This window comes from Pempheris klunzingeri, chromosome 1 (assembly GCF_042242105.1).
Source record: "Pempheris klunzingeri isolate RE-2024b chromosome 1, fPemKlu1.hap1, whole genome shotgun sequence".
In the NCBI taxonomy this organism is placed as follows: Eukaryota; Metazoa; Chordata; class Actinopteri; order Acropomatiformes; family Pempheridae; genus Pempheris; species Pempheris klunzingeri.
The window spans coordinates 7,437,083-7,509,171 of NC_092012.1; the positions used below are offsets into that span (position 1 = coordinate 7,437,083).

At 39.4% G+C, this 72,089-nt stretch overlaps 2 protein-coding genes across 2 annotated transcripts in view; both read left to right on the forward strand.

Annotated features, from left to right (window-relative positions):
- The first annotated feature begins 9,337 nt into the window (after window positions 1–9,337).
- glceb (glucuronic acid epimerase b) lies at window positions 9,338–55,016 on the forward strand. Its single transcript, XM_070831341.1, has 6 exons — window positions 9,338–9,484; window positions 32,697–32,788; window positions 40,300–40,829; window positions 46,646–46,891; window positions 52,857–53,149; window positions 53,724–55,016. Exons 3-6 carry the CDS (start codon window positions 40,313–40,315, stop codon window positions 54,453–54,455), a joined length of 1,788 nt encoding a protein of 595 aa, XP_070687442.1. The 5' UTR covers window positions 9,338–9,484; window positions 32,697–32,788; window positions 40,300–40,312; the 3' UTR covers window positions 54,456–55,016.
- A 10,927-nt stretch (window positions 55,017–65,943) lies between these two features.
- Window positions 65,944–72,089, forward strand: part of paqr5b (progestin and adipoQ receptor family member Vb) — an 8,344-nt gene continuing 2,198 nt past the window's right edge. The window contains exons 1-5 of the mRNA XM_070833779.1: window positions 65,944–66,020; window positions 66,842–66,969; window positions 69,857–70,062; window positions 70,564–70,690; window positions 71,789–71,833. Coding sequence (XP_070689880.1) covers window positions 65,967–66,020; window positions 66,842–66,969; window positions 69,857–70,062; window positions 70,564–70,690; window positions 71,789–71,833 — 560 coding nt within the window. The 5' untranslated portion in view covers window positions 65,944–65,966. The remainder of the gene's footprint in view (window positions 66,021–66,841; window positions 66,970–69,856; window positions 70,063–70,563; window positions 70,691–71,788; window positions 71,834–72,089) is intronic.

Below are 72,089 nucleotides of genomic sequence, written 5' to 3' on the forward strand. Positions count from 1 at the left end.
GTCCAGAACCTCATTTGCATAATTCCCATTATCCCATAAGAAGTGGTACCAGCTTCAAAAAGCTCCTCTTTTTTTTTTCACTTGCACTCATCACTTCCTACTCTCGTCTCGTGGGAAACATGGTCTCACTTCTAGTTTTACAAGGAAAGACATACATGCAACAAGTTGTTTTCTTTCCTGTATTGTTTTTGCAATTTTACACCCCCATGAAACCTTCGCATGCGGAGAGACCACAATGGATGTGATGTGTTGCTTTCTTTTCAGCAGGCAGTGCTTTGTTATCAACAAGCTGTGTCATGGTTCCAAGATAATTCTCAGTGGCAATCTTTGAAAAACACCTTCCATTTTCAACAATGATATAGTAGCTATAATGGATTGCATTTTAGTCTTGAGAAAGCAGATATGTGGATGATATAGAAAACACAGATATTTATTTGTAACTTATTCTTTCCTGAAACCATTTCCATTAAAATCTTTATTATTTCGTTGTGTCTATGTAGCCATAACAATGGCTGCACGGATTTGCCAACATAGTTCAGCTGTTCTTTATTTTGACTCCTCCTTACCTCTTGCTGTTTTTTGACTTCTCATCTGCAGGACGGGCAGAAATGCGTGAGCACTGACTGTTTTCTCACTGCTGGAAAATGGGTAGCCCTGCCAGAAAAATATGCAACTAAACATTAATCGCCTGTCTTTTTTGTTTGGCTCAGAAACAAACTCATTTGGAAATAATCTTGTTGCTTTCTTGTTAGTAGTCTGAGAAAATCATTACGGCTCTTGTTATGTTCAACAAATACAATGCTAGAGCCAGCAGCTGATTAGCTTAGCTTAGCATAAAGACTGGAACCAGGAGGAAACAGCTAGCCAGACTCTAATTCTACAGATTAAATAAATGCATCACGTCAGTTTGTGAGCTTTAGAGGCACCGGTAGGTGGATTCTGTTTCCTTTAGACAGTCAGATCAGCTGTTTCCCTTTCCTTCCAGTCTCTATGCTAAGCTAACTAGCTGCTAGAGTGGTATTGAGCAAGAAAGCAAATAAGTGTATTTCCAATAATCTTGAACTATTCCTTTTAATACTTGAATTACTACACTGATTTTGCATCGCAGTCCTATATTATTGTCAAGTCAGTTTGATAAAATAAAAGATCAAAATCTTTTTTATTCTACACAATGGATTTTATAACATTAGTTAGCTGCAGTGCTCCCCAGGACCTGTAAACAGACTTTGATGTCTCTAATCGGTGGAATCCAGCTTCAGACTTGGAGTGAATCAAAAGCTCTTCCATGTTCATCTAAGCTTCCCCCCTACTGCGAATTGAGAGCAATTAAGGAAAAAGGTATATGCATAGGATTACATCAAATAGCTGTGTGTGTTTGGCTCCGTATACACCATGAAAAACAAAAAAAGGAGCAAAGGCAGTTCGTCGTCACCAGTGTATCGCCTGGTCTGTGAGGGAGGGTGCGGCAATGAGCCATGGCCTGAAGTTACCCCCCTACCAAGAAACTGTTACACCACCTCCCTGAGATTATCAGAGAAACTGTATCTGTTTTTTTTTTTGCTTCTCTGTTTGTCGCATTATTCCATCCATCCATTAGAGTTGGAGCCAATCCAAAGCTTGGGTGGTCGGCTGGTCGACCAACACATAGACAGACGACCACTCAAGCTCACACACTACGGGCACCAAGTAATTAGAGTCACCAGTTAACCTAACCCACGCAAGCACAGGGAGAACATGCAACTCCGCGCAGAAAGACCCCAGACAGACTTGGATCCAAACCTGGAACCTTCTTGCTGTGAGGCAACAGTGCTAACCACCGTGCTATATATGTTAATTTCGTGCTGAAATATGACAAATGGCGAGCATGTTATGGCTACATATAACATGCAACTTCAAAATATGTACCGTCTTTGCTGACTCTAGTTTAGCTTCCAAAGTAAATCTTCACAGGTTTCTTTGCAGTGAAACTGGATGATACAACATATGCGTCCACGGAAAAGTGCACAGACTCAAATTTGTCAAAGAGCGCTTTAGCTTGGTGATGGATTGCAACTGAAAAAGCTGAGCTTTCATAAGGCTGTCAGGGGGGGGATGCCTGCTTCAGCAGTTCTATAACCTCTTTAAAAATGAGCAGCTTTGTGGTAATTGCCTCAGAAGTAGATCATAAATAACAAAAGTTTTAACAAAAGCAAGAAATCATGTTTATATTTTTGGGGTTGACAGCGTTGTCACATTGCTGTTGTTGTATTTTGCTTTGATATAAATGGCTGTAATGTCAAATGAGATGTGATTGTGACAATGCTTTGACACATGCTTATGGTAAAGATTTACCTTTGAGCTGCTTTCTATTGACATTTCTGTCATCATACCAGTTAACCAGCACTTATTTTTATAAAACATGTCATCACGGTTTAGTTGCGATTTCGATCTATGATTAAAAGTCTTATTTATAATCTGAGTTTGTAGTATTGGAGAGCTGCACTGAGGAAGACACTCAACTTCACTGGTGAATTTGTTAGTATTAATTTCAAGTAATTAATTTAAAGAGCAGCAGTGGGGGGGGGGGGGGTTGTAGATTTGCACGTAAAGATAAAAAACTGAGATTGCCCCTTAGGTGCTTTTGTATAAAGGAGGTTGTTTTCCTCTCTCATTAGGCATCTTTCTTTCACTTTGTTTACAGGCTAAACAAAAGTTTCTTCGCTGAGGGAGGACAGCTTAGAAAATATTTATAAAATCAACACACTCTCTCCTGGTGTCTCTCTGCAATGCACTCTATTTAAGGTAAATTAAAAAACACTGGGAGCCATAGCACATGAATCTTTTATGACCTTGAGAGAGTCGACAAAGACAAAAGAAGCTCTGCTCTTAGTGCACTCCGATGCTCAGATCAATCAAATTTCGGTCACACAAACTCATCTCTGTGTGGAATCTTAATCTGTGACTCAGATGGAGCCTCTGGGGAGAGCATCTCCTCAAAATGCTGTGGTTACACGGGGCCAGAAATGATGCACTGATATGATAAGTTGCTTTTGTCGACCTACACAAATGTAGAGATGTTATTCAACTTGAAGCTTTCATTTTCCTGCATGGAGTGCTGCTACAGTTGTTGTGTACATTATTCACATATTCATGAAGAATCACTGACATATTGTCAACATGAATTACATTTAGGCATAACGTTTACATATATATATATATATATATATATATATATATACATATAGTGAGATAAAAATGACATTTGACTTTGAAACAGACTTGTGAATGTCAAAAAAGGCTCACCATGAAGATCCTCAACTGGTATATTTTGCATGGACATCCCCGGAATAGTGAGTTGAAATCTTTCATTTTTTAAAATAGGTTATAGTATTTTCCTGAGGATATTCCTGAGGCTCGGTATGAATTTCTCCTGATGTACATGGAAAGACAGTCTCTCGATGTTTGGAATTAATCATATCACAGAGCCTTATGTGAAGCAGAATTAGACCAAAAGAAATGCAAACAATATCTGTGTGCATAGTTGAGTTCAGGTGCGTTAACATTTGCTTTAGAAGCAGGGAGGTTTACTGGTCTCCCACTTTTAATTAACGTGTCCTTCATGATGAGTTGTCCTGAATACACTGAATAGAGCTATGTTTTAGGAAGGGAACTATTTTTGTGACAGATTTTATTCGTTGAACTTGGGGGAGAAGGCAGAGATCTCACAATAAATACTATTACCAACTAACACATAGATATTGTAGATATCTGGATAACTGGATTTGACTTGTCACACATAGTTTTCCACCAGTAACTACCTCCCTCAGTCCCACCTTTTTTACTTGCTGTTGATAAATGTGTTTCAGCGCCCTATTTGTATTATATAAAAATTATAAAGTTGGACAGCTTGCAGGAAATTAATTTCTGAAGCCAACTGCATCCAGGCCTGTATCAGTTATGTCCCATGGTGCCTTGTGTGAAAATTAGTATTTGATTATTTGCCGTTGCTCTCCATCTTCTTCCATTAGCAACACAACTTTATCATTGTCAAGGACTGAGAATGCAAATTAGCAATCTAACAAAGTATTATCATTCTGAATGGTCTCTGTGGGTTTTGTGTGTTTTATGGGACAGTGAATGCACTCTTCATTAGTACAACACATGACACATGTTTAGAGTGGTGCAAAATATGATGTTGTAAACGCATCCTCAATATTAAGCGACACAAATCACCGAGTGGCATTCGAAGGCTTTGAAAAATTAATGCTTAGATGTAGTCACATTGATATAGTTGTATATGAGAAAAATGCATTTTTGATGCCTCCATCCACAGTTATCTCTGTCCACATAGCACTGTCAGTCAGTTAATTTCTCTTTCTTGTGCCGCAGGTTGACGTCAGATACAGAGAGCAGCACATTAAAGTGGCGCACCTGCTCTCCTTTTGCAAAACTTAAAATGAGAAAAAGACTTTGAATACCAATAGGGATAGATCAAATGAATGGTGGGGATTTTGAGCGCCTTATCTCACTCGGTCAGTCAGTTTGGAGTTGGCGCCTGCAACAAAGATCCCGAGAAATGGACTATAGCCTCAGAGATCCTCCCAGCTCTCCCCTCCGACTGCAGGGGAAACGGGTACATCACACATACATATTATATTCTTTACTTTACTACATTTTGATAGCTTTTTTAAAGGCTTTTAATATTTTCTAGTCACGTTGTATTTTGCCAATCCTCTGCTGTTAGACATTTTGGAGAAAAGTTCATGCGACTACAGTTTGAGCAGCATTTTTAAGGAGGGAATTTGATTTTTAAGACAGAGCATTAAGCCCACTAATCCTAATTTTCTGCTGCTGTCCCCCTGGAATGATTTCTGACAGGTATTAAAAGTGGGACCAGTATTTGAAGTTCTTTTTAAATAGCTTCAGTGAGTCCACATTTTAAACTTGGAGGTAAGTATAGACTTTGAGAGTTTGAGCCACAAAAAACACCCAGAAATCTCTTCAGCTGTGATGTGTTTAATCAGCCTGTGAAAGGAAATTTGAAAAAACTGTCTGTTAATTTCCATGAAATTCCTCAGTTATTCCTCAGCGAGTGGGGTTTGACATAGAAGGCTGCAACTGCTTGTCAACCACAAATGTGATTAAGCTCTGAAATATTCTTTCGATTGAAGAACCCTTGTTGAGTCTTCACCGACAGCAATTCACATATTCCCTTTCTTGTTCCGCATTCTACTGTGGAAGAAAGGGAAAGGGAAATTATCTGCTTTGAATTGCCTCTATTTAATCCTAAATTTAAATTCTCTGTACTTTTGCTAGCAGTACATCTTCCTCTCAAGAGTGATAGTGCAGAATATTACTCTGCACAAAGGGAATGACTGGATTTGCATGCTGTATGCATGTTGAGTGGTGAAATGAGCTGTGAACTACATTTCCTTTACATTTCAATCTGTTATCTGTCCCATTACCCTCACACCTGTTATCACTTGAAATTACATTATGGGGTAAGTAATAGTCCTGTGTTTGTCTTCGTCCCTTTTCTTGTTGTGGATCAATGAATATAGACGTACATTTCACCTAATTAATGGTAATGTCACAAATACGCAGTTGAAAATCCTTCTGCAGCTAATTATGTCTGTTCTGTCCTCTATCTAATATCCTGCTGAAAGCTTTGTAAAAGATCTCTTCATGTGGGAACATTATGTCTTTGTTTCTTGTCATTGTCAGGCAATTCCACTAAGACCTGTAAAAAAATCTCGAATAAGGAAAACTGTACATAATCAATGCACAAATAATGAAACTGAAGGTTAACATAACATTGCCCCCCGCAGTCACACGATGCTTTAGGACAAAAAGAAATTACCCTGACATTTCCTTGGTTTTGTAAAAGGGGAATATTAGAAGACTTATATAAAGGAATGACATACTGAAAATTATGCAGAAACACCTCATTGAACTTAATATTATTCCAGTGTCCTTGATTAATTCTGATGATATATTTTTTCTTGATTGTATTTGACTTTGAAGAACAGCCACACTAGCTGCTCTGTGAGGATTTATTTAGGCACAGAGGTGCTTTGAGCTAAATGCTCATGTGAGCATACCAACATGTTCACAGTGACGGTGCTGACATTGCTTCTGTTTAGCAGGTATAATGTTTGCCATCTGCACCATCTTTGTTTGGCCTGTTAATTGCTAATTATCATCAAACACGTAGTACCATCACCAGTGATGCTGATGGGAATGTCATTAGTTTTGCAGGTATTTGATCACAAACCAAAGTTATAGACAAATGTGACATGATGATGGGGTTAGATGAAAAGTAAGGATTATTAAATTCATGGCAGTTATTCTTGAGTTGGACCAGCGATACGATTGTCTGTCATTAGCATTCGTTGTTTTGGGAACATGGATGTCAACCCATCAAGTAGAGATTGAAATATTTCACTTAATAAGAGGAAACTTTGACCTGGAGGAAAAGTCTGGACCAAAGTGGTGGACAGACCAGCACTGCCATCTCTAGAACCATGTTACAGTGCCAACATGTTACTGTGAGTCTCAGTAACACTTTCATGTAACATTGGTTTATCAAAGCTTTGCTACTGTTTTATTTATAGTGAATGATGGGGATGTCGGTCATTTCTTTTGCAGCACATATAAACACAAAGAGAAAAGATGTTTGAATTCTCTCAAGGTCCATTGGTAACTTTGACCTCATACGGTTCACTAAAGAGCACCAGTACACTGTGGTGAATCTCTACTTACTCGTTATAATAAGCATCCTCGATTAGGAGCTCTTAAGTTTACATGACAGCATCACTGGCAGCAAATTCATGGGAGATAAGTTACTGTAAGACACTAACAGTGAGAATGTGCGAGCACTTTTTTCACACCCTTTTTTTTCGAGGCGCAATGTTGCTGTCTTGCATCATGCACGTGCTGTTCTCTGAGTTCCTTTTGCCTGCGATGATATCATCTTCCTTGATTCTTTCTCATGATGTATTTCACAAGATTTGGAATCAGCAGAGAGGGGAATGTCTCATTTATTTAAGCCTTTGCTGAAATATCCTCATGAAGCCTCATGCAAAAGGTATTAGCACTCAGAGAAAAGCTTGAAATTGCACTTTATGTAACACATTTGAGTTTTTCAACAGTGTTTCTTCATTCCTGCCGAAAATACTTCACTACACTCTGACTTAATCATTAACAATAACATGGGACAGGTGCATTTATGTCTTGTATTCTTTTTCAGGGTTGCAGGGAGGCGTGGAGTACACTGAATAGAAAGCAAAGGAGATTCTGCACAGGTCACCAGTCGGTCACAAGGCTGATTCCAAATTTAAAATCATAGTCAAGGATGCATTATACTCCAGGCTCCTCTTTCACATCACAATAAGAATCAGAATCAGCCTTATTAGCCAAGTATACAGGGAGATAAATGTAGACAAACAACTAATTCAAGGACAACCAAGCTTATCATCAAGCTACAGTATAATGCCACTACTCTGACACCAGCAGCATTTTTGAAAAGGAAAAGTCACTGTGAAGGTGGCTGCATTGATCAAATGTCCAAGAATTGTTTCAGACAGAGGAAAAAGAAAAGAAGCAATGTTGCAATTTGTTTTTATGAGGATCTTAAACTATTTCTGCCACAGGAAGCCTTTCTTCTCTCCTTGCAGGATTTACAATTATGCAGTGTGGTGTATGTTGGTTCATCACTAAAGGTAGAGGCTTGTTTGTCACATTTAAATCAAGCTTTACATTGTGAGTCTCTTCAACTGGAGAGATACAATGAGCAAGGATTGATCTGAGCAAAATGGAAAATGCATTATGGTGAGAGACAGAAGTGAGGTGCAAAGCAATACAATGAATAATGCTGTGCAAGAGATGTGGTGCCTCAAAGTGCTGTAAGAAAGTGACGGACACATTTAGAAAATGGATACCCTGCAAAAAATAAATGTTATTCATATCTTTATAACTTAATTCAAAACAAAAAAGACTTTGTAAATGGACCTTTGGCATGAAATTCAGATGATTTAAGTAAATGAAAGGACATTTGTATGCATATAAACTCATACAATTCTCATATAATCCTCATATCTCACCTGAGGATCTGTAATTTATCAAAGACAAACTGCAAACCAGCTTTAGTTACAACTCTTAACTGTAAATAATGAGATGCTGCTTCATCTTAATGATGTACATTGCAACAGATGCTCAACACTGTTGTTATATAAGTACATGAAAATACTAAAATAAGAGTAAAAGTAAAATAGAAACTATACCAGAGCAATTCAACAAGTCTAACATATATAAACAGACTAATAGGCAAGCACTGTGTAGTTTTACTTAATCATACCTGTGTTATCATAGGAATATAACAGAAATGTGCAGAATGTAATATATACTATATTATATCATTTTTGCACAATGCTTGTCGCACGATACTGCATACTATATGTTACTTAATATATTATAATGATACAGTATGTTGCAGATTGATACTGTATATAGTATATTGTACATAGATTTTTTAGTTTTGGATGCTTGATCTCTTTTTAATCTTATTAACTTATTTTCACTTCATAATGTGCAATACTTTTTAAATTCCCCTTTGTTTATATTGTTTCTATTTTTATACTTCGTCTTGTTTAAATTGTACATATGTTTATATCTCCCCCTGTTAATATTGCTGTCCACTAGTATATTATTTATTGTTTTATTGAATGCTCTACTTTGCTACCCTCTTTTGCTGCTCTAACACTCTAAATTTACAAGCTTTGAGACTAATAAAGGAATATCTCATCTTATCTTGATTTATTCTCTTGTCATTTAAACAGAATTCAGAGTGTAAGGCAAAGGAAGAATTGCATTGTACAAGGAAACTTGTTTTTAACTGTGCATATGATAGTAAACAATTGTGAGTGACTTGATATGACTTGATTGTAATTTAACAGTATACCAGAACCTATGGGCTTTCTATAGTATAGTATAGTATAGTATAGTATAATAGTAAGCATATATGTCATATGAATAATAATAATAAATACAATATATAGAACAATATAGTTTTATTGTATAATATTTTATTTCATTTCATTTTATCTTATCGTATTTTATTTTATATCAGATTTATTTTATTTTATGTTATGTTATTTTATTTTATTTTTAATTATTTTTTATTTTATTTTATTTTATTTTATTTTATATGGCACTAACACGAAACAAAATAAATGTTGGGCTCATTTGATTGGTTGGTGGATATCTTCCCGTTCTCGCCACATCTCGCGATACTGGGGATCCTTCCCAGTGAGGAGCAGACTCTGAACTGTGCTCAGTCGCTGTTGTGGCTGTGAAGCAGCGCAGTCAGACAAGTCTCTGTGGGTTGAACCGTAATTCAGCCTGAGACACATCGGGAGTCTTTTAAAACTAACCCACCAAGCGAAAACAACTTCTCCGGGTGTCCCTGAACAAACTCCGGCTCTGCTCGACACCTTTAATCCTGCAGGTAAGCTTGCTAACGTTACGTGTTGTTGGCTTCCCTCAATGGTCCAGACACTCATATGCAGTGCTAGCTGATATTCTCACAGTTCAGTTTTTAAATCCCACCAGTCTTCGTTTCCTCCTCTGTCACGTTTTACCCTCGTCAAACACTTCGCCGCTGAGTCTTTAAAACCACCTTTAGCTTGTCGCCTTGTGTTAACAGAGCCGGAGAGGGATTCAGTAACTTCAAAGCTCACTGTTGACTCTGTCTCAGGAATGCATACCCCTGTTAGCTTGTATGCTAACGATATACATCTGCTTAGTATAAAGTGGCTGTTGGACGGCTCACTAGCTAGCTGGCCAGCTCAGTATAAACATATCAGCCTTTTACATTAATGTTCTGCTGGGGAGGTTGTTATGAAGTGGCTACGTGAGGAAGCCATGTCAGGCTTTTTTTTTTGTGAATGGACCAGAAACTGACAAACTTAACTTGTGCCACCGGTAAGCTAACGCCCGGTCATCTTTAATCAATAACAGTTTTTGCTCTGGGTTTGCAACAAAATCGCATATTTTCCATTTCTAGATTCGTGTGGTGCTCCTCGGTGTCTATCAGATAGTGTCTCTTTGTGGTGTGCAGTAACTTCGCCATATTCAAAGATTTTTCCACCTACAAGCAGCACACGTTTGTGCATCTGTCCTGTTATTATAGACTGGAGGTAAAAGACCACTTATGTGCAATGGTGCTTCTCGGAAGCAATCAGGGATGCATTGGCACTAGCTTTACTTTGTAGTGGTTGATAATAACCTTGAAGGTCTGTTCATACCAGTCCTTTACAGTCTAATCCCCGTATGTTTTGGTTAACTACACAGCTGCATTGTTAAGGATCTGCTGAATTTGCCATTAGGCTATTTTCATTAGGCTTTGGGCTATTTTCAGCATACTGGCAAGTTTTTGTGCTTGTGATGCTTGTTATGCCTGGTGAAATAGGTGTATGCTTGGATCAAATATACATACATCAAACTAAAATAAAAGAAATGTCAAAAAAAATGTAATGTACAAATGAGGGGGTATCAATCAGTGTGGGGTATTGGTTACAATGGTTGAAATTACAAGCTATGAATTAACAGCACAGATAAATGCCATGGTATATAGTGTCAGTGGAAAATGAATGGAGAAAAAAAAAAAAATCACTGAACTGTATGAATGTCGAAATCGGAATTGGAAATAGTTGTACCAGGAATGGAAAGAGTGAATCGAGTGTGAGGCATATCATAATAACCCCTTGTAGGGGTACAACAGAGAGAGAGACATCTCACTCAAAGGTCAGTGGGAGGAGGCATCTCTTGTGACATTAAATGGTGCACCTCGGTTGTGTCAGTCTGTTGCTGAACATACTGAACATGAAGGAGGTGAGAGGACAAAGCCACAGTTGGATAATAAAAGTTTAGCTAGGATGTTTCTCAAAAGCTACATCATTATACTTTTGAACAGAGGAAATGATTTGAACATTCGCCACCACTTATTCTGTAGATAGGTACAGGAGGTCTGGATTTTTATATTGGCTGAGAGTAATTTTGCTCGCTAATGCAACATGCAAGGTCACACTATACGGTTGTAGCCTTAATTTTCCGCACGCCGACAGTTCTTAAAGATCTCTTAGAAAAGCTACCAGATCAGAGGCAAATCGACGTTCACTCAGCGCTCGCAAAGCACTCAATCGCTATGTATGAACTGTTCAAAGATGCAGAGAGCTCGCAGATGCTCGGAAGGTATCAATCAGGCTTAATATCTGGTTGTGTTGGGAACGCTTTGGGTAGCCATGCAATGAACTGCAGACATGGGCTGTGGGAGAGGAAGGAGTCGAGAAGGAGAGACAGAGCATCAACCACAACGTCTTGAAGATGTGCGATTACAAGGCAGAGTTTTGTTGTGTGAAGAGTGCAGCAATCAGATGACCTTTAAAGTCATGTAGTGTGACCAAGCTAGAAATGTATGATCTCTGAATCGCTGGATTCCTGACAAGAGGCAGCGAGCAAAGAGTGTCCTTGGCTGCTCATGTGTCCGCAGCAGCAACAAATAACATGTCTATGCTAACAATCTCCCAGCTGGATGAAAAGAGTGAGTCGAACAGCCTCACATTAATGGCAGGTTAAGGGAGGTCAAGTTTCAAATTGTAATGATGAATGTTGCTCACTAGGTCTCTCTGCAGCCCGCTATGATTTGGATTTCATATGTCAAACTACACCACAGGCTATACCAAGTATGGTGTCGTTATTCATTTATGGTGGCTGACTACCACAATACCTTAAATGCTTGACATTATATAACCAGCTGAAACATGTTTAAGTTTTTCTTAAATTCCATTTCAGGTACTATCGTGTATGCTATCACACACCAATGTCCCTTACACGTGCCTCAGTTTGTGTATATGCACAATAATGATCTGATTATAAGCAGTCAAGTTGAGGTTAATAATTGTCATGTATATTCCATAGTCTGATTCCATTTCACTCACTCACCCACTTGGATTTTTGCTCAGTCACTCAGTTTATTTCCACATGTACGTGTCCAGCAGAGGTCAAGACTAACATTTGCCAAATTTGGACCACATTAGACATTTTGTTTTGTCTGGTTTTGTGTTTGTTAAAACCCAATGAATGTCCCAGTTCTGGTGTGAAATTTTCTACCCATACAAATAAAGGTTTGTAGTTGTAAAATTTCTTTGGTAGATATAGAGAATCTCAAAGTAATCAGAGTAATATTAACACAGAGGCAACTCCACTTAAATGAAAGAAAAGCCATATTTCAAGAAGCGAAGCAGAGCTACTAAAGGAGATGGTAACAGAGAAGAATCAAAGGCAGATATCGTGGACACCACACTGAACATGGAAAGCCAGGCCATCCTGACAAAACATTTGAAAAACATTTACTAAATTCTAAAAAAAGAAAACCCATTTGGGCTTTCTGTGTGTGCCACACCTTCACATAAAAAATGTCCTTGTGGGAGGAAATTATTGCTCATACTTGAATTTTAAGTTGAGGATTCTAATTTGAGTGCAAAAGTTCATCCCTGACTGTAACATGCAGTTAAAACTGCAGAAAATAACAGTAAGTTTTAGAAAGCTTTAGTTAAAAGTTGAACTGAAATGTGGGGTGGGACTATCCAGAAATATTAATGCTCCAGTTATAATCTATGCTGTCTATTATGGCAGCCTTTCAGTCAACTCTGGCAACCAGCATTGATCACTGGCAGCCAGCCTGGCTACCATTTCTAAAACTCGCTGTCGGGCACTGTCTGGTTTCATTTGGTGCTCTGAATTTACGCATGAACCAGAAAGGCAGTGGAGTGAAGCAGATGCAAAGCAGTTTTTTCCCTGGTGGAAAGTAAGGTGGAAGACACTTGCATTTTAGAGGCAGAAGTGAAGAGTGGTACTTTCCATGGTATGACTAAGAAATGTATTTATATTTGATAAATATCATTAAACATACATATTTTGTGGTACCAATAATGTTTTCTGCTCGCTCCCATTAATCCACCTTGACATAATCAAATAAATTCAAGTCATTGATGAATTGTGCCACTGAATAGATTAGCTTATTTTAATCAGATTTTACATGTTAGTCGAATTAGAGAGTGTGTTCTTGTACTTGCTACATAGTGAGGAGCACAACACACATTTTAGTAGCCGAGTGAGGACATTCTTGGGAGGTGAGGACATTTTGGCCGGTCCTCACTACTTCAAGGGGCTGTTTGAGGGTGAACACTTGGTTTTAAGGTTAAGATAAGGGGCTGGGGAATGCATTATGTCAATGAGGGACCTCCCAAAGATAGAAGTACAAGTCCGTGTTTGTGTTTGTGTTTGTGTTTGTGTTTGTGTGTGTCTTTTTTGCACAAAGAAGAGGAAGAAGAATTCCTTTATTTACCTTTTTATTACACCTTTACCTTGATAGGTATCTCTCTCGTGCTCTCTTGGTTACCTACACGCAGAATTTTCACACTTATTCTTCACACATACTGTATATAAGATGCACACCTGTACATACATTCTTCAAATATTCACACTCTTAAATCACACTTAGTCATTAATGTAATATACCAATTTTCTCACCTACTTGTATATACATAATAGTTCTATGTTTTTAGCTGTATGTCTATTTCTATTAGTCAAAGTTATTATAGGTAGCTAAAACTAAACAAAGAATTAAAACTAGGTGTGAAACTAACCAATCAAACTAACTCAAACAAGATTGTGCATTTACAAAACTATACAAGAAATGTTCATTGTGGTCTTTATCAAATTGGTCATAACAAGCATGATGAGGCGTTGGTGCATATGTTTGAAACTGAGATGGCTGCATCCATAAATATCAAAGAAAAGAAACACTAATATTGAAACTAAGAAAAGGTTAACTAAAACAAAACTTTCAAACAATAAAAACTAAACTGAAATGAGCAAACCCACTCTAGAGACTAACTTAAAATAAACTGAATTAAAAGCAAAAATTAAAAACCAAATAAAATTGAACTTAAAAACGAAACTGTAATAATTCTGGTTTAAGTACATTGAGAACAACCTAAAATCACTGTGTATACAAAGTTAGTAGAGATGATTCTGATTCTAAAGTACCCCCATAAACGTGTGTGTATTCATGTGGCTGCATTTATGATAAAGAAGCAGTTTCTGATATTTTCAGTGTGTTGTCTTATAATGGCTTCTCATACCAGTTTACATGCAGATCAGTTTCCAAGTTTGTTTTGTACTGTTTACTTTTTTTGCACACTGATCAGTGCTTAACATCATGAGGTTCATCTAATATGAACATTGATTTGTTACTTGTTTCCAGACTTTTGTTTGGATATTTTTTAAAGAAAGACTGCTTCAAACTACTTCCTGACTAAAGCTGCTTAAAACTACTGCACCGGCTGGCTGTTTGAAATATGTCAAAAAACATTTGTAGATATATGTAGTAATTCACAATTGGTGACATTAAATAGACAAAGGAAAATTTATATATAGTTTATGATTTGGTGTATGGCTTCATATCCAGGGATGGCATCCAGAAATGTGCTAACAAAGGGGTATAAACAAAGCCTTATTCCATAGGGTGTGCATTTGTACTATTTCTGAGTGGTGGCAGATTGCAAAAACACTGGCAGAAGTTGGCAGCTATTTAGGCAATCGGCACAGAGCTGATAGAAATGCCTAGAGTAGACGGAATATAACCAATCAATATATCACTCTAAAATATTGTAGAAATTGATAATACGTTATAATACTTGAACCCACAACTAATTTAGACCTAAACAAAAAGACATTAGAAAGCCATTAATCTCTACAACTGGCAAAGTCATCCTTTACTCACTGGTATTGATCAACAGCTCCACTTGGATGTATTAAGGCTATTTTCTTGCTGTGGTTTTAAAAGTTACTCCTCCAGCAGAAAACACCACGCAGCAAGATGTTGTTTTTATCCATATCCACACTACAGTTCTGTTCCATTATACTTTATTATATTATTTTGATATATTTGATGTTTGCGCATCAAGACACACAGTACGTAAACTGTGTCTCACAGGGTCTCCTGTATTCATGGTTCACGACTGTGCCGTATCACTTGTTTCACACACATCTAGTCATATTCATACACTCATTTGGTATATGGCATAGATGCAGCTCTGACATCTGAGCATGTTGCTGTTTTGTTATAGTGCATATGTTGTATTTTTTAATGGCTTTTTTGATGTGGTGTAATTTATGGTGTCTTTCAATGGCAGCATTAAGCTTATTTACAGTTTCACCAAGCCCTCACGATTCTGTGTTATTTTAACATGTCACAGATTTCAGTTCATCTTCAGTAAATATTAATCATAGGACACTTTCTTGTGCTATCTTCTGAATTTGGCAGAGTGCAGCTTTATGTCGCTATGCTCTGATTTATTGTTGATGTATGACCTTCCAAAGCCATTTCAGTCTTTTCTCTGATGAGTGCCCTTAATCAGCACATTTCACCACAATGCATGAAAACAGTCAAGTGTTCTTGCGGCTGAAGTTCTCTCCTCTTGTTTCAAATGCACAGTCTGTTTAAAACATTGAGGAGCACAGGACAAGAACCTTTAGAACCGTAACATAGTTTGATATTGAACTCATTTCCACCTTTTCTTCGGCACTAAAGAGTAGAGCAAAGTAGAAAACCAGATAGCTACTTGTAGCATGTCCATTCCTTTGCTTTGTACGTTATAGTAATTATCAGCCTTAAACCTGAGACCATTGCTAGTTGTCTTTGATCCACTGCTCTATGAATTATGCAGTTGCCTATAAAAGAATATCACTCCCTATTATGATACTGTTATGCCCAAGGTTTTTGCCATGTCTCGACGCGTTTGTCTCAACAGGAATCAACAGTAGAAAGATCCAAGTCTTGGCATGGTCACAAATTTTAATGTGTGTGTGTGTGTGTGTGTGTGTTGCCTACCTGTAGCTTGAATTTCTGTGTGGCACTCATGTTAAAACCTGTGTCTTCATAGCAACAATAATTTCAGGGTGTCAGTCTGGCTTCTGTATGAATCCTCCCCTTCGTCAGTCAGTTGATGCGGCAGTAATTCTTTTTCACATTTTGTGCTTGGCTCCGGTAACTACAGGTGGGATGAGATGCCAGCTGATGTAGGTAATTTCTTGCTCATTATGTTAGAGTCTGTATAATTCAAATTGCGACAGCCCTTTAAAAGGTTTAATCTTCTGTTTTATTACTGCATTATCTACTGATTATACATTTTTAAACGGTAAAACCTTTTTTGTCTCCTCTTAACATAGAAAGCAAATGTAACATTTATTTTCATCTGTGTTTACAAGTCCTCTTTTTACTGTGCATTTATCATCTTAATTAAGCTTTAAAGGAAAGGTCTGCATGGGGCCCGAGTCTTTTCTCACACTCTTGAGGCTTTCCCATCTGTTTTCTACCAGCAGCCTAAAAAGAGATCATACTGGCTTAGTTATTAGCGGAACATATTTAAATATGTTACATAACCCCTGTTTTTATTGTTCTATGGTGTCCTCAGCATTCAGTTTTATATCAATAGTTGTAAAAAAAAAACCAATGCATTGTTCATCTATGAACATGTATGCTTTAGGGCTGATTCTGGTTCGCTTGGACAATATGCTTGTGTCTGACCAAATTTTTATTGGTCGGGAAATCATTGGTGTTACTTTCATGATGAGAAGTCTTCTTATTCCATTATTTTCATTTATTTATGATGCCACTACTGTAATTCACTACTAGTGGAAGATTGGCACTGATTGGATATGAGAGACCGTAACATGGAGCAAATTGTGTGTTCCCAACTCCCCATCGACCCAAGATTTTCTTTGGTTGACTACAGCCTTATCATGGTTATATATGCTGGCCCTTAAAGATTTGAGACGAGGAGGGTTTTTTTCACCAGTACAGATTTTACAACATTTCTAACAAAGTATATCTTTAATATGTTTTTATTGAGCCTTTAGTGGCAGAAGAGAGATAATCAGAAGTGGGTTGTTTCAGACTAAAATGGCAGATGGCAGTTGTATTGTTTGATGATGACCAGAAAATACTCATCAAATTAGCTATTTTTTCCTGCTCCTCACATCCCACTATCTAATATGGCAGCAGTCAAACCTACTGTGTTCTGTATGATGGTCCTTTGAGACCATTTATTGCCTTGATTAGGATGAATAGCCTGCTGAGTGGATGTTGAATACTGATAATAATGGGCTAGTTTTACATACACTTTACACCACGGACCTGTGGTTAAATATTTGTGTTTTTTTTCCCAGATTGGGAATGACCCACCTAGGACTCTTTAGCCATTCCAATGTATGGAGTTTCCCAAATGTTTTGAGTGCCCAGTGAGAAAGGGAACGATTCCTCAAATTATGTCTTTTTTTTCACCAAATGAATTAAAAAAAAGTCAAATGTTTGAGAATGGGATGCATAAAAGCATTAATAAATATTTTTTTCTTTTATTGAATATATAAAATGTTTCAGAGTAGCTCTACTTTCAAAGAACTAATACATTTCAGAATTTGCATAAATGTTTGGCTTGAGTGCATATGTAAATAAGTATGGATTTTAAAAAGTGTCATATGCAAGTTGGTCTACGCTCATTGTCTTCACTATCCACACCCTTCTATTAAGAAGCCTTAGGGCTTCTCTCTCATTGGGCACTAGTCCACTCCCAGCTTGGACCTGTTGGATGTCAACTTCCCCTTTGTCTCAACATTGGTGCTCCACTTAAAAATAAAGTGCTGTATTACATATACACTACTCACAAAAAGTTAGGGATATTCGACTTTCAGGTGAAATATATGGAAAATGTAAAAAGTTAATGCTACAGTGATATTATATCATGAAAGTAGGGCATTTAAGTAGAAGCATGCAATGGTAATTTTATTCATCTTAAACAATTTATTGAAAGAAAATCTAACAACAGTGGAGGGTATGCCACAACACAAAATGTTCAGTATCTCAATAAATTGGGATGTGGCCAAAGGACGTCCACTCCTCTCCTTTCTGTGACTCTTCCAGTCTCTGTATCACTGTTACAACCTCCTGATGACACTCTGTGACCCTCTAAGCTCAGTGAACACCTCCGTCTGAGGACTTCCTGTTTGAAGCCTCCAGTGTCGAGGTGCTGCTGATCAATTGTTAGGTGTCGTCTTGGTCTCATGATGTCAGAATGTGAACAGCAGGATGAGGAGGACTGTTTAAATACCAATTCTAACTGGAGCAGGAAATGTATTGGTGGATTCATGGATCAAACCTGTTGTGAATGTTGCTGTTAAGCTTCTTGTTAGAGAACAGCAACTGGTGCAAAAAGTACTGAAACACTGAACAGTTGGACATGTGCATTCAAAAGTTTAGAGAAGGTCACATTAAGTTCACCTGGAAAGTTTAGAATGCATTTTAGGTTCATCCTGAAATTTCACCTGAAAGCCGAATTTCCCTAACTTTTTGTGAATAGTGTAATTACAGCCTCACCAAACCTTTATTGAAGAACAAAGGTTCAGAGCACAAAAGCAAATACAGTAAGAAGGAAAAGAAGAATGTGGCCTTGTATATGTTGGTTAAGTTGCATTTCTTCAGAATAGCAACTATTTCCAAGAATAATTTAGAGCTATTGTGGCCTGTATCGTCAAGCTGTTGTACCATCTCCCTCATCTACAGGATATCAGTAGTCGCTTTCTGTCTGCCTCACTGCTATAGCTGCTTGAGCTCGCTTATGCTGAGAGTTTTGTTTCTAAATCAGTTAACAGAAAGTTTGTCATGTGTATTAGTAGGTTAGTGGACAATGGGCTGCTCTGTTTTGGCTGCATGCATGACACTGCCTAAATCCTAAACTCCTGAAGCACAAAATCTACTGATTTACTGAATTGTTACATTGCCTCTGATAAGTAGCTGGTATTAACATCTTCTCGTTGAAGTTTGTGGTGTGTCCCACAAGAAAGGAGGGTTTTGTCTGGCAATGTTTCGATTGTATAATGACTACACAATTTTTTCGCCTTTTGGGATCATCTCTTTGTCAGATGAGGCATCATACATTCTTGCTGTGACTTGGCCAAGAGACACGGCAGACGACACACCGACCAATTATAGTTTGCCGTCTTTTGCAACATGCTGTAGAAGGAGGTGCTATTCCACCTGACAGCGCTGACATCCATGTGCCATATTGCCTTATTTACACTTGTACACGGAGGCTCCTCTGTGCTCCTTTGGGTCACTGTCATGAAACGTGTCACAGAATTTGTCAAACCAGGCAAGTGAAGACAAAAAATGTGGTCAATTTGTCAAGACATTGTGAGGTGTCCCAGTGCTGCTCCATTTATTTTATGTTATGACACCCTACATGTGATCAAAATGAGCTATTCAAAAGGGGCACCCAATGCTCACTGTTATTCTCCACATTTGTCAGGTCAGGTGATTATCGGGCTGATATTGTGTAGTCTGGTCCTGGTACTAGATTGCAGGTGATATACTGTCCACCCTTGTGGAAGTGTGTTACAATGTTTAAGGGTTTTTCCCTATCAAGTAGCAACAGCTAGATGATGGTTTAGGCACACTGTCAACCCCTCCAGAAATGTCCTTATTTCTTAAGATACGCATCCTCTACCATTATGAAAACTGCACTTGGCATGTTGACTTTACAAATTTTCTAAATTTAATTGTATAACTGTTAAAGTAATCAACTGCTTGGAAATCAGTACACCTTTATTTTTTGAGAGTTATTTCTACCACCAGACACAAATGTTCACAGCTCAACAAGCACGTTTTAATTGCTGCCTTTGTTAACATTTAGTCTACATGTCTCATGTCTTTCCGTGCAAGCTTTTGGCAGTGGGTTGAGGGGGGTTGGATGAGTCCAGGCTCTCTGTGGGACACTGCTGTTGTAAACCCTTGCCCTGTGACCCTCACAGTACAGCCAACCATAGCCTGCTTCAAAGGCAACACACAGACAGCTTATGTCTGCATACTTTGGAGCCATAACCCCACCCCAGGCACCTTCCTCTATCCCCCTCCTCTATGCTAAATACCAACCACCCAATACAACAAAAGAATGTGGCCCCAGTTGCCCTCAGGCACGCAGACAACAGATATGGACCTATGCTCCCGTCTCATTATTCACTGTGCTTTTTTTGGCTTTCACTGAACAAGTCTTTTAGAAAAATGTGTCTAACGCTGATGTTGTATTGTGGCTGTAGCCAGGATTAAGCGCTGGTAGGTCCAAAAAGGCTTTCCAAGGAATTGTAACACTCTGCAGGGAGCAAGGTGCTCTGGTTGGCTGGCTCATGATCATGTGTGGAGCGCTTGTGCCTTTGCCTTCTGTCCGTCCGTACCCAAACCCAGGAACCCCACTGCCTAACCCTCGTCATACACATAGGTTAACCACACACATAAGCCAGTTAAGTAGTACTGTTCTTCTCTTGTGACAATCTGACTTGCAACTGACTATTCAACGGTAGTGAATAGAGTTGCTACTATTGTGTTGTCACTTTGCTTGTGTTCTGTGCAACCAAAGTTAATTACGTCCCTTGTGTTGTAGTGACAGGCTGAATACTTCTCACTTTATTTTGTTACTCACTACAGACTATGGTTATTATATAAAAATTATAACGAGATGTGCAAAACCACTTTGGTTAACTGAAATAAGAATAAAAACTAGATTTTGAGAATAGATTCACAATCATTTTTTCCCTTACACAATTGATTGCTCATTAAAATGTCAGAAAATAGTGAAAAATGCCACAATGACATCCTCTAATGTCTTGTTATATTCACTTTACTGTCAGAGAGGAGTAGGTAAACCAAAAAATATTCACGTTTAAGATGCACAAATGAGGAGTTATTTTCCATCTTGATAGATAATTATAGGGCTCAGTGCATGACCATTTCAGACCACCCTCATAAGAGCCATTGACTCTTACTACCCAATGTGGATAAAGGATTAATTGTTTTAATAGCCATCTTTACAACTCAACACCCTCCAGTATTAAAAAAACAAGGAGACTCTCAAGCTCTCTCATCTTCCTTGAACAAAATTAACCTTCCACAACCCTGCTTTGCTGTGCCTCTGTGACATTCACACTTGATTAGGCTTGCAAATGAAGTTTTCCTTCTTTTGAGGTAGGAGGTGTGACCTTGGCCCCTGAGACCTCTTAAGTCTTTATTGGATTGGGTGGACATATTAAGCTAGAAGGATGTCCCAACAGTGTTTTTCTGCAGCCAAAGCCCCTGCCTCATCAGCACTTGTTCCTGCTTTTCTTCATGGCTCTTTTGTAGCCTCATGTTCAAACACTTGGTAGCGTCCAGTACTTAAGATAAAGATAAACTTCTTGTGGTCAAGAGAGCCCCCATTTGTCAGTTGATTTAGAGTAAACTTTTGGATTTATATGCACAAGAAGGCCCCTGGCCTATTCATAAGAAGATGAGTGTACAGGAAAACTAGAGGAGCGGTGTGGCCTGTAACACTCTGCATCATTAATTATGGTGTTGAGCTAAAGTCACCGCCTGGGTTACTATGTGCCTTAAAAAGAAGTATTTGACTTCCTTTTGATTCATATATTTTGTATGGGAAAAGCTCTCATTCATCATTGTTGGTTAACTTTCATATACAAATTTGTTCTCATTGATATTTTGAAGAATAACTTCAGTATTTTAAAACATGTGTCCTATTTTTTGCATATTTTGGGTCCGAAATGAGTTGCAGATACAATAAGTATTGGAATTGGTTGATTAGATCTTCTCAGCCAATTTTACTCCTTAATATCAGCATCGGCATCAGCCCCAAAAATCCTGTACCCATTGTGCTCTAGAAAGTACGTCCACTTAAAACACTTTAGCCACTGTTATTCTGACAGCATTATGGAAAGGATCCCTACAGAGGCAGATCTGTAAGATCATTTTAGTGTTTACCAAAACAACAATTACACCCTTTAATTTTTGTTGAACTGAATATATGTTATCTGTTAGAATTGTTAATTAGTTTATACAGATAATTAGCTTTTGGCATTGTCTTTAATCACAAAAGTAGGCAGTGTTTTTAAATCTAATTTTATCTAATTATCTGGTGTCTGTCAAATTTAGAGTTTATTTACCTTTTTGCAATAGTGCAGCAGACATTTTTTCATAGTTTTTGCAGGCAGTCTGCTTATAAGCCTCTACTCAAACTGGCAGGTCAAAGAGGATTTAAGTCGGAGCTAACTGGTCAATTTAAGACAACTTTGTGCGAATATTACCACTAAATTAGAATATCATTTACAACACGACAGGGCAGCACAATGGCTCAGTGGTTAGCTGTGTTGCCTCACAGCAAGAAGGCTAAAATCTGCTGGCCTTTGTGAGCTTGTTCTATCATGAAACCTTTAGTTTCCTTCCACAGTTCAAAGACATGCAGGTTAGGTCAAGTGGAGGCTCTCAATTGCCTATAGATGCCCTTCACAAGAATCCTGCATTCAGTTATTTAAAATTTGATTCTACTTGTCTCAGCAAGGTCCCAGATGAATGCTGTAAATCAGTGCTGGCTGGTGCGTGGCAGCGGAGATCAGGGCTGGATGAGAGTTGAGGTGTAAAAATGCCTTTGTTCTCAAAGTTTTTAGGAGGCTGTAGTTGATTGGGCAAACACAAAGATATGGGCCTCAAAAGAGATTAATGAAGGTTATAAATTTCTCTCCTTTCAGCAGAATTTGGATGGCTGAGACTTTAAAATTGGAGAGTAACATGCTTTGCAATGCAGTCAGTTAAGTGTTATAATATATATATATATAATATATTATAACACTTATTATATTATATATAATATAATATCAACTAATAATGATAAATAATAAAGAAGAATACACTCAAAATTCAGTCCCTCTGATGGTTTGGCCAATCCACAAATGCAAGCTATAGGTGTCGCACCTTTATATATACATATACTAGTGTTAGATCATTTCAGTGTCAAGCGAGGAGACTATATGCGCAGCTCATGATCATTTATTTTTTCATTACAGTTTAATGTTTCCTGTCTTTTCTTATCCATTTCATCTATCTTCTCATTATTATGAATCCTCCTGAAGTCTATAAGCCGTGCAAATGCTGACTGCAGAAAAGGGAGTGAATTTGCTGTCTCTGTAGAGCTCCAAATATGAAGAAGTGCAGCTCAATAAATAGGCTTTGCTGTACCATTAAAGTACAGACATGTCTCCTCTCCTCTGCCTCTCCACGCTGTACTGTATACCCATACCCACGTAGCACATTTTCCATTCAGCTCAGCTCTGGCAGCCCTGTTAGCAATGACGAATTTGATGGACCATGGCTATCTCAATGTCATATCTCCAGCCAGCTTTATCTGTCTAATGTAAAAAGGGACTATGTGATTGTATAACGAAAGGAAGAGCTTTGTCCATGTGGGTTGATAAAATGAAAGTTTAAAGTACATATAAATGGGTTATCATAAAAATCTCTAGATGCATTCAGATAGTGAATGAGGTCATTAATGTTACTTTGGGTAGCACTAAAGGGTCCAATCTGAAGTCGAGTTGTAAACATCCCATCCAGTGTGTCAGTGTCCACCGACCACAAGGATGGAGAAAAGAGCTACGCCTGAGCCATGAGCGACACACACTTGGGGGCAGATGTATAAATGACAGACGTGCAAAATAAAAAAAATGCACGTGATTATTGTCATATTTACCTCCATTCACGGCTAGAGGTGAGAGTGGAAATCTGGCGCATTCACAGCTCTATAAATCAGACGAATTTTTGTCTTGAACAGTGACAGAGTTTTATGCATCTGAACCTTCATCTGTTTTTATTCTGTTTGGCACACAATTTTCAATTAATCATGATCATCGCAAAACAAAAGTTTCATCATTCATTTCATGTGCATGATTATATTAAAGTTTAAAATTAATCATGGTGTTAACATGCACAGAGAGAAAGAGACTTCTGCAGACACTTCACACAGTTCTGAAATACTTCCAGTGGACATGTGGACCATGGCACAAGTGTTACAGCCAGACCACATGGACGTTCTGGGTTACAAACTGAGTGACGAGCTGATAGATATTTGAACAGTGTCAAAGAACTGGCATGGCCTTGTTGTACAATCTGTAAAAGTAGATGATTACATTGCTGAATCACCAAAATTACAAGCAGTGGTATAATAGCTTTAATGCCCCTAGCATAGTCCTGTGTGGCCAAATAAACACACAAGATGTAAGGATAGAGTGAAAGGAAAGGGAAATGGCCTTAGAGCTACAAAGAGAGGTTGAAGGGATTGATCCAAGAGCAATTACAGGGAAGAGAGAAAACAGAAGATTGACAGGATGCTGCAGCCCTGACTGGAGTGATAATTTGCTTTGGAAGGCCACTTGTAGGTAACCCTGCAGGATTCAGCAAAGACAAGGTCTGCTAAAAAAAGAGCTTCTGCTTTTACCTTTTCACAGACATGTGCAGCAATGTAGCTAGCTTGTCTAGAGATTCCGGACATTTCAGGTAAATTCTTAAGCTGAGTGAGCCAAGGTGCTTTACATATTCATTTTCACAACAAACTCTTGATTTTGTCTGCGACTCTTTGATTATCTCTAATGTGGCTCTTTGGGTTTTGACTTTTATTTCTCAAATAGAATATGTAAAAGTTGTTTAAACCATAAATAGTATTAAAGCGTCCCTCAAGGTCCACAACCTGTTTTTCGTGAGTGAAAGATAGACATATTGCAAGCGACATGTTATCAGAACTAATCTAATCTCTTTGCCAAGTGACGGTTAATTTTCTCACCGCACCAGGGGTGCCATTATTAAATCAACATGCTTGAATAAGAGTCACAGCAAGAAAAAACACGGTATGCCTTCATGTCTTTAAGTCCTTCAGCGAGAACTTGCTGTTTCTGTAATTATCCCTGCAAAGACCACTGGTGATCTAATCATTTCATTAGAAACCTGACCTTAGATTCCTCCAGAGAGAATTGAATGAAACACTTCCTCTCCCACACAGAAACCATAGCAAGGACTTCTGCTCTGCTTCCTGCTTCCATCCCCTCGTCTTCCTCATGAGGAAACAGTATCTCTCCATCCCTATCACCATCCCCTCCTGCTGCTGCTTCCTTTTCCATCCAGAGTAAAGTAGCTTTGAGGATATATTGTGTATGTATAATTAATACACATCAATCTTAGTGTAAGTGATTATATTACTGTTATTGCATACTGTCCAAATATATGAACAAATTACATTTTGATGCTTTGGAAACATTGTTCTTGAAAGATTTGTGCCTCTAAAGCTCTTTGAATTGCACTGAATTGAAAAGAAGCAGTGTTGCCAGGCGTTACAGCTCTGTAACTTATTAATGTGGTCTGCATGTGGATATTACTGGAAGTGAGACAGCTAAGTTTTCCTTGAGTGTGCCTGTTATGATAAATGACCTGAAACATTTTGGTGCCCCACTTTCCTATTTTTTTTTTCTATTTTTGCCTCTCTCGTGCTATCTGTTGTTTTTTTTTCAGTCAGAAGTCTAACATGACATTTTAAGAGCAAGCCTCTCTGATTGAGGAATAATGATAAATGCATATGCAGAATCCTGAGAGGAGAAGAATAACCTCTGCCACCCTCATCTCTCAGAAGCCCTTTGTTCCCCTGTCTTTATTTCTTCATTCTGTCATATCTGCTGGAGATTGAGCGATATATACCATCAAAGCCTTTTTGAAGCTTCCCACTCTCTTCCAAAATCCTTTTGATTTCCGACAGCATGAGCTGCTTAATATTCCAAGCTAGTCGGTGGCCTTTTCAGAGAACTAACAAGGTTCTGAAGATGCAAGTCTTGTCTTCATGTGAAAGGCAGCTGGGGTACAGCCCTCTGCTTTTCCAGAGCTCACACCGAGGTATCTGTGCTACTAACAAGTTCAAAGCTGGTCTTCAGATACACAGAGGCTGGTAGGACACGTTCTCCTGTCACTTGTCGTTCTGTACTTCGTCAGCAACAGTGCCCATCCTCTGTCCTCTCAAAGTCAAAATATGTTTTCCTGCACTCTCGGGATGGCTGCTTCTTTTTGTTCTGTTTTTTAGGTTGGGGGAAGTCGGGTAATAATTGTTTTTTGATTAGTTTAAAAATGTAGGATTTGGTATAAACAGATCTGCTCCTTCTGAAACATTTTGTTGATTGATTAATGATTTATGTTTGATTCATCATTTTAGTAATTTTTCAAGCAAAATGTCTAATTCCACCTTCTCAAATTTAAGGATTTCCTGTTTTTACTGTTTTTATATCATTGTACTCTGAATGCTTTTGGTTTTTGGTGAATTGGCCGGACAAACCAAATGGGAAAGTGTGAAATTTTTTCACTCTTATTTGACATTTTGTGTACTATACTAACTAAATAAATTGATCATGCGAGAAAGATTAATCTGAAATCATGATAATCACTCATTGCAGCCCTACTCTCATAGAAAAATCAAGGCAAAACCAAACATGTCATGGCGAACTTCAGCCCAAGGCAAAATAAAATATCAGTAGTAAATGAAGTGTCATGTAGACATTAGTTTGGTGGCTGTTAATTTCACAATGTCAGCTTTTGCATACGTTATGAGATAATGAATATTTCTTGTGTCTCATCTGGTTTATTGCTGCTGTTGTATGTATATTTCTTTGCTGCGAATTATTGCAGAAATCTGGTGGTGTAGTCTGTCCTTCGCCAGCTTTTGCCTACAAGCATGAAAGCAGAGTTCACTGCAGAGAGCACCAGAGTCTTGACAGGCACCATGGGTATTTGCTCAGCTTCCAAAAACTTCCAAACTCTTATTTACTTTCATCTTGGCTTCCTCTTGCAAGCTTGCCTTTGCTGCCTCCCACTCCAAGTCTTATCCTCTCATCCTGTTTCTCCAGTTTAGAGTTGGAGTGCAAAGCAGGAGTGGCTCTCAGTTTTCAAGTTTTTCTGTTTTGAACTGTTTGCGCACTGACTCCACCTGCTCCCCCGACGAGCCTGTTTGTGCTTGTTGCTTCAGCTTTCAGCGGTGTCACTCTTAGCACTGATCACCGCGTTCTAATGACTAAATGCAAAAAATAGCTCAGAGTGTATGTTTATGTGAAGGGTAACTTACGATGCTACAGGTTAAGTGTGGAAGTATGTTTTTTTTTGGAATTCGCAAATGGAAATTGCTCTCTTCATGGGAAAGAAGAAAGCAAACAGTGGGTGAACAGCTGCTTCCAATCTGGGTGTAGGTCACTACAACAGGCCTGCATTTTTTCACAGGCACAAAAAGGGAGTGACAGAGCCCCTAAATATATGCAAAGCACCACTAAATAACATCAGAATTTACTGTGTATATTCCTGAACACTTGTGACAGCCACAACGCATCTCCCAGCATGTGATGCAGGCCCACTGAAACCCTCTTTGTTCGCTAAATCCAGTGTGAAAATTGCCCTAATGTTTTGAGAGTTGGGAGAGGTTGGCATGGGGCCCGTGCTCTGGGAGAATATGCCTAGCATCGGTGACTAGTTTGGGCCCCCAGGTTTGTGGCTTTTAAAGTGCACTCACTTATTGAACTCTGTTTAAGGAATCACATTGGCTGCGGTAAGAGGTTTGTTGAGCAGTTTTTGGAGGCTTGGCTTTTATTTAATTAGACCAGTATTAATGTAGAAGCATTGTATTCCTTCGTTGCCTTCTATAAGATGGCCCCAGATCGCCTAATTTTTATCCCTTTTGACAGGCCATTATGAATAGGTAATGAGCAAGAGTTTCAATTACCTTTTCAAGACTGCATGTTTTATTCAACCTTTTGTACAAAACATGCATAATGTAAATTAGCCTCATTGTCCCCTATCCAATGACAGATTGAATCTTCTAAATGTAGCTTTTCATTAATATATCTCTTTGTACACACACATAACAGGGTAGACCACAGAATTATTGTGTTGGTTTTGACTTGTCATATACGCAGATGTGTGCCTTCCAAAGACTTGATAATACTGTTTGCAGGAAGACAAGACTTGGAAAAAGGGCAGGCTATTTTTATTCAGCAACAACCTTGGTATTGAACTGCAACAGAAAAAAAAGATCATTGGTTTTAAGGTCATTGATTTAATTAGAGTTTAGGGGCTAAAACTGATAGTTGTATTTAATGTGAGAAGGTGTGTATAACAATACCAGTGGTCTGCATGTGTTTGTGTGTGAACAAGGAGTGGGAGAGCTTATGAAATGTCTAATAAGAAGTGATTACATTTAATTAGTTCACTACAGCTCGGCAAGCGGAAATCTCAATTAAGCAAGCTCTTCACTTTCAGGAGTCAAAATTCTTGGATATTGCTCTGGGCATCAGATGGTCAATGACGGCTGGCACCATGGTGGCATCAGTGGTGCGATCATTCAATGTTTGGCCAGCTACTGACTCCCCAGAGAAAATGGATGTATTATGAATGCCCAACAGATGGGTCTCCATCTCTCTTTTTACCCCGACTACAAGTCCTGATAGATGGGTGCTTGTGTCGGGATGGCAGCAAATGAGGAGCGACTAAAATAATTAATGACCTAATATCATTCTCAGTCAAGCCAGCGTAAAAGAAATATCCTCAGCCTAATGTTCAAAATGTATTCACAGGAGAGAGCCATAAAGTTGATGTTCATGATTCATATGCAAGGTGTCAACCCCTTGCTTAAGGTCGATTAAATGGGACAATATGTAAAGGCTATGAAAATGGTGTCAGCGCAGTGCTAAGCTTTGAGAGCCACATACTAAGCCACCTTGAAGGGTAGCTGGAGTTCTCCTTGGCTTTCACCGTCCTTGATTACACAGTCTTAAGAGATTATTTCCACTCATACTTTGCCCTTGTTCAACTTCAACTGTAGAAATTAAACTTTGAAATTCCCATTTCAAAATCTCTTGAAATATCACGACCACAGAAGGTACTCATTTCTGATCAAATATGTATGCCTTTTATCAGAACACCTCAAACATAGTACATCAACTCCTCTCTTGCTTTTTTCTTTTTTTTTTTGACAACAGTTTTTGAATAAAAGGTTTTTGCAAAGGACTGTTTTGATTAAAACAAGACCAGATCAAAACATCCTGTATGTATATACCCAATCAAATGTAAATAAAGTAACCTGACAGCAATAATTATTCAGTCATATGACTTAGTTTCACAAGAACTGTCGAAGGTTTCCTCAAGGATCAGATCCTGATGCGTTACATTTTATTATCAGTGTAGTGACCAGATGATGGCCAAAACAATCACTTCACTCATTAAATACATCTACATGCCTCTACTGTGTGATGATGCTTAAGAAGATTATGCTCAATTCTCTGTTTATTCGACATACTTTGCTAAAACTATAGTGCAAGAGTCCTGAAATAAGTCCTACCTTTTAGAAGGTTATACTCTTTTCTTTTCTTTGTCAAAACTGTGCTAGAGAGGGTTTGATTCAACTGTGGAATCATTTTGGAGGATATAGTCTGTGGTACGGTTGAACTGTATTGCAGAGGCAAAAGGTGTTTCAGATATTTAGACTGCGTTAGTTTTTGCACAATGTACCCAACAACCCAGAAACTGAGTGTCTGTTTTGTAAAAATGTAACAATGTGATATGTGAGCCCAGGCAGTCTCCATTTCAGACGAGGTGGGGTGCCGACTCTGTAAAACACTGTGGGGAAAACTGATGTTTTATTGACACTCTTTTGTATGATCTGTAAACAAGTGTGAAGAAAACCACAAATTGACACCACACTTTTTTTTAAAAAACATTTTATGGCTTGAAACATATGTGCCGCTTATCAGTTAAATTGATTTTCCACATTAGTGAAGGAAGATTTGTAATTGAGAACCCTAATGGCATAGCCACACTCAGCCCCTGGGACCTCTCAAAGTGTTAAGTGGGAAGCAGATAGCACTGCCGGTGTGATGGTTAGGGCTGGATACCAAACTGCAAAACTTTCATGGCAGCTACCCAGTTGCTTTGATACAGGAGCATCTAAAAATGCTTTGTAATTTGTTACCAAATTTCAATAAATCTCATCAACTTCCATGAGCCAATAAGCACAAAGCATGCTTTTACCAAGATCCATTAAAGCCGGTGATTGTCTATCCAACATTACATGTCATTAGAGTTGAAACAGACAACGTATGTTAAACCACATAGTAGGTTTATATTTTATTATATTATAAAACTGTGTGTAAAAATGCCGAATGCTGAAAACGACTTGTATTGTAATGTGGAATGTAGTTTTCTTCTTGTTCAAATGGATTTATAAAATTGGTTTTGAAAAAAAGTGTTTTGTATCAGGAACCCTAATCCTTTTGAACAACGCCCAGCCCTAGTGATGGTCCTGATGATTTAACACAGATGTGTGTTATTTTGTATGGCAACATTGAATAGTATGCATGGTGTTGTATGTTAGGCTTGACTGTTTGACTTCTATATAAGTGGGTGCCTGTTCAACTGAGGTTCTTTAACCCTTTCATGCATGAATTATGATAACCTCAGTCACCTTAACCTTTTACTAAGTGTTTTTATTCATCTTTAGGCATGAAAAACAAGATTTGAACTTTTTTTTTCAACCCAAATTTTATAAAGATATATTTACATATCCAGTAGTTGAAATATAGCTAGTGATGCATGATGTACAATTCAGTGGACATGTGATTAATCATAATTTCCTCCCAATATAAAATCAATACTTGGGAAATGTAGCAATTGCATGGCTCCTCATGTTACTTGACGTCACCATATTTTTCTTACCTGTAAGGGTTTCTTTTTATAGAAGGTTTGAACAGAAAGAAATGAGCAACTTGGTGTTTCATCTTGGTTTCACTCTTTTTTTTTTTCACTTGCAATGGCTTCCCACTGGGTAGCAGTGTATGAGATGATGCAATAGCATCCACTGTAGTGGCTGATGTGCAACTATGCCATCAAAACTCATGCATATACAAGAAAACAGCATTTGAAGAGCTGTACACTGTAGTGACCTCTATGCATGAAAGGGTTAAGCAAAACGCCACTGAATAACCAGATGTTGAGAGAGAGAAGAGATAGCTAGAATGAATTGTTGCGTAGAAAATGCCTAGATGGCAGGAGTGGTGCAGGATAAGCTCCAGGAAGAATGAGCTGCTCTAGGCTGATGTTTACTCTCATTTTCTACTTCTCACCACCTGCCTGCAGCACACCTGCCTCTAAAAAGCATCAGTGTGCCCATACAGTAGCCAGGGAATATTGATTAAGACTGCTGACATTTCTACTTCCTTCTCACTCAGGGGGATCTTTTCAGATGAAGGCAGTGTCACACACTTGCAAACACACACACCTCTCCTTTGTACCATCAGTGCATAAATATGTCAAATATTGAATTACGTTTTATTCATTTTGTTTCTCAGACCTTGTGCAGTATAGATTGAATATACAAGATGTAGCAACAGGTTTTGGAACATGAATTACCTTTTAATAAATGTAGGAATTTTGCTTCATTAGCCAAGGTGGTGGACAGTAAATCTGATAACAGGGAAAAAGGCTGGAAAGCTGGTCTCTCTGCCTCCTCTGTAGTTACCTATTTGTAGCAGACAAGCTGTAGTGTATTAATGATCGAGAGGCATTCAACTGGTCATCGACACCCGGTAGTCTTTTACATTTCATTCTTAAGATCTTCACCTTTAAGTTGAAAGAGAGAGGCTGAGAGACTGAAGAAGAACATTAAGTTTCAGATATTAATTTATGATTTGGGATTAATTACAGTGGCAATGAATGATGCTTTGACTCATTTAGCTTATTCCTGCTTGGACTGCATTATATTGTAAGAGGGTCTTGTTTGTCCAGTTCACCGTGTCTTGTTCTTCCTCTTATGTCTGTCCATTTCCCCTTCATGTTCTGTGAAACTTCAGTGGGCCATGCAGTAACAGAAGGAGCCCAGCTGGTTCTATTTCTATAATATCTAATTTAAGTGCTTTGTCAATAAGCACGTTTCATAAAAAGATCAATATGCTCTCTTTAATGTGGCAATTTAGCACCTTCTGTAGTTTAATAGCCTGTTTCAACAGGGGCTAGAAATACTTTGGTGCGATTAATTACAGAGTAAAGTATCCATGTCACTCTGCATATTTGCCCTGATAGATTGGTCGTACATTAATGGTCCTGCTGTCAGAAACCCTATAAATTCATCACAGCTCCAATTGCAAATATGTATTCGTTTCCTCTGCGTAATTTATCGGGCATCAGTGTCGAAGTCTGTAGAGCATTAATTTAAGGTTATAATTAGCCACAATGAAAAAGAATTGCAACAGTTAATTTTGTTTCCCTCAGAAAAGTTTGTATTGAAAAACTGCTTAGCATGCTGGTGTAATCAATCATAATTTACCTCAGGAAATATTAAGCCTGTTAAAGGACTGTGTGTGACTGCGTGTATGTGGAGTCTGCATAGAGCAAGATGCTCAGAGTACTGAAGTTAATTCTTCTGCATGATCATCAACTGATAGGCAGCTGTACTTGGCCCAAACCTGCGATTCTCATCCCCGATGTGACCCTGAATAGCAATAAGCAGATGTTTGAAACTGATGGAAAAATATACAGATGTGCATGTCTGTATATGTTCATATTCAGGCAAATATACAGTATCTCTATATCACACACATACACTTACACACTGTTGCTTGTCGTGCATACAAACGTACAGATTTGTACGCATGTTTGTTATACCTAGCTTTAAGCCACAATAATGGAAATCCACTTTCTCTACTGTCATGTATAGGTGCTGAAGAAGAGCCAGCTGTGGAAAAACACGGCGGTGAATGTTGACAGGATGTCCAGCCAGTCGGCCGTTTCTTTGTGAATGGATTAGAGGTCAGTATCAATATCATTACAGTCCTCAATTCAGGGCAACATACATTCACGTTCATGGTACCCACATCCAAATAAACATACACATAAGAAAAATTCACATTTAGACGTCATGAAGCATAGATAGTTCGCTCACGCACAACCCCTGATTACATCCTAGCAGAAACATTGGGTATTTTTGTTTTACGAAATAAACTTACTGTATGGGAAATTAGATACTGTATATGTAGTACAACCTCTTCTGCATGCCAATTTTTGCTAGACTTCATTACAAGGACAAATTAATTCTTCCATTTTCTGCATGCTCTTATATCCACTGTGAAAAATGGCCCAGGCCTGCGCGCATGATGAAATGATTAAGCACAGCTTTTATAAGTTCCCCAAAGCCCTGCATTCCTCTTCTTGTCATCACTGAATCATCTTTGATAGCACAAGGAAAGATGGAGCCCTTTGAACTTGCTGTGGGTTCATTAGCTTGTATAACACGGGTAATTGTGTGTCTGCATGAAGAGAAACAGCTGGACTTGAGACATTGATACACACCCCCATACAGCACCGTTATAATCTCTGGATAATGGTGCTCTACTTCACCACAACGGCCAATATTTGAGACAGTTATGTCACACAGTGAATGTGCTGTCAGTATGTGTGTACACCGAATGGGCTGGTCATCTATTGTGCAGTAATATTTGTTGCCTTAACATCTTCTATTTGCAATAAGTACCAGCGTATGTAACCAAGAAAAAAAGAAACAACAGCCCACTCTCTCTGTTCTCTGTACAGAGTTATACAGTTTGTCAGGTAATGTACACACATGTTTCAGCATAGCTAATAATTTGGCTAGAAGACGTTTTGCATATAGAAAAGTAATTGAAGTAATTGGAATGAAGTTTAATTTTTTAATCCAATTAGTATGCAAAGACTTTAAAGGTTACTTTACAGTATCATCTATTTCCCGTCACTGCCACAGTTTACAAATGCTACAACGACAATCTGGACTGTGTAGACTATCTGGTAAATGACCCATCATAGTATGATTTGTTTATTAGCATTTACACTCTTTACATGCTTGTAGTATCCTCTGCCACTCCCTGTTTTTGTGAGGTTGTAGGACAAACAGCTGGCATGGCCTGCCTCTAACATGATGCCTAAAGGTCTTGTTTATGTATTTTCCACTTGTCTCTCCTCCATTTGATTAGGAGTTTGCTTAATCCCTCAGTAGGCCTCAGCTATAAGCTTTTTGGTAATGACCTGCTTAATCCTCCTTGTAGAGATAAAACACACAGGCGCATTAACTTCAAAGCAGTTTACTCACTTCTAGGCTCCCTCTAAATGAAACTTTATTATTGAGCAGTGATGCAGGTTTACGTGTTGGTCTGTAGTGTTGGTGTGGGTTTGTTTACGGATCTGCCATTCTTTTAATGTTGCAGGAAGACAGTTGGCCATACTTTATTTGCATACTTTTCAGTTTTTTTTCTCCAAGTAAACATTTTCTGTATTTGCTAATTTTCTTTTTCCTATGTTATAACAAACTGAATATATTTGGGTTTGGGGCTGTTGGGCAACAAAACAAAGCATGTAGATGCCACGAGGAGCTTAGGAAATTGTCATTTCTTCTGTTTCTTTTAAAGAAGTGATCAATCGACTCAGGTAATATAGAATATACTAAAGATTCTTCTATGATAGAAACGTATAATATTTGCAACCAAGGTGTCACTAGATTTGGTGACTTTTTAGACCCTTTTTGGTCCTTTATATTGAAAACGACCCTAACAACAAATCCTAGTGGCTGTCGAGCAGACCTCTGCGACAGAGCGACCAGCAGTTTCCCTTGAAATGAATCCCCAGTGCTGCCCTATGAATATGCAGACCTTTCTGCTCAATGCGATTTCAGCTGCAGTCGGTGAGAGAGGACCTGCAGACACAGTGGCCAGGCTGAAACTGCAGATTCTGCGCTTTGTGTACTTTTACTAATATTCACGTCCAGTTCACCTTGCCTTCTTTTTATTCTTACAGCATAGACTTATTATCACATTCCACAGACTCAAGTGATTTACAGTGCCACTTCTTTAAAGGTTCAGCTGCATTTTGAATGTAAAAATTGGCTATTCAATAGCTGATTTCTGGTCAGTGTCATCTTTGATATTTGTGAATCAACCTTGTAGAGCACGAGCCTTTATGAAAAACAAGTTTCAATGGTTTTTGTGTTCCTGCGATTGATCTGTTGTCTTGTCTGTAGTTTTGACATATTTTATGTTGTTCACCCACACATTTCTTTTGTTGAAGTGATGTGTAATTGTGCTAGCATGTCGTGTCCAAAAAGAGATTTACAGTCACTCTATTCCCATACTAAATGTTTGTAGGATAAAGATGCAAGTTATTTTTTCCCTGTCAATTGTTGCCTTGAATTCAGTCACCCGGATGCCTACACAGTATAATAATCAGGCTCAGAACCACAACAGACACCCACAATACATATGCACATACACAGACAAACACACACATCACCCCAGCTCCACAGGAGCTAACATGCCTCACAGCTTCAGCATAAGCTGATAATTTACAGTCTCAAACCCCCACCTTACTTCACCCGTGGAGCATAGCAGTGAAAATGTCAGGAGTTTAGTTAGGGCTACAACACCTGCAACTCACGCATACACCAGGCTTCTGCTCCAATAGCTCCCCAAGGGTGGCTCACGAGCACTCAGCTTTTATTGCTGTGATGACTGCTTGTGATTTTTACACCAGAAGACGGCAGGAGAAGAAAAACAACTCCATTCACCCATCCTTATGCTCACTGCTGCAGCACTTTCGACACGTTGTAAATGTTGTACATTCTACACTGGGGAACAGGACAGAGATTAGCAGCTAGTTTGATCTCAAGTGTATTTAACAAGGTCACAGAATTTTTTTTTTTTTTTACCTGTTAGAGAGATTCAAGTTCATGAGACGCTTTTGAAAACACTTGTCCCTCTCTCACCACTAACAAACAATCATTGTAATAGGTGCCTGCCAGAATTTTCCCTGCCAAAATGTTTAAGTATATAAAGATGTCCAAGTTTGCATATGTTAAAAAATTTATAAAAAAAAAAGGTCAGGTGGAATAAATACCCATAGATATAAGAAGGATGTCTGGGTGCCCTGAAGGTTGCTTCATCAAATGCAGCAAGTGATCCCCTAGTTTATGTTACAGTCCATCACAGCTCAAAGGCAAATACTCACCAACTCTAAAGCCTTTGATGATCTGCAGAAGAGGAGAGAAAGCTGTGTATTACTGGGCACGTGGATCTAGGACGTCAGGAAATCTAGACTGTGAGGTTGCTCGTCCTGTCACTCTGTGAAGCTGACGTTTGCTCAAGCAGCTACGGTGTAGAGCTGTCAGCAGCATCATGTAGGGTTGTCAGTCAGGTGTCATTACGCATTCACAAAGTCAGATGTGACTCATCAGCAGTCATTGTTAGCAAAGTCTAAACAGATAATTTTGTCTATAGTCATCAGTAAGTACAATGACTGTGTTCAATGCCAAGATGATTATTTTAACAATGACTGAATAATATTAAGTATACCACCAGAGTTGCAACTCATGACTATTGACATTACTGACTAATTTAATGATTGTTTTCTGAAATTATTGATTTGTTCCAGAAAATATTAGAAAGCCCCAGGCGACGTCTTCAGATGTCCTGCTTTGTCCAACCAACAGTCCAAAATCCAGTGATGTTCAGTTCACTGAAGAAAGAAAAGAAGCAAATACTTATTTTGTAGATGCTGAGTCCATCACCAGTTTTATTCAAGAAAATACTCTGCAGAGCATTGATCCCACAACTACAGTGCTTTACAATGATTACAGTATTTAGATTTTTTGTTGATGATGATATTTTATTACAGAAAATACAAACCTTGTGGTTTGGGAAACAGTAGATGGAATATGGGTGGGTGCACAAGGGGAACTGGATTTGGGAAAAAAAACAATATACCACAGCCTTCCTTGATTCCTTTCTCCGTCCTGAATACATACAGTCAGGTTTGATCATTTAGATATTCACAAAGGATGCCATCATATAAAAAAATTTAAAATAATAATCTCAACGAGGCACTACCTGCTTTTTCAGACACTTTTCAATTTCTTGAAGCAGGACGTTGGGAACATGAAAAGCTGCTTTTGTTTTCCAGTGTCATTTTCTTTAATCTGTCAAGCATGGAAGACTTTTATCCTCCAACAGGATTGTCTTTCACCTGCTGTCCACTTGCATCTGTCTTTTTTTATGTATTTTATGTCGGCATAGTTTTCCCTCCAGATCAAAACCGTGTTATTACCAGAGGGATTATATCTATGCAACAGTTCCTGAGGTGAGCTGATAACCAGTGGATTACACAAAGGCTCTTTCATATCTCATCCTCATACCTAAACAGCAAAATAAAAATGATGCATATGACTGTTCCAAAAAACAGTCCTCATTTCAACTGAAAGTGTTAATTGTCAGGGAAACATGAGTTATTGAATAAACGACAATGCTGTTGATTTCCTGTTGTGATCAGACTCCTAATAGATGTAAGTGAATTAGAATTAAAATACACAAGAGATAATGCAGCTACTGTCTGAGCAACTAGCTAAATGTTTGTTTGCCTTGTAATTAACTTGTGCATAACAGCAGATATGATTTACAAGCATTTTCATTTGTGGAAACACAGTCAAGAGGACGCAGACATCATTGTTACAATGAATACCTCCGTTTAGAGGGCAATGAAACGTGATTAGTCTTTTTTGAATTTTGTTTATTTTAATTTAGGAAGCAGGGAGAAGTGTATTATTGCCTGAGGCTTACCCAGATTACTTGTAGCACCCTGCCTTCAGTGCTGCCCTTGAATCCACGTTACACGTTTTCCGCTATAAACAGCACTGAATATTATACATGAACTTATGTGAATAAGTAACAACAGAAAATAAGTCTTGATCCAAGCTTGGGCTACATTTAACTTGGTGATTAAAAGCCAGCATTGATTCACACTAAAAACTGCTTTAGGTCACGTTAGAGCTTAGCTAGTTTTCACAGGACGTGGCGGTATTTTGCAGTGAAAAGATTACGCCTTGTTTTCTGAGCTCTTTAACTGCGTCTTCAGTGAGCTCTGGCATAATGAAACATGCTTGGTATTTCCAAGACGCTTTGCCAAAAATATTTCACTCTCTGACAAGTGAAATTTCAAGTGTGTCACCTCATCATTCTTTCTTAATGCTGCTGACTTTTATCCGCAACTATTTTTAATTTATTGTAATGAAATAAAGAACAAATAAAGTTTCAGCTTAGTTTAGTCTTCTTCTTTCTGTCTCTCTCTCTCTTCCAGATTCTCTTTGGTCCCTTTCTCATGTTTAAATTATGAAAAATTTCCAAATCTCCAGCTAGTTTCTGGTTCATTGCAACCTTTAGAGGTAGTAGCAAATGGGCATGTGTGTTTTGTTGGAGTGCAATTCTACCTGAATCAGAACATATGACTTCTGATCCATAAATAAACTGTATCTTGTAATTTGCTCACTTGTGACATTAACTCTTCTCCTAGTGTGCTTACTGTTTCTGCATCAAGGTTTAAATTGCATTCAGGAAATGGGACATGGCTTCAGATGAGTGGTCTCATAGTCAGCGTGAGGCATTAGGATGCTCTCCATGCTGCAGTGCTTAAGCCCATGTCTATCCACCTTGAGCCTGAGCTCAACACCAGCGACGAATCACTATAAAAAGAGCCAATTATTTATAGTCTGTTCCCTGACAGGGCTGGTCCTACTTATCTTTCAGGGTGCAGTCCCCAGGCCTCCCGCCTCGCATTTTCAGCATTGTCAGAGCTCTCGTCGGCCCAGTCTTTCATCACTGCAGCAGGCTGACATTTCTCCAAATATCAGTGATAGTTTTTATGTGTGGCGATAATTTATCAGACACAGAGATACAAAAAATCTTTTTTTTCACTCCCAACTCGAAGGCAACAACAAAAAGTTTTAAACTAAAACAGAAAATGTTTGAAATGTTTTTTTCCCTCTCCTTTTTGTTGGACAAAAATGATTTAGTTGTGTATCGGAGAAAAAGATGTGATGAGTCTATTTGAGTAGACACATCTCAACCCCTTTATTACACAAGCAGATACTAAGTTCAGTGTTTGGCTTTCACGGTCTTAATTTAGAGGGAGGCTATGCTTCTACATCTTCTACAAACTGTACTCCCTCAACGTTTGCTTATGTAAGCACTCTAGAGTCCAGTTTCCTATTTGTTAAGAGTCATCTAAGCCATTAACTTTGTTCAGGAAGCCACTAGCACTATAATTTGACTGCAGTGCTGTAGCACATTGCTACTCCGCAATTACTGCACATTAATTGAGCTGACCTTTAGTAGTTGCTAGCTTAAGCTGAGATATTGAAAGGAACTTGGGGAGTAATGATTTTCCTCCTCTCCTTCCTCTGTCATCAGAGAACCTAACTGTGCCGTCACTGTAATGGTAAATTCCATGAGCAGAAAAGTGTAATTAGTGCTGAGGAGGAGACATCAGGATTTGGATTGATTTCTCGCCAGTATGGTGAAAATGCCTGATTTGCCCGTTGCATTGCATTCATATAGAATTAGGTCATCAGCAAAGCTATAAATAAAATGGGAGCTTGTGCAATCTTAAATGTTGTGGAACTGTTATTGAATACATTGATGTGAGCAAGTCAAGTAGCTTGAATAACACATGCTGACCAAAGGGCTGCACCGAGGACACATCCAGATAATTCCAGTAAAAATTGACAAACGTTTAAAATGGATTACATTGTCTGATATTGACAGAATCTCGACAATCGTGCAGTGACAGCAACCTTTATGTGGAGTCAAGTAAAAAAAAAAAAATTTTTCTTAAGACTGGATTTAGAAAATGTCAACATACAATGTAATTGTGAGTGATCGTGTAAACCTTTTCGAAAGGGTAATTGGACAGAGGATCTAAGGGTCTTGCAAGCTACCCAAAACAAGAAGTAAGTACGATAGACAAGTGGACCTAAAGACTGCCTGTGTGTGCATGTGTGTCTCATTTACTACCCAACAAACGGGTCACGAAATACAATCCAGAGCTGCTTATTGGTCACAAACCTGCCATTTTGCATGTGTGACCACACCGAATTTCGTTTCATGTGTGTGGCGTACAGTCTAATTTACCAACAGACTCTACTTTTACCAACTCTGTCCTTTTGTGTGTCTGACTCATCCACAGCTAGACAGACAAAAGTGAGCAAAAATGTGTGTTTGACACAAATTACAACTTGTCATCTATTTAGGGAAAGTTGTTCCAACCAGCATTCTCTTGGGTTTAAGTATTTTATGAGATATGAGTGTTTCATGAAAAAATGAGAAACACTTGCATTTTAGACTCCACTGTTGCTTTTATGTAGCTATTTAGCATGTGGCTGTGTGCCTTAGATTTTTTTGTAGTTTCTTCAGGTTGTGTTATTAATCATACATGCTTCTAATTTATCCCGTGTCTGTGTTTGTTTCATGCAGGCAAGTTGTGACCATGCGCTGCCTGGCTGCTCGGGTGAACTACAAGACCCTCATCGTTATCTGCGCCCTCTTCACACTCATCACTGTGTTGTTATGGAACCGCTGCTCTAGTGACACCTCCCTACGCTTCCTGCCCCGTGCTGCCTTGGTGGCTCCAAGTCCCAAGGTGGGGGATGCTAGCATCAGCAGCCAGCAACACCCTCCACAACCTCCTGAGCCCCCGCCTGTTGTTGGTGTTGTCGGCGGGATCAAGTATGAAGAAATCGACTGCCTGGTCAATGATGAATCTACTATCAAAGGCCGGCGAGAGGGGGTAGAGACCTTCCTGCCCTTCAGCTGGATTGAAAAATACTTTGAGGTGTATGGCAAAATAGTGCAGTACGACGGCTACGATCGGTTTGAGTTCCAGCACAGCTATTCAAAGGTTTACACGCAGCGTGAGCCGTACCACCCCGATGGAGTCTTCATGTCATTTGAAGGATACAACGTGGAGGTCCGCGACCGTGTCAAGTGTATAAGTGGAGTGGAAGGTAAGACTTTTTTATTAATGTCCATCAAATGGATGCTCTCGTCACATCTCAAATTTCACATAGTGATGCTTACAGTTTGAAATCACTATGCATCTGAATATTGACATTTTTAAAGAACTGTGAGCCCAACTGTTTGTTTACTACGACAACAAATGTTAAAAGCATTGTGCTTATTATTTACAAGATCAGATCAGATTTCAAAAGTAGGCACTCACTCTCTGCCTCCCATTCCCAAACGCTGTCTTCACAGTAACGCTTCCAAACATTTGTGTCAAGTCAATTAAAAGTGTTTCTTGTCTTCACTCAGATACTGTCAGTGTTTCTTTGTATAGATATCTGCCTGGATGTCCGTTAAGGGAGTGTATCCCTCCCCGTTCCTTCATTCTTCGAGTCCATCCTCAAAATTGTTTTCTTTTCAAGGTTCCTTTTCAAATAATTACCAAGAAGGATCAATATCTCATTCTAAAAGGCTATTAGTTCAAACCACATTGTCATCAATATAGTTCTGTGGTCCACTTGCTTGAAGAGGTGGCCCTGTATATTTGCCTGAAATTACAAAATAGATATTCATTATCTCCTTTTATTGTCAAATAGCTTGAGCCTCCAAAGACACTAGACACCAAAATATAGCATTTGTTTTTAGTCCCCCAAAAAGTTCCCTTACAAATTCAATCATACATCAGTGAGAAGTAGAAGGGCTGTGATTCGTAGTTATTAGGAACACAGTCTTTTCCCACTCAAGAAGCAAGCTTTTGGTTTGGTAGGGAGACAAAATAAAATATGATATATTCACTGGCAAATTGTCAGTTGTAGAGGTTAGCTTGATAAATAATGATAGCCAGTGTCTTTTAGAGCAATTTGCCAGCAGTAAATAGGCATTTTTGCTGAGATGGATAGTTCAATTTCCCACATTGGCATTTTTTCCTTTTTTTTTTTAACGTGATGACACAAATCTGCTTTTCTGTTCATCACACAAACAAAACAGCACCAACAGCAGCAGTTTTCTTTATAGTAAAATCTGCAAGTGCCATTCCATCATGCTGTCTGTCTTTCTGAGGCTGTAATATTTGCACGAATTCAGAGAATACCGAATTATGCGGTAAGTCAGAAAGCCTGGTAACACATTTGTTTGATTAGTTCCAAAGAGTGTGATTGACTTTCAGTAAATTGCATTGTTTTATTTTTGTAGCTCTCATTACTTTTTTATCTGAACTGCAGTCCCACTTAAGGACCTTTTTGGGTGCAAATTATGCTACCTTTAGCGTAATTGTGCCCCACTACGACACATGTATGGGAGGGAACTATAGTGGAAAATGGGTCAGACAGGAATCTAGCCAAATCTGTTAGTACCTCTGGGCTGAGCAACGGGGAGCCAAGTTATGCTCAAGTTCCCATTTCCTGCAGACTGTTCCTTTTAGTACAAAATAGAGGAAACACATCTAAACTCCTGTACCCACACACTTGCACAGTCACACACAATTTACCAAGGTCCATTAATTAGGCCCAAGGCTCCTTGCTATTTAGTACTCCACATGTGCAAGCATACACGCCTCTCTTCAACTTAGCATATTTTTATAGGTGAAAATAGCAGTTCATTAATTAGCCTGTCACAGTCTGAGATACCGCAGGGCTTAAACAAGGTCATGGGAGCATTTATCTCCCAACGCACCCAGCTATCCATAGAAAAGTTATTTAACCCTCAGCAATATTCATTAAATGACATGATGGCCCCTTTTTTACATCACTCGAGCTTCTGCCATTTTCTGTTGGGATGGAACTTCTGTCAGTCGCTTGTTTGTTTTAACTGTGATACTATTGGGATGAAAAAAAAACATTTTTGCATTGTGAGCATTTTAGATGATGAGGATGAAATTCAGTGGCCGTCTTTGAATGCAAATATATGCTCTCAGTGTTTTTAGTATTAGACATTACACTTTTATGTGCCATTACTTGTCACAATTCCTGTAGGGCTTGTGGTTTTATGGTGAAGGGTTGGAAATTGAGGTCTTTTCCTTGTTGCGCCAGAGCCTCCATGAGACAAAGAACAAAGTTGAGAATAATGAAGCTCCAGCAGCCAGGCCACTGTCATTAGTGGAAGTAGTTAATTCTCTCTAACAACACCCTCTTAAATCACAATCCGTCTCGTTCTTTGTGTCTCCCTCGCTTTCTCTTGAACCATCTCTATCCTCATTCCCTGTTCTTTTGCAGAACACCATTACTTAAACATTTGCACAAACACATACACACACAGTCCTAAAACATGTCTTATATCCTTTTTAATTGCTGGATAAAACACACACTCTTTCTCTACTCACACTTACACTCTCAGTGCAAACACATGCATGAGCCGTGCATACACTCAACCTGCAGAAGAAGATGGCAACAGCACTTTCTTGTGAAGACAGAGGTGGACTTTGAATAGAATCCAGGACATAATGTGTTTACAGTCAGATTACAAAGATGTTAATAACACATAACATTTTGATCTCAGTTCAATCTGTGTCATGTCAAAAATGTAATAAAATTATGGTTTGGAGTCAGCATGCATGCTGGTTATGTGATACTGGTGCTTATTTCATGACACTCTCAGCTGTAATACCAAGCTGAAATGAAAATGCTAAAGTTGCATTAAACTATTTTGGTCACCAGGAGGCAGAAAGACTACAAAAACTCACACAGAGCTCTAGTTGACCGTTTTCAGTTGTTACTTATGACTGTTGTCAAAAATACTTGTAAATCCATCAGACACAGAGCAATATGAAATTTTTTCTGACCGCTAGACATGCACCAGTCCAATATTCACTGGCCTTTTAGCTCAGCTTTGGTCCCCACCAGCTCCTGAGGAAAATACAGCCATGCTGAACCTTCTCAGTTTACTTTTGTTCTTCACAGTGAGATTTTGGGTCTTCATTTCTTTACAGTCAGCCCTATCATATGACACATTATTGTCATTTGTTTAAATGCTAAACATATTTTTAATGGAACCTAAATATGTACTTGCCTTCATCCAGATGTCACAGTTTTGCTGACCAGCGAGAGGTCAGAAACAAAGTCAATGGTAAAAAGGTAGGCGAAAGACCATAAACACAACAACTAGATGATAGTCATAAGCACTTTTGCTGCTATATTAACTTCAGTAGGCTTAGAGCCTACTGTAATTGGCAGAAGACCCAGTTTTTCAGAAAAGTCTGCTCTCTAGAGCCATGAAAATATGTGGAGGCTTAACAGTCAATTCCACATGGATTACTTAGTGTTATTCAGTGAGTAGCACAGCGTTACAGTGTTCGGATTTTGACAGTCATTTGACTAAAGTTGTCAGGGGAGATGCCAGTAACAAGACAGGCATGAAGAAAAGCCTGGCAAGGGATTGGAAAGTGTGTGTTTGTTTGGGGGAGTGTGTGCATTTCATTTTCTTGTGTGTGTTTGCTCTTTTATGAACACATTAACCAAATGTATCAGTTCTCAATCAGGAGTTGTTTGTGACGACTTCACTACTTAAATGTAGTATGAGGTGCATGATATGTACACGTTCCTTTTAAAAATATACATGAAAATGGGTTATGAATTCATGCTTCATTAGTTAAGGTGATCAATTTGAATGAAATGCATATTTCAGATGAATTACTTGAGAATGTTTGCCATGAAGCAGGCTATTAAAACTATTACAATGGATAAACCTGGATTGATGAAATCTGGTAATTGAGTGAAATTTCAGCTCTGCCCAGCCTGATACAAGAGTGCTTGGAGGGGGGGGGGCTGCTGACAGAAGTCATCTGTCACTTTGACTTCTGAAAGAGAAAAAAACCATTACTGACACATGAGAGATCTTTGGATCGGAGTGAATCATCTTGGATGGGCTGTCCGGATAGACTCTCTGCATGTGAGACACTCATGGCTGTACCCACCACTGAGGTCACAGAGGCCCAGACTGTGGTATTTTTTTCCAGGGTGTGTATGTAATAAAAGTTGTGAAATAATTTCCTAAATATAACTTTAAAGATATTGTATCACCCCAAGATGAGTGACCTGATCAGCATCATTAAGGGTGTGGGTGGTGAGGTCATTACTGCAAAAATTTTACTCAACACGGCAGATCATTGATTTTGTCAAGAGCTTGCAGAAACCAGACAGGCAGCTGAATCCTGCGAAGTGTACATGGATACTAGGCCGCCACTCTGTCTTGCTTCCAATTTTTGTGTGATTGATTCAGGTAACTAGAGACTTTAACTAGTGGACTTCGGACATCATGAATTCCTCCTGTGCAGTTACGCTACATTAAACAGTCACCATCCAATAGTGAGTGCCTGTAACATTTACATATAAATAACAGTTTACCCTGTGTTTACTTTCTTCAATGAGACAGACAAAAATAAAAAGACTCCGATGACCATAATTTCACTTTGTGAAGGGAAGAGATAAGATTAGAAATCAGCATTATTTTTCTGGGGAGCATGCCCCTGAACCCCCCATGCAAGCTCAGTTTTTGGACCTTTGGTATTTACAGAAGCCTGCACATGTCTCTCAAAACACTGCTGAACACTTCAGATTTCCAAAAACCCGTCCCTCGTTTACAAATTCAGCATTCACAGGCACAATCTGTTAATAGATATTAACAATTAAGGAGCAATAATTGCTTTTGTACAAAGAATTTGGTATGTTTGATGTAATCCTTCATAGTGATGTACATACAGTCCGTACATTTTCTGTATGAAAGCAGTTATATAAATAGTTTACTAGCGGTATGGTCTTTAAACAGTTAACGAGAGACCAGAGGAAATGTTCCAGTGTACCAATAACTTCATCATAATCTCCGTCAGTTCATTCTTCATTTCCATTTTTCAGTTACACAAGCAGAAAACCCATTTACTCTGTCTTTTCTGTCAAAAATGTTTTTCTCTCCGTTATGTCATTCACTGTTTGAGTACAGGGTCAGGCAACTGGACCAGTTCATTAGAGTACAGCGAATAATAGAATGGAGTCTTTTGTCCAAGATCCGTCCTATTGGGAAAACAGCAGAAATGGCAACAGGGAAAGTAGAGCATAAGTGATCAACTATGTATGCAGTGGTGATTAGTTTGAAAGGAGGGGGCACATTATCACCCAGCCCTAATCTGAGTATATTATGTTCTTCTTCTCAGAGCGATGGGGCTTGGCTTGCGCATGTGCTCTCTCTGTCACAAAGTCTTTAGGTGAACTATCTGTTAATCAGAGTGATTGTTCTACTTGAGCTATTTTTGGCTGGGGAGCTAGCCTCTGGTGAAATGTAGTAGCAAGGCTTGAATTTCACCACAACGAAAACTGGTGTTTTCTCTAACCTTTTGCTGTTTTTCTTTTGTCGTCCGTGTCTGTGTTTACAACATAAATCCAGATTTGAATCTTTGTTGTTGCCATAGTGGCTCTCATCCAGTTACTAGAAAGTAAAAATGTGCATGTTTGGTGTCGATGTTTTTTTTGATAGTTTTGGACCAGTTTTATTTTTCATGACCATGTTCCTGATTTCAGTGTGGTACCACACAACAGATTCAATCTTTCCTCAAGCCAAAAAAATCTGTGATGACAACCTACCATCCAAAAAGGAACATTTGCTTGAAATAGACTGCAAAGAGCTTAGAAGGAAAACCTTTACATAAACAAGATGATCATGTAGGCACAAGATTTAGAAGCATTACAATACACTATAAAAGTAACAACCAGAAAAAGACAACCAGCTACAGAGGCGTAGGAATGCGTTGTCTATGGTCTCTTGCATATAAGTACTTTTCTTCATTTATTTAACGTCACTGTCTGTATTGTCTGCCTCTGTATTCTCCACCCAGGCGTTCCTCTGTCCACTCAGTGGGGCCCTCAGGGCTACTTCTACGCCATCCAGATCGCTCAGTATGGCTTGAGCCATTACAGCAAGAACCTGACTGAGCGTCCTCCTCATGTGGAGGTCTATGATACAGCCGAGGAGAGAGACAGTCGGGCCAGCACAGCGCCCTGGAGTGTGCCGAAAGGTTGCGGCCTCAGCCGTGTCCACGACAAGACCCGAGCCACGTCCGTGCGTCAGTTCAGTGCTCCAGGTATGTAAGCCTTCCATGGGGCCAGATGGCCACAGGGTAAGGAGCTTATCTCCTGTAAACTGTTGCTGTAGGAGGCTCGGTATCCAACTACACCCTCAGGACAGGATGATAGTCTGCAGTGAGTCACTGCCACAGTGTGAGAGTACTGGCAGACTGTGTTGGTTGACAGTAGACCCACCGCATAATGACAGATTCCTAAAAAATTATGACCATTTCAGAACCAGCAGACACAACATCACACATTTCATCCTATTTTGTTCACTTAGTCAGACATTCTCACTTCTATGCTGTCTCAATACATTGTGAAAATTGTTGCAGACTGGAATGCCTCTAATTGGCAATGTTTTCACTTCACTAAGGCTTCTCCTTTTTATCTAGAGCATTAACACCAGTGACTGAAATTATATCTGTCGTCTCCAAATTTTATCAGCTGTAGCCAATTAACCTTAATTCTGTCAAAGGGACAAAATAAACCCTGAGGCTATTGTTTGAGGCTAATGAAGGGTAATTATCTATTGCCTTTTTGTTGTTCACAAAGACAGTGTGGTCAAATGGAGTGGTGAGTCTCTTTAGTGATCACATCTAGTTGATGCCTTTTTTAATTGTTTTTTGACAACAATGAAGGTCTGTGGTAGAGAGGAACAAGCTATATCAGAGTTTTCTTCATAGAATAAACTGATTGCCTGTTTTGGTCTTTTGGTGGTGTTTGACCAAAAAAGCTGAATGTCACCAGATTATTCTTTAGATCATATCACATGAGTCATATTCATATTCTCTAGGATTCAGGGTTGTAAAGCAGCCGTTCTGCAACAGTGGAAAGAACCCAGATCAATAGAATCCTCTGGTCGATGTCAGTCAGATATTATTAGCTTTAACATTATCAAGGGTCTGTAATTTAACTTTTTCACTATTACCAGAAGTTTGACATAAATAATCCATGTACTTGTGTTGATGGACCTGTTTTTAATTTAGAATATATTACAAAAGCATCAACAAGATATAAAGGTGTCTGATGAGTCAGGCATTGAGCATACATCACAAAAATGTCACTGAACACCTGATTTGATGGTGTTTCAGGAGGAATTTGGTGACATTTGATTAAAAACAAATTGATGAAATATTACCATATTACCTGTTTAGTTCCCCATCAGTGGAGTGTAGTTAATAGGCCTTCAGAAAATGGGGCCCCATGTAATAAAACTAGATTTCACCGTCGTTGATGCCATTTTTTACTGTTTCAACTCCAAAGAATGTAATTTAATTGACCTGGCTCACTTTGTATCCAAGGCTCATATGCTATTGAGGAAACACAGCTCTAGCCTCCCTCAGACTGTATAGTCGTTTATTGTGTGCAGCCTTCTCCCTTGTGCACCTCGAAATTGATCTATAAAGAGGGAAAATATGAAAAAAATGAACTTTCTACCTCTTCACTCATATCATCCTTTTCATTATGCCACGAACAGAATTGCATTCAGAACTGCGGTATGTGGTGGGAAATGTTGCAGTCTGAATCAGATACGACTTGAAAAACTGTCATTTCCAAATCACAAGAGCTAGTTTAAGTTTAATCTGGTGACCAGTGGTTTCACCAGCTATAATGACAATTGTCTGCAATTCACTGCGCTGTTGTCAATTAATGGTAATTCTGCAAGTTGGCGAAACAGAAAAAATAAATCTTGGCTGCCTCCTGTTTAATATGCATACTCTCTGCATGCTTGTGTCTGTAGACTTACATTTGTCCAAAGATGGTTTTGTGGAAGAAAAAACAGCACTGACGGACCTGTGTCTTTTTGTTTTTCATAAAAGCCCAACAGAGTGGAAAGCTCACATAAATGATCTGGGTGATTGTTAATGTGGAACATCTATTTCAGAATAGCTCATTAGTTGTCTGGTGTATCGTTAAATTAAATGTTTTATGCAGGAATGATCTCAAATAGTTGACTATTTGAGGATTCGATCTAAGGAATCTCATTTTTGCAGTGATGTGAAAATGGTAACAAAGGATCTTTCCATTTTTTTCCATTTGGGCGTGCCCATTGTCTGATTTTACATAGCGTTGCTTGAGAAATTAATACTACGTCTCTGAGTATCCGTGTGTTTACTAGATGACACCCCCTGACCACCATGTTATCAGCATTGAAAATAATGCAGAGCAAGTGCTTTACCTTGTGTATTAAAGCAATCAGAGCATCTCAGCTGAAAAAATGCTGCACCTCCAAAGCTCCCAGCTGTGCATTTTTAGCTAGGAAAAAAACTATTAGATGGACATGGGCTGAGTGTTCTGTCTGTCTGTCTCCACTCTGTTCAGTGCTAAGGACAGTGCCACGACCCATGCACACGCATCACTTAAAAAAATCAGATTTAAAATGCGCCTGAAATAGACAAATAAGGGATTTGTGGAAGCATTTAAATTGGGTGTTTCAGCTCCTTTGTCTGGTGTGGGGGGAAAACGGAATATGAAGAACATGGATCATTGAGCAAAAAAATAAAAAGAAAGCATGATTCGACATTTTGTCAATGATAGGCAAGACTTTTCCTAACTAGTTTAGCCCTAGGGTAATGTACAGATTGTGTTCTTATATTGTTGAACTCAATAAATGCTGTGAAAGTACATACATATCTCTGAGTGGTCTAAATATCTAAACTATAAATAAAACCAGACTGTTTATTAAAATAGAGATTGGAAATATGGCCTAGTTTTGCAGCTGTAAAATGACCACGTCCACAAGATAGTTGGCAGAGTTATTTTCACTATTGGGAGAAGTCAAAATCTTTTACCCAGTGCTGACTGTGAGCTGCCTTTTATTCTCCTTTGATCTCCTGCTGATATTTCCAGGACACACTCTCTTTCTGTCCTCTGTTGAGCTGCTGCCTCTACTGCAATTTTCACCTCCTCCTAATTCCTCCGTTTTCAACCTCTCATCATCAACAATTTCTTGTCATTTCACCGCACTGCACTTTTCTCTCTCTCTCTCTCTCTCTGCTCCTCGCTCACCTTGCCTTACAGCTTCAACTCGCCATCACAGCTCTCTTTCCTTGACATCATCATGTTTTCATCATCACTCCTCAGCCCTCCCTCGGCACTCTTCATTCTCCATTAATCTTCCTCTTCTATCCCCAGATTTCAGTCACTTCTCCCACCTCTATTTACTCATTTCCACCCACTTATCACCCCTCAGCCCTCTAGTGCTTCCTAAGCATTGCAATTATATTACCTCTATCCATTTTAGCGCCTTATTCTTCTCTCTCATCCAAACTTTTCTTGTTTTCTCCCTTTGCTGTCAGTTTCTCTTTCAGTCTTTGCCTCCCTTCACTTCCTCCTCCTACTCCCTTCGCTCTGTTTGGGTCTTTTTTCCTCCTTACTGTATCTAGGGCACCAGTGTTGAACAGCCTCTCAAATCCTCTGACAAGTGGATCAATCGTCCTTCCCCTGATAATAACCTACCATCTACCATCTGTACGATCCTGCACGAACACTGTCCACCTCTGAGTACCTTTATTTTCTGAATTCCCTCATAGTCGGTAGAGGGTTCAGAAATGCAGTTTGTTCAAACCAGGTGATCTGGGTATGAACAGTGGGGTTTACAGCTGTCACCAGCTGCATTTACAGTGCCTTTAAAGAGTATTCACCAAACTTTTAAGTTTCTGCATTTTATTGTCTTACGGCATTGAAACAATGCATAGTTAAAGTAACTTTTTTGACACCAATAAATAGAAGAGGACACCTAACCAAAGTTGTTAATGCGTGATTGATTGATTGATTGATTGATTTCAGTTCTGGTTGTTTTGGCGAAGCCTGTGGTTACAGTGGATAGTTAGATACTATTTGTCAGAAACACGAGAGAAGCTATGATCTGATCACAGCAGAGCACATTAAAGTTAGTTTTAGAGGTTCTCCATGCAACATTTAGAACAATAATATTGCATTTAACAACTATCTGCTATGTAAACATATCAGATGCTTGCAAAACTGTAGCACAGCTGAAAAATAAGAAACTGAGTCAAAAAACGAGTCAGAGCAGCTGCACAGCGACAGACTTAGCTAACACAGTAGCACAAAAGCTAACGCCAAGGCTACACAGTCTACCTCTGCCTGTGCGTGATGGCTACCCCCCCCCGAACTGTGGCTCTGCTGCTGTTGATTGTGTCATTTTTCAAGGAAAAGTGATTCAGTAGTTTCAGCTTGTCAAATGTGGGGATACATTGAATATATGTAAGTGTTAGAGTATTAGCTGTATATAAAAAGCAATTTTGAATAGTCACTTTAGGCTCTGGGAAATTGTGATGGGTGTTTTTCAACCATTTAATGGACAAAAATCGGTTAAATAACTGATCGATAATGAAAGTAATCATTGTTTGCATCCCTAAAAACATGAAAACTTCCCAAGGCAGTAAATACCCTCTGTAGGCTCTGAATGTCCTCTTTATTTCCTGTGTGGACACACTGATGCAGTCACAGGAGGATGTGAAGGAGTAATCTCACGCACATTGACTGTCGGATCGCCTGCATCCAACATGCACAACACGCACAGTACATGTGTTTTCAAGTGTGTATTTAACATGCTTGCTTATGTACACAAGTATGGTTTTACGCTGACATACTTCTTGCTGCATGTCATCTCTGTCTCCTGTCTTGTTGCTAAACAGCCAGAAAACTGGGCAGAGCAGAGGAGGTGGAATCTCGTCTATATTCCCTGCCCATCCTTTATTGATGCCAGAGTAATCACGGGGCCAGAGTACAAATCCACTTACTCTCTGCATTGCCTTAAGTAATGGATTTATGAGTGCATTAAAGAGCCGTACTCATCCAGAGGCCCCTGCCAGACTGGCTCTCTCCTTCATTCTCCTCCTGATCGACTGTCTTTGTGTCTCAGACGGCCTCGTCTGCTTCTGCTTTCTCAGCTCATGTCATGTGAGATCTCTCTGCCTGTGATTCTCAATTGTCTTGTCACTATTGGCTCATTTTCACTCTCTCCGGACTCCGGCCGGCTTTAAGGGCACTTGCGCGACCCATCATTCCATTACCCTCCTTTTTCTTGACTCCACTGCACTCTTTCCTCACTTCATCCTTTGGGGAGCCTTGATTAGAAACGGTTTTTGGGACTGTGCAGACCAAGTAACAAGGCCAAAGGAGAGATCACTCCAGAAACTGTTTGGGCTTTAGAGGGGTGAAATGAATTCAGAACAGCAGGTGAAGTTCTTGGCACAGAGTTGACATAATGTAAGAGGAGCAGTGGCAGTGTGGAAACTGAGTATCATCTCAGTTTGTATCTTTGATGTTTGTAGGGAAGACTTGTGGAAATGCAAATAGAAAAGTTGCTGCAGTGCATCAACCACTTCTTTCAATCGCCTGTTCCATCTTCCAACTACTTTGTTCTTTTCCTCCCTCTATTCCCTCCCTTCTGTCCTCCTCCTAATTAAGCTCAGTGTGCAGTGACACATCTGTGCTTGTACGTCCCATGAGAAACTTGTCCCTATGTGTGTGTTTGAGACTCTCTCACACACATACACACACACACACACAGAGCCAGACACTTCACACATATAATAACAGTACAAGACCCTTGGTAATAAAGAGTAAGGTTTTGACCTCAGCTTTTTTTTTTTTTTATTAGATTCTCAAATGATCAGATAATGAAAAAATGACTACCTAGTGAATGCTGGGAACATTAGGAGAAAGACAAGTTATCATAGAAGCACATCATCAAAGGAGAGTGTATTAAAGGAGACAGACACACTGTAAATGGCTTCCTATCAATCTGCTAAAAATAGTCCATTACCAACCAGTAATCGTCAGAAGTTCTTAAAGTCAGTAAAACGACGTTAGTCATTTATTTCTAACCAAATGCACTTGAAGAAGAAGTGCTATAAATGTCTTCTCTCCTGCAATTTCGGTTTATCATCCACATCTTAATACCTTCCCCATTTATCTGCTGCACCCACCCCCCTCACCCCACCACCACAGATTCCTCAGAGGGTGTGTCCCTCCAGCTGGGTAACTCCAAAGACTTCATCCTCAGCTTGGACATCAAATTCATCTCCAACGGCAGTGTGTCCGTCATCCTCGAAACCACAGAGAAGGGCCCGCCCTTCACTATCCACTACGTGACCAGCACGCAGCTCATCGCCTTCAAAGACCGTGAAATCACCTACGGCATCGGTCCGCGAACCACCTGGAGCACCCTGACCCGGGACCTGCTCACCGACCTCCGAAAGGGCGTTGGGCTGTCCAACACCAAGGCTGTGAAGGCAACAAAGGTTGTTGTTTTTTTTCCAACTTTATGCGCTTAAGTACCTTTGACTATGTAACTGGACTAGAGCTCAAAAAATGTGTTGATATATCAATCAATAAGAATTGAATCTGCTATTATGCTGATAATTGAGTCATTGATTAATTTTTTTAAGCAAAGATGCCAAACATGTCCTTCTTTTCTTCATCCTTTGTTATGGTGAGCTGAATAGTTTTGGGTTTCTGGAAGAGCAAGTAATTTGAAGACGTCACATTACAAATAATGACGTTTTACCATTTTTAGGCATTTTATTGACAAAACCATTTTAATTGATTAATCAACAAAATAATCAGCACATTAATCAAAAATGCATTAATAATTCAGTAATTGATCATTGGCAGTTGCAGCCCTATAGTGAACCATACGTAACTAATCATAATTGATTGCACTTCTTAAAGCCAGGGGTTATGAACAAAACTGATCCCTTATAACAGCGTTGTTGCATGTAGACATGATAAACAGTATGACTGAATTAATGCCAAATCCTAATTCCTAATCCAATTAATTGTTTTGTCTGCCTCTGCATCTGATTTGCTCCTCAGATCATGCCCAGACGGGTGGTGCGACTAGTCCTACATGGGCGCGGCTTTGCTGACAACGTCACTATCTCCACCACTGCCCACATGGCCGCCTTCTTTGCCGCCAGCGACTGGCTGCTACGCAACCAGGACGAACGAGGCGGCTGGCCCATCATGGTCACGCGTAAACTGGGTGAAGGCTTCCGGCCCCTGGAGCCGGGCTGGTACTCGGCCATGGCTCAGGGCCAGGCCATGTCCACCCTGGTGAGAGCCTACCTCCTCACCAAGGACCAGGCTTACCTCAACGCTGCCCTCAAGGCAGTAGGACCCTACAAGGTGCCTTCAGCGCAGCACGGGGTCAAAGCTGTGTTCATGAACAAATACGACTGGTATGAAGAATACCCGACCACACCCAGCTCCTTTGTCCTCAACGGCTTCATCTACTCCCTGCTGGGACTCTTTGACTTGACTGAGACGGCTGGAGAGAAGCTTGGCAGAGAGGCTGGGCAGCTGTTCAGCCGGGGCATGGAGTCACTGAAGGCCATGCTGCCGCTCTTTGACACGGGGTCTGGGAGCATCTATGACCTGCGTCACTTCATGTTGGGCACTGCGCCCAACCTGGCACGCTGGGACTATCACACTACGCACATTAACCAGCTACAGCTGGTGGCATCCATAGACAACTCTCCCATCTTCAAGGATGTGGTCAAGCGCTGGAAAAACTACTTAAAAGGGATTCGTGCCAAGCACAACTAGACAAACTGTAACCCACGAATACTATACAGCTGAGATGATGACTGAAAAGTTGAATATACTTTATGTGCGAGAACGTAGTGGATGATTGAATGTGAGGAGGGTGCTTATGTTGTGTGTCTGTGTGCGGCCCCATTTGGTTGAGGTTTGTAATCTAAAGGACAAGTTTACTCAGCTGCAGCTCACAACACTTAACGTTTCCTGTGTGCTCTGTTGCAGATTTTATATTTTCTGCAACATTGACTGTAGCTCTCCTCTCCTGTTTTTTTCCTTGAGCTAGTGTTTGTAATTATGCACAGACCTAGTTTCAGAGTGAGTGTTTGTGTTCAGGGAGAGCACATGTCTGTGTGTGTGTGTGTGTTGTTTAAAGTAACAATATATGATGTTAGAGAAAGATGAAACTTCTTGAATTGTTAAAACTCACATTTACGACGTTTTTTGACGCATACACTACAAGTCTCTTCTCCGATTGTATTTTTTTACCATTTCAGCCACACTTGCAAAGAATATTGAGACAAATAAACTGTAAAAAAAACAAAAAAAACAGAATATATTACAAATTATTTTGAGGAGAATGTTGCCAAAAAATTTATCTCATCAATATTAAATATTTACATTTTATTTCTTCATTGCAAGTTTTTTTAACTTCATGACCCTCAAAACTTACAAGTTATAAATCAAGAAGTAGTTTTTAAGTACACCATGTTTAAGCTGTGAGGTAAAATAAATGAATTTGGCTGTCATCCCTTCACAGAAATGCAAAGGCAAGTGCTTAATGCTCTCCCTTAAAACACAGATTAACAATCACACATCATTTTGTCTTTAACTCCTCTTATATTTTTTACTTTAATATAAATATTAAATCATTGATGAAGTGTCCGTCAATTTGCTCGAAATCAGCTCTGAACCACTATATCTGATTTCAGATAGTTAAACAGGCTCCACTACAAGGAGGTCTCCTTGCTTCCTACCCACAATTCCACCGTCTTTAGCTGAGCTGTTGTGTATACACATCTGGTCACAGTTGCAACGTGACTGCGATTTAGGTCATGTGACTTGCATTGCGACCAGGTTGTGTTTCAGTTTAGACAAGCTGCCACCACATGAGGGTTCCAGTTATGTTCACTGCCATAAACCCATCAGGCAAACATCTTTAAAATATTATAATTTAAGCCTCTGCAATGCTGGCAACTCTATGTGATGTTTTAAGATGACACAATGTGTCCTGTCGTTCTTAACTGTAACTAAAACCCACTAAAGTCTGTCAGTTGGTTACAAAAAAACTTAATAATTCATGTGGTACAGAACACAGCTACAAATAGTAAGTTCTGCATCACTCTGAGCTCAGCTCAGATGTTAAAGCGTGAATCCCCGATATCAGACAGCTCGGATTGTGATCCTGGCTGAACCAATTTAGCACTGATGTGGTCGCCGCTAATCAAAAATCACAGCATTTTTTTTTTTAATTGGGGGGGGAAAGGGCAGCTGAGAAATGACCGACTAGAATCACTGATCTGCAGCCAGTGTCGCTCTGTTCTCTGCTCTCACACTTCTCACATTTCTCACATTTGCACAGTTTGGGTGAAGCTAGATATATCGGTTGGGCTTTGGATTGAGTCAGTCAGTCGAGGCTGTCAAGGGCCCTGCAGTGTCATCCCAGAAAAAATATGCACAGGAAATAATGTGGCTAATACTTTAAATGCTAAACTTAAGCTTCAAACGAATCCCTTTGACTTGTTAAACGGCAGATTCTTTATATCTCTCTGTGTCCTTTGGTTTGAACACCAGCACATCTGTTGCAGCTACATTTTCTCGCCTCCTTTTTGATCTTTTTAGATGTTGTTTGCTTGGAAAAGCTCTTCTCCCATAACTCATACTTCCAGATGATAATTGCCGTACACAAGTGTAGGCGGTGTGGATGTATGTGTTGTGTGTTGGGGTGGACAAATGTGGGCGGCAGAGGTGCAGCTGTGTCTTCAACAACATGTCAATTCACAACATTTAAATAGACAAAGCCAGGAGTGCTGAAGGTCGAGGTAAATTCTTGACAAACATAAAGAGGCTGTCAGTCCCAGCAGGCTTCTCACTTCTCCCCTCGGCTATTGTGTGTGCGTGAACTCAGCGTTTTTAATCTGAGTGCTGCCCCATTGACCGCTGTACGAGGAGAAACCGGCTCGCCAAGGCACTAACAATTCACCCGGCTAATAGGCTGGAGAGCCGGCACACAGTACAGTCGCTAGCCGGGGATGAGTCAGCATTCACTGGCATCTCACTCACAAAGAAAACAAAGTGGAGCCCTCAGCATTAATGAGGCTTTCATCGATCTACCTTAAAGATTATTAATGCGAAGCAGGAGAATCAATCTGGTTTGCTCCTCTGAAGGGCCCTTTTCTTTGGTCATTTTCATAAATCCGAGGTAAACTTTGAGATGAAAACATCCTCCAAGACGACCTGCCTTCAGGTTGTCCTTTTGTGAGCTTTTAAGAGAAAAAAGCGATTGTGATTCATTTTGATGTAAGGTTGGACGGAAAAAAGTCACACCACTGAGAGTTGCTTTCCTTCACGTCCATTATTAATTCCCCCGGTTACATACTTCTGAGCTTACACCTTCATCTGTAACACAACTGCTTGAATTTAGACCTGAGGGTTTGTAACAGAGTATAAGGGCCACTGTGAAGAAACGATGTAAGCCTTCGAGTAAAAAGTCATAGTATTACGAGGAAAAAGAGAAGCCTCTCGCAAGGAAAGTGAGTAACTGTACAGTACCGTACATATACAGTAGTATACAGTCACTGCTGTTTCAGCTAAAGCATGCACATGTAATCCAATCTATCCACTTTTATTATAACATACAGCATTTTGTTCATAAAGCAGCCTTTTCATGTAATACTACGACTTGACAGTATGATAATATTTAGATTTTAATTTTAGATTCTCATAATATGACTTTACTCTTGAGATATTCTGACTTTCTCTCATAAAATTCTGCGTTTTCCCTTGAAATTGCAACTTTTTCTTACTACGACAGTGACCCTAATCCTCCGTCTTTGAGGTTTATACTGTGAAAGAACTTTTATTCATCTGTTTTTAAAACTATAACATGGCATCCCAGAGAAGAGCTATGAGTGAATCTTTCTTTTTGATAATCACAGTTTTTTATCCTCCTTGCTCCTGGTTTTGTTCATTTCCTGATGGCATTTTCTTTCCATGAATACTTGCATAATTCACACTTTGCCATTTGGACAGGACAAGTAGAAGTGTGCAGTTTAAAGGGAACATTCAGGAATGGAAGTTTTTTTTTTGTTTTTTTTATGTGATGAACTATCTCCATTTTGTTTATACCAAAGTCATTGATTGAAGTATATTTGAATTTGTATATTTTTGTGCAAAATTGATTTTCATTCAGCATTTAATGGTGTTAAGTCTCCTTGGAGACGTCACAGAGAGACACTGCCTTTTGAGAAATGCTAGTTTTTCAGATGTAGGTTGAATAGATTATAGCAAAAATAAGATGTGTAAAACCTGCTTATTGTAAAGGGGATGTGTGCAACTAGAGATTAGCATTTAGTCAGCTACTGTTTTAAAGGCAAATGGTCCAATAGCTGCAAATTCTCCTTGATTTTTATTTTCCTTGTTTTCTTTTTGGCGTGTGTGTTTGCATCATTGTTGGAATAATTTGCTGAGGAGTGACAAGATGTTTTGCTAGATTTAAAAAAAGCACAACTGCCATTTAGTGTCACATGGTTTTGGCTGCATTTCCTTTGGATTGCTTTGTTTTTCTTTTCAGGACAATGTGCAACACCTTCATTAAGGAAGCTGCTATTATTGTTCACTGTGTCACAGGTATGAGAACTTCTTTTTCCTCATTTTAGTGGTCTTTTATATATTGCTTTTGTTTCACAATCTGTTTAAGACTTCCACATATGACCACTGAGGTCAAATGTGATTTATGCAATAAAATGTTTACTGGGGTTGTGACACCACAGGAGACCCAGAGCGGTTGTACAGACTTTGCAATCCAAGCACAATGTGCAAATGCTACCATTTTTTAGTCCAAGGAAGAGAGGTGTTTATATACAGAGTAAATCTTTGTGCTTTAAAATTTGCTTTTTAAAGGTGTAAAAATAAAAGCATTTTTCTTAATTGCCTGGTCTCATCTGTTCTGTATAACATTTAACAGAGACTCAGCAGTTTAATGGAGATCTCCATACAGATGTATGCTTTTATTATCCTCCATGTCCACTGTAGAACTGCTACATGATGATTAACATTAAATTAACCTGCAACTATGGTCATAATCAACTGTTTAGCAATTTTTCATGAAAATATGAAAAACAATGATTGGTTTCAGCTTCTCAATAGTGAGGATATCCTGCTTTTAGTATTTTGTGATCAAACGCTGAATATCTTTGAGTTTTAGTCAGTCAGGACAGTTTTCACTGTTTTATAGATGGATTTAGTTAATCCATTAATAGTGAAAGTAATCAGGTGAATCAATAGAGACAATAATTGTTAGCTGCACCCTGTAGACCGTTGTTTTTTTAATACATTTTATCATGTTTATATATGTATTCCTGTTATTTTACATATTATATATATTACATGACAAGTACAATAAGCGGACCGACCATCTTATTGATCTAACTGATCAGCCATATATTTTCTCTCTGCTCAAGTTTAATGATAAACCATCTATATTATTTAATTGTGGGCCTCATAATCAATCTATCTCTGTTCTCTTTATTCCATCTATCAACAGAATTTCATTCAATACCAACTTTAATTTTTTCATGGGAAGGTTGAGTTTTAACTTCTGTTGGTTCTGTCTAGATGGATTTATTTCTGGAGGTAGTTACATAAAATAACATGTTTTGTTTCAGCTGCTCATGTCCGTCGTTAAGGAGCTCTGACTGCAGTGAAGGAACAGTTTGCTCGTTTTCTCAGCGAACCTGCTGAGAAGAAAAACAATCCTGATTAATAATTTATCCTAATTAGGATATTCTGATCCAGGGAGAAGTGCAGACACCTGAGAAGGACTGTATCTCCTGCCACCCGCTTGCATTTTTCATTACCTTCTGGCATTTATACAATTCAGCCGTAATTTCTCCCCCACAGCCACACACCTCACCCCACGCATCCTATTCCTCCCCTTTCCTCGACACTAATGATATTACTGTCCCTCCTGACAGCGAGTCGGCCTCCCAATCCTGCAATTAGCCCTACATAAACCCGATAAGCTCAGTCCCTTCATGGCCCCTGCACCGTCCTCTCCCGCCTCCTCCGCTCCCATTCAGATGCCTTTGAGATGGCTGTGATAACATTACAGCGAATCCTTGGTGCTCCGCCGTCCAGAGGCCACAGGCTTTATGATGTCCATAAATTCACCCACTTGATGAAATTAACACCCCGTTGAACCCTGCATTATTGGATTTGTTTGTGTGTTTTGTGGGGGTCTCAGAGGAGGTGGGGAAACTGGATGTGGAAGCATCTAGTGAAAAGAGAACAGAAACAGTACACCTGCTGCACTTTCATGAGAGCAATGTGACAATTTACATCCCCAGACGGTTTTTGAGATTTGTGATCTTCTCACCCAAAAATTTAATCTTACAGCAGCAGTTCAGTATTTGGGGGAAATACACTTGTTTGCTTCCCGGCAGTGAGTTAGAGATGATGCAGTCAATACAGCTGTCGTATCTGCTGCGGCCAGCAGCTAGCACACATCTAGAAGCAAGGGGAAACCAGCGTAAACAGATTAACAAATGATATATATGTGTTAATTAATGAATGTTAGTGGACTGGTAGGTGATTCTGATTTGCTTACATTTGGACTGCCCCCCCCCCCAGCATATGCTACTGGTTATAGCTTCTTAATTATCGTACAGATTTTAGGGTGGTATCGATCTTTTCATCTCACGCTCTACAAGAAAGAAAACGATCATATTTTCCAAAATGTCAGAGTGCACCCCACATTAGAAGCTGGCTCAGCAGTCTGCTGCAAAGCTTTTCTAAATCAACACAGGATCAATTTCTCCAGGTGTTCTGCCAAATCATGTTCAAATTTCACTTCTTATCTGGTTTCATTTGTGCTACTGAGCAAACAATGTTATCAAGTCCGGCTCAGACTCATCGTCTCTTCTAAATGAACAGCAGAGACACTGTCGTTACATTAAAATGAAATAAATCTCCTGTCTTAGTTTCCAAACCTGGTAATTGCTGTATTTTGCTCATTAATGAGCAGCTGGCGCTCTTTGGGTTACATGGTAGAGAGGATAAAATGTCTTCAGTGGTGTGCAATCACCAGCCGAGTCAGAGATGACTGGTGCTGGAAGAGAACAATGAGGAGACAGAGCAGCAGTGGGGGGTAGAGTAAATAGAAAAAAGATGTAGAGATGTACGGGAGAGAAAGCGAGTGAATCTGTGGCGGTGGGATTTCTAGACTGAGAGAAGCAGCAAAAGCTGAGAAAGTCTGAAATTCAACAGAGGAAAAAAAGAAGAGCGCCTGGAGTCTAACAACTATTAATAATGTATCAGGGGCGTCTGCCACACACGCTCCTCATTTGGAGACACAAACTACACCTCATCAACCAAAGACCCCAGGGAGGCACCGACACTTTGAGTAGCTACAGCACAGCAGCCCGGCTCAGTGAAGTCTGCCCCCCATCTGGTCCTCTATAACCACACACAGACCACATCACAAACTCAGCACATCGTCATTATTTTTTGTAAAGGCAAGAAAAATAGAAAATTAATGTTTAATGAAGTGATTCAATTGAAAGAATTGGGGATTTATTATTTCTAAGCACATATATGCAGTTAATGAATGTAACTATGTACATACATTCAGCCTCTGTGCTTAAGTACAAATTCAAGGTACTCCTGCGTCGGTATTTCTAGTTTATGCTTCTTTATACTTCTACTCCACCACATCTCAGAGGGAGATCTTGTTCTGTTTACTCCGCTACTATTTATTTGACAGCTGGTTACTTTGGAGAGAAAGATTTAACATACAAAACAGATGCTATCTTGTTAAATATCAGGCAGTGTAACAGAATACAACACTAAATGAAATAGCTGAAATTAGCTACAGTAACAGTAAACAGTGAAATGCTGCATGAACATAAGTAACAATAATCCATGAATATATAATAGTATAAAACTCATACAAGCCGGGTTTTTTTTTAATTATTTTAGTTTTGATACTTTTTGCTAGTATGTCTGTATTTTACATTTTCAATCCCGGACTATTATTTGTAATGGGGTGTTTTTTTATATTGCAGTATTTCTATTTTGCTACTGTCAAATAGATGTAGTGGAAGATGAAATACATTTTCCTCTGAAATGTATTTGAGAATAAAGTATAAGGTGCTATGAAGAGAAAACGTGAAGTATAAGTCACTTTTTGCTGCTGCGTATATGTAAATTGCAAGTGTTTTGTAATAACAGTAAGAGGTCAAAATGTAATATTTGCGCTGTAAGCCTTTGGACCATCTTATAGCCATCTGACATGAACTTAAGTTATTTCAGTATTAAGGAAAGCATCAGCAACAATAACTCAATGAATGCTTAATGTGAGAAGCTGCTCAGTAGTTGTGCTGATGATACACAAACATTCAGGGCTCGCCTCAGGGGGCTCAGCTTGGCTTGCATGGGAGAGAGGGGGAGGGCTTTGGCCTGAAGCAAACTTGTTACTTTTTCTCATTAACAGTCGATAAAAGAAGCAAGCGGTGCTCCAAGAGTTTTCTGTCCCTGCAGTGATGCACTTAGATTCCCTGTGATGCTTCCAAAAACATGCAGTTTTGTTGTCTAAGGTCACTGAGCGATAAATGAATTAATGAGAGGGAGCAAACAAAAGCAAAATATTAAATCTAAGGATGAGGACAGTGAGAAAACCTTCATCTCAGGCTAAAAATAAACTGCATGGACAAAAACCTTTCAGTGGTTTTGGCCCTCGAACATCCTCAGCATCACCCTCAGTATCTGTTTACACCCAAACCTGTGCAGCTTCTGTTTGAAAGCACTGACACCTTGTGGTCAGAGGATGGGACAGTACAGATGACAGCAGGTCGCTCACAACAAAAGAAACGACAACAGGTGATTATATTCAGTCTCTTTTATGTTTCTTTATATTTATGACGTATGCATGTGTATGTATGTATAGATACACACAGTATGTAATTATAGGTATATGTATATGTGTCCTGTATTAAAACATAACACACACAACATACTACACAGTCCTAAGACCTGCAGGTGAGGTTAACTGGTGACTCTAAATTGCTCACAGGTGTGAGTGTGAGCGTGAATGGTTGTTGTGTGTGTGGTGACCAGTGCAGGGCGTACCCCGCCTCTCGCCCATTGTCAGCTGAGATTGGCTCCAGCCCCCCGCCCCCCGTGACCCTTAGGGATGGGCGGTATAGACAATAGATGGATGGATTTGTTTCACAGCTTTAGCCACTAGTTACTTTGTAACAAGTATCAAATATAATATAAATATAATATCAGCTTCACTTCAACTTAAACATTAAAAAACATGGTGCCTCATCTCAGATTTCTTCTCTACAGTTGCATAACAAAGGAGCAAATTAGAGTTCCAGAATAGTATCATGTTGTACCACAAAACAGTTCAGTGTTGCAGCAGCCAATATACTTTGTTTCTTCTCACCTTGGATATTGTCATTCTATTCTTAGTTTTTAATCTGTCCAGTGTTTAGTTTTTAGTTTTTTAAAGAGAAGCTTAGCACTACCTGGATATCTTGTTTCCGCTGACCTCCAGTGGTGTTCGTTTTTCATACACAGTGACATCATGCGCAGCGCCAATGCATCATAAGAGGTGGCAGATATGATGCTGAGTCTCTATCAGCTGATAATCGAACAGCAGCAGGTGGTAATAAATGAATTATAAACTTTAATATAATCTTTTTATAGCTTATAAATATAAAGACACTGCAGAATCTTTTCTATCTGATTTCAGCCACGACAAGCCATGTGAGGTGTGTTTTTATTATTCTGTATCATTAAAGGTGTTGTCATACAGTACTGTTTATGTGCCGCACAGACCTGTTGATTCAGTTTATCACAAGCAAACGTGTCATTCTGTAGAAACTGCACCCAGCCAGGTTTTGGAATGCATCCACAGGCCCTGATCACACCCAACCACACCCATCCATCATTACTGATGGGGGTGATCGGGTGTGATCAAGAGTCTGGAAACTTGAGAATAGACCGTCCACTCTATTTCTCTCCTGCTCCATCTTTCACTAAATGTGAGTTAAAACGCACCATTTATATTTGGCTCCCTTTATGATGTCATAAGGGAATCTGTTGATCATGTGACCTCCTCCAGCCCTTCAGCAGGCAGACTGTCACCATCCAGTGGAAACCTCCTGAGTCCACCATTGTTTTTTCCTCTCTAATGCCAGCTCCTGATAGCACGAAGGCATTGAAGGTGCGAGCGAAGCAGCAGATTACAGTCTGTTTGAGAAAAATAATGTGTTGGTTGAACATTAAATCACGTTAACCTGTTCTACTAGGACTTCCAAATACATGTACAAGCTTGAAAATGAGCAGAATATGGAACCTATGAATGTGTGAATCAAATTATTAAAACAAAAACACAAAACTTAAACTAAGAGGTCACTCTAATCTGTTCACCTCCACTCAGTGATTTTTTTCCCCACTATATTCTTACAAATAACTTTGTTGTCGTCTCTTGACCTTGTTTTCTATCCTCTGGCTCTCTTGGGGCACAGCCCTCCGCACTTGGCTTTGTTTAGACTGTTGCCACTAAAGTCTTAATGACTTACATATTAACTCACATATTAACTGTGCTAGCTGACCCCAAGCCAAACCAAACTGACTTCCAGTGAGACGTGCGTCTCCTGTTGGTTTATTTTCTGCTCTGTTGTGTTGTGTGTTGTTCTGGCTCTGACTGCAACTCTGCTCCTCTGAGAGAAAGCGGAATGAGATCCCAAGGTGCACCGCTGTAGTACATGCATTAGTTAATCGCACTGGGCTGTTGTGATCGCAGCACACAACACAACATGGTGGATCACACAACGTGGTTGTAATGGAAGCCCGACTGATGGTTTGGAGAGTGCGCTTTCATTATCCTGTACAATACGCACATGTATATATTTTTATATTTGTAATTATTACATTTACACAGTAATTACAGTTACAGCCCTTGTTTTTGCACTATTTCGGCTACTGACACTTTGTTTCTGCACCTTTTCTATCTCTTCTGTTGCTATAACAAGAGGATTTCCTCAGTGTGGGATAAATGAAGTCTCTCTCTTATCTCTTATCTTAAATTTAGAGCTGACTCCTTTTGACATGACAAATTCATAGAGTTTAAAGGATCATAATGATAAAATGTGTATGCTTCAAAGTAAACAGAAGCTTGATACTCAGGATTAGGGATTCAAAACCAGAATAGTTTTGGTTTTCCTTCAATCCTTTGTGGTAAAGTATTAACTTATTATTTATCCATAAACTCAAGGGAGTCTGATGTCTTGCATTTGTATACACTGAAGTGATGTCACCAAAGTAAAAATATATCACACTAACATAATGTTATTGACTTTTTCTTTTATTTGTGACATCAGCCAACTGACAAACAAGCCACAAATAACCTCTCACACTTTCCACTTCCTAATAGTGCGGTGGCGGTGGGACATGTTTGCTTTCATTGCTTCAGAGTTTAAACAAGATAACAGGCCCGGGGAGCTCTGACTGGGCTCGGCCGTCTCTGCTGGGTGTGACGACTGCAGTCGGTCTGAGGGCAGATGGTGACATGTCAGTTTAACCAGGAGACGAGCAAGAAAGTGGCGTGAAAGGAACTCTGTTGACTTTTTCAGCCAGACCAATTCACACCCCTCATTCATGATGTCCGCCTTATCTGGACCGGCTGAAACTCAGATAGCACTTGTTCTTGAGGTTCAGCGCTGAGCTGAGCTCCTCGTCTGCTGCACTTTGCAGAGTTGCTGGAGGGAAGATGACTGAAAAAATTTATCTGTTGTCAATCACAGCTGGGTGTTTTTTGTTTTTTTTTCCTTAAACCTGCCTTACTGGCTGGACTGTCATCTCTTGTGAGTTTAACAAAAGAAGAGCTTTGTTTTGGAAACAAGTTTTTTTTTTAATGTGAATGTGAAGATGTTATAATTGTAGCAGCCTAGTCTTGAAAAACATGTCCTTTTTTTTACAGAAAAATCATGCCAGGCTGCAGTTGTGTGTGCATGTGTGTATGCATGCTTTTGTGTGTGTGTGTCTACACCTGTGTGCACATATCCTCCACCTCCAGCGAGACAGCAGGAAGAGGAGGAGGTGGGAGGGGGGGAGTGGCACAGGTACACTGGATATTCTCGCTGGGTTTGAAGAGGGAGGAGATGAAGGGCAGAAACCTTGAGGACAACATGGCAACACAAGCCTTATAAAGACGGAGGCACAGCCTGCTGGCGGCCTCAGTTCAGCTCTCCTCTGAAGCAGCAGCAGCAGCAGCACCACCTTGCAGTAGTCATGCTCAACCTCATGAAATTACCACGAGTCTTCACCATCAATCAAGTGCCCAAAGTAAGTTCATCTTCACTGTATCTTTACTGGACATTTAAGGACATTGCAGCTTCCACACAGGCAGACTGAGCTGGATTCAGTCTGGGGTTTGGGTGGAAACTTTAAAAGAAAAAGGCCCTTGGTGATTTTAAAGAAGATTTTAATGCAAAAGATTTGAATAAAAAAAAAAGTGTAATTGTTTTGCTCACAAAGTCATACTTGGATTTATTTATTATTCCTTTCATATTTCACTTCATGAAAAAATACAACATCGATTTCTCAGCTTTACCTGTGAGTGCAGTGCAGAGACTGATAAATCTAAGCATTTGTTTGTTTGAGAGGGAGGAACTCCATCTAGCTCCCCCTCCTGCATGGCTTGGAGTTGACATCAGTGCTTTCTAACTTTTTTGGCTTGTGACCCCTTAGAACAAATTAATGTGACTCATCGTGACAGTTACGTATGGAGATGAGCTGTGAGTAGATCAACCAAAGACTGATTTCTCCCACTCAAATTGTTTAGTTTGAAGGATTTCTAAAGGCCTAAAAAGGTGAAATAATCGAGTGTTTGGCAAGGGGGGAAAAAAGCAAAAAATATCATCCTGATCAACAGAAACATCTAAATTTCTTTCTTATACATTTAATCATCTTGTGGCCCCACAGATTTACCTTTTGGACACCTTGACATTAAAGTTGCCACACTTGGGCTGCTGAAGATTTCCTAGTCTTGTATAACTTGTTACCCTTTGCTCAAAATAGCTCTGAGAGACTCCTCCTGCCTCCAGAGTAAGAGAAAATTAGGTTTCACCAAGTAGTCAAACTAACCCAGAAGTTTCTCTCTCCAGGTTTTCCATGAGGACAGCATCATCTCCGGCTACCGACACCCCCACAGCTCAGCTACTGACTGCATCCTGAGCCTCTTCCAGATGACCAATGAGACGCTCAACATCTGGACCCACTTTCTGCCCACCTGGTACAGCTGACAAATGTTAATTTTACTGCAAAGCACTCCACATTTCACAAATGCGTGGTTGGTACCTGTGTTTGGTAGGCTGACAACATGTGACATATCCGGGGGAAGATAAGTTCAGTTGTTTTGGAGGAAGGTGGCCAGATTCGTGAAAGAGGTCAAAGCTCAGCACCAAGTAGGATTATCACCTTGTCCTCCACAATTCAAGGAGAACTCCCTACAGCATATTTAATAACCAGAAGTAACATTGTACATGTGCACAGATTTTGGATTTCTTCATACCGAACGTAGGATTTTCCAAATTCCAGCCAAAGCAAAGCAGGATGCCTCTTTGCATTCTTTGGCTTCATGTTAAAAGAATCTTGCATAGCTTGTTGAGCTTGTAGGTCAGAGAGGTATCCAGAATTTAACTATGTGGTTTTATGCACCAGTTAATTTTCTGTCTACCGAGGTTCTGTACCTATTATCAGGCAAAAACAGAGGATGTATTATATCACTTCTGTCACAGTCTGAGTAAAGCCTACCATTAATTTTACTGCTTCCTATCCAGAGTTACAGTATGTGTCTTCTTAGTATTCATACTATAAGCCAGTGAATGCATCCCAGTGTGAATTTAGTACCATAGATGGACTTGATAAATGCCAGGAGAGGGACTTACATTGTAATTAAGCCACTGTGGATACTGTAGAGGGCTGGCACAGGACACATATGTGCCAAATCACTCACAGGACTTGCAGCCATCAGTCTGGATTGACTCAAGTAAAATGAGAAGCATTGCACATACAGACAAGTTTGTTTTGAAGTCATATATCCCAGCAACCATGTGGGTCCAATAGACCTCCTGCAGTCTCACAGTCCCTCCCTGTCAACAGCGTTTTCTGTGCAACAGGACTCTTATAATACAGTTATTATTGTTCAGTTTACACATTTACATGTCTGTCATTTACTTTGTCCCACACACTGTAAAAATATGGATTTACACTGTTTGAAATACACACCTTCTAGCATGCATTGTATTTAGGTTAACTTGTTTTTACTAATTTGAGGAATGTTATAATGGAGGTTTGGTATGTACAGTACATGGGTATCAAATGAGTCACATGGTCTTGTCACTGATCTTTTTTTTAAAAAGTCAGCGTCTCCTCTCTGTTTGACAAACACAGAATGGATTTTAAATCTAAAACTTGTGGCGGCTCTATAACTAGTCAGTTAGTGTGCACGTGTGTGTGTGTGTGTGTGTGTTCACTTGAGTACATCTCTGCATATAAAGTTATTACAGAGGTTACTGCTTCCACCAGCCGCACTGCACTTCCTCCCCAGTGAGATGCCAGTTGCTTTGACTGCATGGTCCACGCAGATCGTCTGTGTGTGTGTGTGTTTGGTTGTGGGTGCATGTTGAGGATATGCTCAGCAGGGTACATGGGTGTTTGTGTCATGGGGCTTTGCGTGGACCTGCAGGGCAGCCACTAATGAGCAGATCTGTGCTGCAGGCTTTCATATGAGTTGCCACAATTAGTTAACTGCTCAGTGACGGGGAAAAGCACAAATAATGTTGATTTGTTAATGAGGTGCACCGAGACGTGGAAACAGTAGACGCAATACACAGATACACAAGGCAAACTAGTCTCCTGATAAGATTGTGGTTTTTCTGCAGAATTGTTAGCTGTTGTGTAACTGACAGTAGCTGACAAATGCCTGGTTTAATTAAGTGAAAATGCACATAGTGGCTGATTATGAACATCTAAGTTTTGCTAACATTGGCAGGTACTGACAGGTACAGGGATGATAAGCCCACGTATGTGTCCTTTAAAGGCATAGCTCATTAAATGTCTGACTCATCCGTCCTAATGTGGGGAATATACAGTAGAAATGTAATAAGATCAAAAAGTGATATCCAAACAATGTTGGCATTCTGTTTGTAATAATAATTCAGAGGTGGACATCACATAGCAGGTTTGTATATTTCTATTATTTTGTATTTTTGCTCATTAAAATAAGCCTCCCTCTGACTGTCTCAGTGGTTTAGTGTTTACCGTCACCTCACAGCAAGGAGCTGTTCCACATTGTTTTTGGTTAGTTTAAAAAATTGTTTATTATTTAGGAAATATGCTTATTTCCTCTCTTGCCGAGAGTCAGATGAAAAGATGGATCCTTGCTCTCATGTCTGTGCATGAAATACATATAGCCAGAGCTGGGAGGCTGTTGGCTCAGCTCAGCATAAAGACTGGGGGTCAGGGGAAGACCGCTAGCATGGCTCTCTACACAGATCAAAAATAGACCTACTAACACCTCTGAAGCTTAGTAATTGCCATGTTGTAACTACTTTATTTAATCTTTAAACAAACAGAAATGCAAAATGACAAGTTGTGGTTTTACGTGCTGTTAATGTGCCTTTGTCAGCACTGAAGTCTAAGAGGAAAAGTGTGTTTACAGTGCGCTCACACCCATATTTGGTGTATGATGTACAAATATCATGCACCATATTTTCAGCTACTCCTTTATTATCTCATTCATGTGCAAATATTCCAGCGATACTACTAGACTACAGGTGATTGTACTACAGTGTGACAGATGGCGTTACGCAATGAATCAGGCAAAATTAGTCATGTAGTAACAGCCACCATTGAAGGTATAGCATAGGTTTGTATGCAAAAGAAGTCACGCTATAGTGACACAGCGATTCCACTGATTAGATTCTTCTTATCTACTCATTTATGCAGGATTTTCCTTTAATATGTCAGTATTTGGATGTTTAGATGTGCATTTTGTGCTTCTTTTTGCATTATGTATGGCAACAAATGCTTGATAATATTATTAACTGTAAAACTAATCAGTGCTGCTGCATGTCATCCAATCTAATCAACTAAATGTATCGTGTTTCTCCTTGCAGGTACTTCCTATGGAAACTAGTGACGGTGGTGCTGATTCAGACAGCATGGCAGGACTCCTTCACGTGGCCTCTGGTCATCTTCCTGCTCTCCTGCTGTATTTATCCACTGGCGTCCAGCTGTGCTCACACCTTCAGCACCATGTCGGAGCGGGCACGCCACATCTGCTTCTTTTTCGACTACGGCGCCCTCAGTTTCTACAGCCTGGGTAAGTGTAAGTGGTTCACTGCTGAACAGTTCACTATGACCCAGAATGAGAAATTACACTGAGCAGTTCTGTTTTATGCACTGAGCCCTCCAGGCACTCCACCACTTATCAGTAAAAACTGTAGAGAAATCTGACAGTAAAGTGAAATCTAGTTAAATCAAATTAAATCAGAAATTGCTGTATTTGTTGTTAACAGAGTTCTCACATATTGTATATTACAACAAGAATTAGTTAAACTTAATTATATCCTCAATAGTGACACTTTGAGTGTGAATAGTTATAATACTGTGACATTTTCTTTGGTAAACACATAGTGCTGTGCAATGGAAGGCACTGTATCGACAGGTGTTTAAAATACTCTGATCTCTTTGTGGATATAACTGGTGGTGGACAAAATATCGTAAATAAATGATAAATCCCTCAGGCTGGAGTGTATATATGTCATATTATAAAACACAGTGTTAAAAGTTTACAGTTTTGCACTGTTGATGTATCCTGCAGGATCAGCAATTATCTATTCAGCCTATGTTTTCCCGGACAAGTGGGTGAACAGCTTCTTCCACCAGTGCTACATCCCCATTGCTGTGTTCAACACCATCATCTGCACCAGCATGGCCTGCTACTCCAGGTATGGTGAGCAAATAGATTTTTTACAGCTAATACTAAATCTTGATATTCTCTTTTGAAAAAGGAAAGAGTAACCTGTTAATTCATGTTACTAGCCAGCATGCAAACCCATGACTACATGTTAACATTAGCAAGCCCCAGTTTTAATAGTTAATAAGTTAATAGTTCTAAATGTACTGATAATACACGAGAGGCACAAACTGGAGCTTAAAGAAGCACTCTTGACTTCCCTGTTTGGGTCTGCAGGTGTGTTTTTGGACCTCACGCTAGCAGAGATCCAAACAGCATCCTTGGTGATGGTTGCTTTGCTTTATGACTTTCTCCACCTGAATGCCAAATTTGTTTCTCTTTTTTGGAACTTCTTTCTGTTGCATTTTGACTAGTTTATAAAGTTTTATCGCATGTAGTCATCAATCTTTTCTTTGTTTTTTGGGCGTTTACATGCAATACAAGCAGAGACCCGCTCTAGTGGGCCAACCACTGCTGGGTAATGAACAGTACTTGTGATTTTTGTAATACCAATATTACATGCACTGAGAAGAAGTGCAAATAAAAGGTCTTTCAGTTGTGGGCCACAGGCTCAATCTTCATTGTGTTAATGAGTTCAGCAATAGTCATTTATTTAACTTTTACATTAGCATGTTTGCATAGTAATACTAATTTTTTTTTCTCATGTTCTCCTCAGACTTTACTCTAATTAAGTGTCTTCAGTCAGTGTTGGTTTTGTTCCCAACTTTCCTATTTGCCAATCACATCACAGTTTAACTTTAACGTCTAGTCCTGGACCATGACAACATTTCATTGTTAGTATTTGTGATGTCAGATTGTGCATTTGAGTAAATATGTTTGATAAATCCTGCCAAGCAGCCTGATCACTGTGGCTGACGAGTAAAGCAGCGAAATAAAATGATAAATCTCTTGTCTTGTTTTTTCAACAACTTTTGTTGTTGGGAAGGAGATTCTGAATCAATTCAGTACTGTTTCACCTTGTATTTACAATTATCACATTGTTGCCTCTGTTATCTCTTCTTGTACTGGATTGATGTTGGCTTGGTAAAGCTAATTGTTCTTCTTTCACTCATCTCTCCCCACTGCTAAGGCTTGGCTTACCATATCTGCAATATAATCATGACATCGTAAAGAGGTAAAGACAATGCATTTGCTAAAAATCTAACAAACTCCTGCCATCACTTCACTGTTCTATCTAAAATCATTTTTGTTGTGCCTTAAATGACGTTAGCAAGAAACAGACAGACAGACAGACTTCATCCCACAGACACTGTTGACTGGGATTTCAAAAGTACAATTGAGAAACTCACTGTTTAATGGGCGATACCCAGTGACTATAGGGACCAACCCTGAACACTGTTACTGTAGTTTCAGCTGAGCAGGTTAGAGGA

Bases quoted from the DNA above. Each gene is read 5' to 3' on its own strand.
- glceb (XM_070831341.1), top strand. From the start codon at position 40,313: ATGCGCTGCCTGGCTGCTCGGGTGAACTACAAGACCCTCATCGTTATC. The intron at 40,830-46,645 runs GTAAGACTTTTT...TTCTCCACCCAG, and splicing joins GTGTATAAGTGGAGTGGAAG to GCGTTCCTCTGTCCACTCAG. The intron at 46,892-52,856 runs GTATGTAAGCCT...CCACCACCACAG, and splicing joins GCGTCAGTTCAGTGCTCCAG to ATTCCTCAGAGGGTGTGTCC.